General features: G+C 48.9%; 3 protein-coding genes across 10 annotated transcripts in view; all 3 read right to left on the bottom strand.

Annotated features, from left to right (window-relative positions):
- tmem184ba (transmembrane protein 184ba) overlaps positions 1-6,046 on the bottom strand; it is an 11,271-nt gene extending 5,225 nt beyond the window's left edge. For both annotated transcript variants that reach the window (XM_042345133.1, XM_042345134.1), the window contains exons 1-3: positions 6,020-6,046; positions 1,799-2,032; positions 620-785 (exon numbers count right to left, since the gene is read on the bottom strand). In XM_042345133.1, the coding sequence (XP_042201067.1) occupies positions 620-785; positions 1,799-2,032 (400 nt within the window). In that variant the 5' untranslated portion in view covers positions 6,020-6,046. The remainder of the gene's footprint in view (positions 1-619; positions 786-1,798; positions 2,033-6,019) is intronic.
- Positions 6,047-12,184: 6,138 nt separating this feature from the next.
- Positions 12,185-25,175, bottom strand: LOC103189787 (casein kinase I). Of its 2 annotated transcripts, none has more exons than XM_042345018.1 (11): positions 25,097-25,175; positions 24,271-24,358; positions 18,760-18,870; positions 18,032-18,180; positions 17,012-17,240; positions 16,521-16,691; positions 16,069-16,217; positions 15,428-15,620; positions 14,825-14,964; positions 13,456-13,521; positions 12,185-12,906 (listed from the first exon to the last, which is right to left on the bottom strand). In XM_042345018.1, exons 2-10 carry the CDS (start codon positions 24,344-24,346, stop codon positions 13,489-13,491), a joined length of 1,251 nt encoding a protein of 416 aa, XP_042200952.1. In that variant the 5' UTR covers positions 24,347-24,358; positions 25,097-25,175; the 3' UTR covers positions 12,185-12,906; positions 13,456-13,488. The 2 variants fall into 2 exon arrangements, with proteins under 2 accessions (XP_042200952.1, XP_042200951.1); XM_042345017.1 differs by having other exon boundaries at positions 13,460-13,521.
- Positions 25,176-34,072: 8,897 nt separating this feature from the next.
- Positions 34,073-70,228, bottom strand: dlgap5 (discs, large (Drosophila) homolog-associated protein 5). 6 transcript variants are annotated; one of them, XM_007910296.2, is made up of 18 exons: positions 70,144-70,228; positions 53,459-53,699; positions 52,366-52,570; positions 51,372-51,527; positions 50,242-50,313; positions 49,185-49,576; positions 40,985-41,184; positions 40,580-40,675; positions 39,892-40,009; positions 38,522-38,608; positions 38,358-38,435; positions 37,728-37,801; positions 37,242-37,561; positions 36,321-36,430; positions 35,699-35,798; positions 35,106-35,194; positions 34,549-34,708; positions 34,073-34,174 (listed from the first exon to the last, which is right to left on the bottom strand). In XM_007910296.2, the coding sequence occupies exons 6-17, from the start codon at positions 49,213-49,215 to the stop codon at positions 34,560-34,562; spliced, it is 1,452 nt and encodes a 483-aa protein (XP_007908487.2). In that variant the 5' UTR covers positions 49,216-49,576; positions 50,242-50,313; positions 51,372-51,527; positions 52,366-52,570; positions 53,459-53,699; positions 70,144-70,228; the 3' UTR covers positions 34,073-34,174; positions 34,549-34,559. The 6 variants fall into 6 exon arrangements, with proteins under 6 accessions (XP_007908487.2, XP_007908486.2, XP_007908488.2 ...); XM_007910295.2 differs by lacking the exon at positions 70,144-70,228 and adding an exon at positions 57,875-57,956; XM_007910297.2 differs by lacking the exons at positions 50,242-50,313; positions 70,144-70,228 and adding an exon at positions 57,875-57,956.
- Between the last annotated feature and the right edge of the window lie 1,524 nt (positions 70,229-71,752).

Below are 71,752 nucleotides of genomic sequence, written 5' to 3'. Positions count from 1 at the left end.
TCGGGCTCCACTGGCTCGCAGTCACTTGACTTCCAAGATCCTCGTCCTGTTATTAAAACTGCTTCCCCCCCACATCCCACCCCCACCGCCTCCCCCAGCAACCCCTCACCACCCCCATGTCTCTGGCTGCTTAGCAAACCCCCCACCCCACCCAGTCTCCCCTGGTCTGTCTTTGTGTGGAGCTGTCAGACTGGTTGGATGTGAAAGGCGCTGTGTAAAAAAGGTTAAAATGTCAAAAGGCTATGGATTATGGTCGGACCCATTCAAATTTTCCTGACTGAGGTGGATAGACGTTTGTTAGGGGATCGAGGGATATGGGGCAAAGGGCAGGTAAATGGAGTTGAGCTACAAATAATAATGATAAACCTTGGATTTGACGCAGCGCCTTATCGGGTCTTCGAGACGTCTCAAAGCGCTTTACAGTCTGTACTGTAAAGAGCAGTGACTATGTTGTGGGCGAAACGCAGCAGCCGATTGTGCACAGCAGCGTCCCCACAAACAGCCGTGGGTCGACGCAATCTCAACACAACACTCACACACATACTCCCAACACACTGACCACCTCCCACTATAGTATTGTTAACCCCCCTCTCGACAGACCCCCCCACTCCACGCTCACCCTCGTAGCAGTCCCTGATGGTGTCGAAGTAGACATAGTACTGATCGTTGGTGAAGAAGAGAAGGCTGAGCCAGGAGTCAGAGGCGTAGATGGGGACGATGAACAAGATCCTCACGATGTAGCGCTGCTCGTTAGGGGAGCTGTAATGGCGCAGGTGCATGTAGATCTGTCACGAGAAACACACGCTGAAGACACACGCAGTGGCTCACACACTAAAGTGACACCCAGAGCTAAACACGCTAGACACATACAGAGGCTCACACGCTAAAGACACGCAGTGGCTCACACGCTAAAGTGACACGCAGAGCTAAACATGCTAAAGACACACGCAGAGCTAAACACGCTAGAGACATGCAGAGGCTCAGATGCTAAAGAGACACACACAGAGATAAACGCGCTAAAGACACACGCAGTGGCTCACACACTAAGCACGTCACTAAGCCTGGACCTTACGGTCCACCTGTTGCCATTGAGGCAGTTTCTAAGCAACAAACTCTCTGGTGCTCACGTCAGCTCCGCAGAGCACCTCAGCACAGCACAGCACACAGAGAGAGAGAGAGACAGAGACACAGAGAGAGAGAGAGAGAGAGAACAGAGAGAGAGAGAGAGAGACGAGAGAGACAGAGAGAGAGAGAGAGAGAGAGAGACACAGAGAGAGAGAGAGAGAGAGAGACACAGAGAGAGAGAGAGAGACACAGAGAGAGAGAGAGAGACACAGAGAGAGAGACAGAGACACAGAGAGAGAGAGAGAGACACAGAGAGAGAGAGAGAGAGACAGAGACACAGAGAGAGAGACAGAGACACAGAGAGAGAGAGAGAGAGACAGAGACACAGAGAGAGAGAGGAGAGAGAGAAAGAGAGAGAGAGAGAGAGACAGAGACACACAGACAGAGACAGAGAGAGAAAGACAGAGACACACAGAGAGACACACCAGAGCGAGAGACAGAGACACAGAGAGAGAGAGAGACAGAGACACAGAGAGAGAGAGAGACAGAGACACAGAGAGAGAGAGAGAGAGAGAGAGAGAGAGACAGAGACACACAGAGAGACAGAGAGAGACGGAACTTTGGGGGGAATACAGACCTTTAGCACAGAGGGAGACCATGCGGCGCACATTATTTACCTCCCCCCCCCACCCCCACCCCTCACCCGTTTCCATCTCGTCGGTTAAGTGTGTACCTGGTGACAGGTGATGAGCAGAGCCGCCCACACAAACAGGCCAGAGACGCCCTGAGCAGCTGTGGTCATCAGGAAGATGGGCTCCTGCACCGCGGTGGGGGGGTCTGGCAGCCATGACACGTTGGCCCCCCCTCCCGCTGTGGGGGTGCTGATGGTGGGGCCCGGCTCTGGGGCTGACATCACCCCAGACAACACGTGTAACCTCGAACCTGAGGGCACACTCGCCTCAGTCATCTGGGGGAGAGAGAGAGAGATGTGTAAGAGTGTGAGAAAGGGAGTGTGAGCGAAGGGTGGGGGTGTGGGAGAGAGAAAGTGAGAGTGAGGGGGTGTGTGAGAGGGAGAGAGAACAGAGAGTAAGTGAGATAATAATAATAATAATCCTTGCATTTGTTAAAGCGCCTCATCACGTCTTCGAGACTTCTCAAAGCGCTTCACAGGAAGTCACTGTAAAGCGAAGTGACTGTACTTTGTGGGCGAAATACAGAACAGAAAGAGAGAAAGAGGGAGAGAGAGAGAGAGAGAGAGAGAGGAGAGAAAGTAAAGGGGGGAACGTGTGAGTGATAGAAAGAGTGTGTGAGAGAAAATGAGAATGTAAGCACAAGTGAGAGAGGAAAAGTGAGCGAGAGCGGGCGAGCGAGCTCCCGGCTGATGAGGAAAAGCTGACGTGGGGAATCTCACCGCCCAGATACCAGGCTCCGTGGCTCCCGGCCAAATCCTGGAAACTTTCCCAACTCAGCCTCACAATGGGGAATGTTACAGCAGCCTGAACCCCCCCCCCCCCCCCACCCCACACCTCCCCTCAGCGTGTGGTGGGGCATAAACCCCGGCACAGACTGGACATAACAGCCCTGACTTGATCTAACACACCGCCTCTCCCTTCAGCAGGATGTCTCAACGACACAGGGTAGGGGTCCCAGAGCGCTTCACAGTGCCAGAGCTCGACACTGAGCCGAAGTGTGTTTGGGGCTGACAGTATGTGTACAGACAGCCCCCTCCCCACACACTGGGCCGGGCAGAGAAAGAGAGACTCCAGTGTGTTCTCAGAGGGAGGGGGGGGCATGGGGGAGATGGAGAGAGAGAGGCGGAGGGGGGGAGAGAGGTGGATGTTATGCTGAGGAGAGTGAGAGAGATCACGTGGAGGGGTTGGGGGGGCAGGGGGGAGAGGAGGGGGCGACTAACGTAAAGATTGTTGACTGTGTCGGAGGGTGTAAAACGTCAGTAGACAGTAATGTGGGGGGAGCTGTTTATTTTGCCCCCAGTTCAGTTTGCTGTGTGTCCGGGAAGCGAGGGCGGGGGGGGGGGCGGGGGGGGGGGGGGGGGGGGGGGGGGGAGGTCACAGGCAGATTCATTCACTGTGTCAAGGCCGTCTGTTATACACAGAGAGAGAGACAGAGACATTCCTCCACGTCAGCAATTGATGCTGAGCCAAGCGGTCTCTACAGGAGGAGACAGAGATAGGGAGAGGGGAGAGAGAGGAGACGGGGAGAGGGGAGAGAGAGAGAGAGAGAGAGAGAGAGTACAACAATAACTTGCACTTATTTAACTCCCTCCAAACAGGGTGGCATCTGAGAAGCGCTTACAGTAGAGAGAGAGGGGTGGGGGGGGGGGGGGAAGAGTGAGCGCATATCCAATGATGGTCTTTGAGGCAAAGACCCTAAGGCCTTTCCCTGTGTCCGCCTACAGACGCACAGACACTACACTTTACAAAAAAAATCCAGTCACTCCACTTTACGGTACGTTCCGTGAAGGACTGTGAGGCGTCTCAGCGCCGTGACGGTGCCGAACGCATCCCGCAAAAAAAATCCAGGATTATTAACCACCGGACTGGACTGGTCTGGGCTGAACGGTCCGTTTCTGTGCCGTGACGAGAGCCAGAGCCGGGAACACCGAGACTCCGAACACAAACAGCGGAAAAGATTGAATTCCCAGGACAATGCTGTTCATCTTCACCCACAGAGCAGTAAATAACACACAGACTCCACTCACTCAGTCAGTCACCTGTGTGCGTGTCCGCTCCACCTACACACAGCCACCGCTGCGCCTGCAAACACCTGCTCTATCGGAGGGGGAGGGATTGCCAGCCAGGATACCGTGGGGGGGTGGGGAACTCCCCTCTTCCCCCTCCCTCCCCCGCACGGTGGCTTGAACCCACAACTTTCTGCCACGGCACAAGCGTTAATGGGGGGGGGGGGGGGGACATTGCTGTGTGCAAATTGACTGTTGTGTTCGCTCGCAAAACAGTCACTACACTGTAAGCAAACGTTCCATGTTCTTGCTGTGCTGTGTGTTGTGTGTGATGGAGAAACTGATAAACTCTCCGCTAACTCCTCGAGACAGAGGTGTGCAAACTATAAATTTTACAATGATGGGTGACAGAACGACAATAATACAGCATAAAAATGATTCATGCAGCACACACGCACACAGAGCCAGCACACGCACACACACAGTACACGCACACAGAGCCAGCACACGCACACACACAGTACACGCACACAGAGCCAGCACACGCACACACACAGTACACGCACACAGTGCCAGCACACACGCACACACACAGTGCAAACACACACACAGTGCCAGCACACACGCACACACAGTGCCAGCACACACGCACAGTGCCAGCACACACGCACATACAGTGCCAGCACACACGCACACACACAGTGCCAGCACACACGCACACATACAGTGCAAGCACACACACACAGTGCAAGCACACACACAGTGCCAGCACACACACAGTGCGAGCACACACGCACACACACAGTGCCAGCACACACGCACACACACAGTGCAAGCACACACACAGTGCCAGCACACACACAGTGCGAGCACACACGCACACACACAGTGCCAGCACACACGCACACACACAGTGCAAGCACACACACAGTGCCAGCACACACACAGTGCGAGCACACACGCACACACACAGTGCCAGCACACACACAGTGCGAGCACACACGCACACACACAGTGCCAGCACACACGCACACACAGTGCAAGCACACACGCACACACAGTGCCAGCACACACGCACACACAGTGCCAGCACACACGCACACACAGTGCGAGCACACGCGCACACACAGTGCGAGCACACGCGCACACACAGTGCGAGCACACACGCACACACAGTGCCAGCACACACACAGTGCCAGCACACACGCACACACAGAAACATGCAGGAAAAAGCACAAACACACACACAGATGTATAAATCGTTCTCTCTCTCTGTCTCTCCCCTAAATTAGGTTACTAAACACCGACTGGATTTGCACTGCAGCAGAACCTCACACACAGCCTGTGGGGTGGGGGGAAGGCCACGAACCCTCACACACAACCCCACACTGTCTGAAACATTCCCCCCACTCTCTCTCTCTCTCTCCCCCATCCCTCTCCCTCCCTCCTGTTTTAAACAGTGTAAACCTCAGCACTGTGAGATATATAGATATATAAATAGTGCCGTAAATCAATTTTCTTTCTTATATATACACAAAACCAAAAACTCCCAACCTCTGTATTTCTAACCTGGAAGAGAGTGAGAGACAAGTTTATACACACACACAGACACACACACAGACACACAGAGACACACACACACACACACACAGACACACACACACAGACACACACACAGACACACACACACACACACAGACACACACACAGACACACACACAGACATACACACACACACACAGACACACACAGACAGACACAGACACACAGACACACACAGACACAGACACACACACACACACACACACAGACACACACACACACAGACACACACACACTCACACACAGACACACAGACACACACACAGAGACACACACACAGAGACACACACACACAGAGACACACACACAGAGACTAAAATTCAATCTGCAAAAAAAAACACTACTAAAAATGGTGAACCGTACAAGTCAAAGGCAGTGAGGAAATTCTCTGCAAAGCCTTTCGATTTTTTTTCGGGGGGAGTGGGGGGGAGTGGGGGGGAATGGGGGGGGAGTGGGGGGCAGTGGGGGGGGGGGAGTGGGGGGGGGGGACAGGAGCAGCAATAAAACAGAGTGCCTTTTTATTCATTCGTGCAAAACAGTTTATACACAAACGATCTCTTTCCTATTGTATTTTCTTGCATTAAAACAATCTTTTTTGGGGGAAAAAACATTTGCACACATACAATTCCAAGTAAAAGTTGTGGCTCTGCTTACCTCGGCATGTCCTCTCCCTCTCTCCCTCCTCTCTCTCCTCTCTCACACTCTGCCCCTCACTGCCAGAAGCCTCTTGTGTGTGTGTGTGTGTGTATATATATATATATATCTGTGTGTGAGAGAGTCTCTCTCTCTCCTCTCTGTCTCCAAATCAAACTGTCCTGGAAAACAATGAGGAAAGCCTGAGGGGGAGGAGAGGAGAGGAGGAGAGGAGAGGAGGAGAGAGAGAGAGAGAGAGAGAAAGGCACAAACAACAGCTAAAGAGAGAAATGCACAGTACAAATAAATAAATACGGTTTTTTTTTTAAAAAAAAGGCATTGGGGATCAAAGGGGTTTTTGAACAGAGATATAAATCACTGCGGAGTCTGAGCTCTGAGCTGCGAACTCGGTGTTAAAGGGACACACACACACCCCCCACACCCCCCCCACACTGACCACACATGCGCACCCAGGAGGGTGATGTCATGGCTCCAACTGGACATGCTTCTTAAAGGCACATTGCCCCCCTCCCCTCCCTCCACCCCCACCCCCCCCACAAAACTGACCTCCTTCTTAGCTTCCCAGGGCCCTTAACAATGGCCGAGGCCGAGCCGGCGGAGGGGGGGAGGGCGCGGGGGGGAAGGTGACCGTAGGTCAAAGAGGAAGGTCTTCAGGCGCGACCTGAAGATGGAGAAGGAGGGGTCTAGTGGTTGAGGGAAGGGCTCCTTCACCTTGGGGTCCCTCACACACAGCCTGTGGCTGCGATCACCCCTCTGCTCCCTGTCCCCCGCCTGGACCACTCCATCATTGGTGGTCGAACCTTCACCCTTTCTGCCCGGACCCTGTGGCACTCCATCCCAACGCCCCGTCCCTCACCTCCTTCAAGACCCTCCTCTTCAGTCGCTCCTCCAGTCACCCTCCTTGCCCCACCCTACCTCCCTCCTGATCCCAACCCCCATGACTATCCAGCGCCTTGGGATGTCTTCCTGACATGACACATAATAAATGTCATTTGTTGTTGTTGTTTCCCTCTCCCTCATTCTTTAGTTAAATCACCTCCCTCTCTCTGGTTAAACCCCGCCCGCAAGTGTATTACTCAGTCGCCCATTCTCACCACCACTGACTTATCCACTGAACCAACACTCCTCATCTCAGTTCGCTGCACTTACCTGGATTTTCCCCGAGGAGTTTACTTGACTAATCTGATTGTCTTTCTAACACACGTAGTGTTGGGGGAAGCGATGCAGTCGGAGGTGCTGTCTTCGGACGAGATGTTAAACCGTTACTCCCCAACTGTGCCCGGCTCAGGTGGACATTAAAAGCTCTTCGAACAAAGACGGTTTCTCTCTCCTGGCTGGTGTCCTGACTGCCAATCCTCCAGATATCACTGGAGTTTACTTCCCACTGTCTGTGAGGCTGTTGCTGGGTTGAGAACTGGCGGCTAATATGCACTACCGATTACAAATGTACTCGACAGTTAAATCCTGTGAAGAGCTGTGAGGTTCTCAACGACGTGATAAGGCTCCGGATCAAACGTAAGAAACACATCGTTGCCATCTTAACAGTGGGTTCCAATTCCAGTTACAGATGTTCCAGTCGCTGTAAAACACACATCAGCTCCTGATGTGTCCTCTTCTCAGATGTCCATCACTTTACAAGTCTGAATACTCAAAATCCTTACAAGTCCAAGTGACTTAGAGGACGGGAGTGAGAAGAGAAAGAGTGGGAGAGAGGTAGAGAGATGGAAAGGGAGAGATAGAGAGGGCGGTGAAGAGAAAAAGGTATTTCTCCCCCCCAACCCCCAAAAAACCTACACACACATTTTTTTCCCCGTCCCTTTATTTATAAGCTTTTAAAATGTACACAAATAACAACCATATTAAATTGTATTGTAAATAACATTAAATAGTGTCAGGAATAAAGAACTGTACATTAGACATCGAGACAGAATAGGTCAGAGAATATTCCCAAAGGGAGGGAAGGGCAGCGTCAAACTGCACCAGTAAGGGTGACATTGGGAGTTTCCCCCATTGGGGTGTGTATGTGTTGTGTGTGTGTTGGGGGGGGGGGGGTGGTCTCACCCTCTTTGTTGCGGACTCTGTTGGCTCAGTGACAGACGTCCTGTTTTGGGGGTTCACTTTGCCCCCCCCCCCCCCCCACCCCCCAAGGCGACTGGTTATACAGCACTCACACGCTCGCTCACACCCAATGGACACGACTGGGGACCTGATCAGGCGCCAATCCTGATCCCGGGCAACGGCAAAACAGCGAACGTCTTCCAGTCTCTCCTCACTGGGCGAAGCCTGTGTGTGACCGGGTCAAACACCGGGCCCAGATTTACCTCCCCACCCCCTCCCCCTCCCCACCCCACCCCTCCCCGCCTGCTCCCTCCATCGCTGTCTTGTTCACTCGCTCTCCGTGCTATAAGCTACATCAGGAGAGTCCAATGTTGTTGTAACTCCCACAATCAAGTCATGAGAATCCCCCGTTCCCCCCGTCCCGTCCCCCCCCCCACACACACACACACACACAGGGTGAGCAAAGGCTGAATTGATGGTAGCAATGCTCCACCCCTGGGTACAGTCAGCCTATAAACCCCCACCTCTCCACATGGGTGGGGGGGGGGGAGAGCTCCCCCACACACAAGCTGACGGTTCGATCCCTACCCCACCCCGTCACCACACTTTGGGTCAGAAATGAAAAACTATGTTACATTGTTCAACATCAGTACTAAGAAGCCACAGTTCTTCCACTTTACAATCCAAAAAAAAAAACCTCCGCTATTTACACAAATACAAAATAATCTCAAAAAAGGTGATTTTGAGGAAATACCAATGTTAACAAAACAGGGAGAAAAATAACTTAATTAGGAATATTTAGTGGATTAAATACAGAACCCATAAACTGTTTGGCAGGGAGGGAGGGAGGAAGAGGGCGAGAGAGAGGGAGGGAGGGAGGGAGGGAGGGAGGAAGAGGGCGAGAGAGAGGGAGGGAGGGAGGGAGGGAGGGAGGGAGGGAGGGGGCTATTAGTACACTTAAGATTTTAAAAGAAAAGTGACATTCGTGTTTACGTTACAGAACAAGAAAATGTTTTTCGGGTTCATACAATTTCTACTTCAGAAACTGCTACAAACTGAACGTCAGTCGGACTGCAAGACTCAACAGCAGACACTGGGAGACCGGACACCCCCTCCCCTCTCCTCCGAGCTCTGTACCCGAGCAACTGACCCCCATCCACTCCCCCCCACCCCCACCCCCAACTCCAGCCCACCACCACCACCACCACAAAGCGTGGCTCAATCTGACATCTCCCACCATCTCCATCGTCACACCCTCCTCTCCTCCTCTTTCTCCCTCCCTCCCCGCAACCCCAACACTACATCACAGAACATGGTCCAGTGGTCGGGAGCATTTTGCTACATGTGCTAATAAAAGGGGTGGGGGGCGGACACTGCACCGTGACCACGGTGGCAAACTCTCACACACTCGCACACGACAACTCACACACAAGACCACTCTGCGTTGCGTTGCAGACGGACGGGCGTGGCAAAGGCTCGTCTAAGGTTGCCTTACTGCCCATTCCGTAAACTCTCCCTCCTACATCAATTGTTATACCACTGAACGCAGCGAGGGGCGAGGTCTGGTGAGGTGTGCGTACGGGGGTGGGGGGGTGGAAGAGAGGGAGGGCAGTCGGGGGTGGGGGGGGGGGGGGGGGGAAGAGACTTGAGACTGCGACAGATGCGTTGCCACTTGACACAGTGCGAGGCAAGTCAGCTAATGCACGCTCTCGCCCCACCCCGAAACTAGGACAGTCACAGGGTCACACACACGCACACACACACACACACACACACACACAGACCCCCCACCCCCACCTCCTGCTACTTTGGCTGCTGAGCTGAATTGGTACGAATTTCACAACACACACACACACACATAGTGAGACTGACTGGACACCACGACGCCCAGTTCCCTCTCACGCTCCACAGTTGTCCCGAATCCCAGCGCCTTTTTTGCAAAAAAAAAAAAAGGATACGGGAGAAAGAAACATTCATCCCAAGTTTTTTTTTTTTTGGGGTGGGGTGGGGTGGGGGGGGGTAGAAGAGAACACTAGTGATTCTATTCCCTGTCTGTCTGCCTGAGTCTCCTCAGCGAACACTGCAACAAGAAGCCAATTCCACTGGAAATCATGAAGCCCACTCACGACCGCTGAGAGGTCAGTATCAGGACTGCAGTGACCTACAGCAGGAATGGAGTCGTTTTGGGAGGGAGGGGAGTGGTATTGAACACACACACACACACACACGTGCGCACACACAGTTACTTACTGTCACACAGAGCAGTGTGTAACAGACACCTGGAAACGGAGCCTGGAGAAAGACAGGGGAGAGGTGGGGGGGGGGGGGGGGGGGGGGGAGGGATGGGGGTAAAAATAAAACGAGCTGGACAGATTTTTTTAAAAAATATATAAAATAAATGAGCTGAATTCTTTGCCAGGATTCTGCACGTGCACTCACACACAGACACTCACACACAGACACTCACACACAGACAGACAGACACAGACACACACACAGACACTCACACACAGACACTCACACACAGACACTCACACACAGACACACACACAGACACTCACACACAGACACTCACACACAGACACACACACAGACACTCACACACAGACACTCACACACAGACACACACACAGACACTCACACACAGACACTCACACACAGACACTCACACACAGACACCCACACACAGACACCCACACACAGACACCCACACACAGACACCCACACACAGACACTCACACACAGACACACACACAGACACCACACACACTCACACACAGACACTCACACCACACACCCACACACAGACACTCACACACAGACACTCACACACAGACACCCACACACAGACACCCACACACAGACACCCACACACAGACACCCACACACAGACAGACACACACAGACACTCACACACAGACACACACACAGACACACACACAGACACACACACAGACACTCACACACAGACACCCACACACAGACACTCACACACAGACAGACACACACACTCACACAGACACTCACACACAGACACTCACACACAGACAGACACACACAGACACACACACACAGACACTCACACACAGACACTCACACACACACACACACAGACACACACACACAGACACTCACACACAGACAGACACACACAGACACACACACACACACAGACACTCACACACAGACAGACACAGACACTCACACACAGACACTCACACACAGACACTCACACACAGACAGACAGACACAGACACTCACACACAGACAGACAGACAGACACAGACATCTGCAGGTCTGGGAGCCTCCTCGCTCTCCCTTAAAAAAAATAAAAATTACACGACACAAAAGCCAGTTTTAAAAAAAAAAGAAAATAAATAGACACCGTAAAGGAATGAGCAGCCGCCTGGGGCCTGACCACTGGTCCTACCCACCTTACACTAACAAGACAACGAGCAGCTCAGAGCAGGACAACCCCCCCCCCCCCCCACCCCCAAACAAACAGCGAGTGCCAGCTTACCAGGCCCTGCTCACACTCACTTACACACTCAGGCCTGGCTACTCTAGTGGGCCTGTGTTTATTGCATTGCTATTTCTTCCTGCTGCAAAGCTCGGTGTTTGGGGGCGGGGGAGATTTCCACCGGGGGGGGGGGGGGGTGTTTAAAAATGTAATTCCAACCCCTCCCCCATCCTATGTTCTCACTCCGTCCCCACAAGGTGAGTGAACGAATGGACACTAACAGAGACGAGCTTTACACAGCAGTGTTGTTGATACTCGCCAACCACTGGATGGCATGTGGCGGGGGTGGGGGTGGGGGGATCTGGCAATGGTGGAAGGGGGGGGGGAAGCCCATGGCACTGCAAAGGAAGGGAGTTTCTGGTTAAGGACGACACTGCAATTAACTAGAGTGCAGAGTTAGTTTACAGCACAGCGTCTAGGCAGCTTAACGTCAGTCAGTCGATCAGTCAGTCAGTCAGTGTCAAGCGTCCCGTTCCTATGTAACATACACGTGTACATATATATACTGTATATATATATATAAAAAAATTACAACGGACCAGCTTCCGGGCTTGCTGGGAAGGAGACTGCTGCAGGTTCAAAAGGAGCTTGGTCAAACCCTTTTATTTAGCAATCTATTCCTTCACCCTTTCCCCAACCCACTCCCTCCCATCACTGGCGTTGCTGGGAAACGAGCGCGCACGCACACGAACACGCATGCACGCACGCACATGTACGTGCGCGCGCGTACACACACACACACACAAACGCGCTTACACAAACACTTGTGTATGAGCGCAAACACACGCACAAACAAACCTCTCTCTCGTGCGTGTGAGCGAAAGCGAACACACACACGCGAGCGTGCGCGCACACACACACATACACACATACACACAGATGACATTTACAAGTTGGTGATGGAGTGGAGCGTGGGTGGAAAGCTCTTTACAAGGTTCCAAGCACGAAGTCCGAACTTCCCTTTGTGGAGAGTTTGTCTGAGAACAAAATTCTATGCGGGGGGGGGGGTGGGGGTGGGGGCAGCAGGAAGGGGGGAGTGTTGTTTCTCCTGGGAAAAGATTCCCCCCGCCTCCCCCAAACAAATAAACCAGGGGGAACAAAAACAATGTATATATAATAGATTTTGAGGTGACTGACACAGGACCATTGTAAGTTGTGTTCAGACTGAAATCGAGGCCTTTAGTCCCTCACTTCTTGAACAAGTTAATCTCTAGACGAGCGTTGGTCTGATATCCTCCCTGAAGGCCCCACTTCAGTGATCAATGTTGGAGAAGCCGCCCCCACCATTGGCAAACATCAGCGAAGGAATCTGGTTTGTGGGGAGGGGGGAGGGGGGGGCGAAGAGGGAAGAGAAATACAAGTCAAGTCAAAAACAAGCCCCTTGTAATAAAGCACAATAAACCAAACTCCCACTTGTGCCTGTTTATGTGGGAGTTACAGATCCCGTGGTTAAACTAGAAAGAGATGGGGAAATAATAAATAGTTTGGTCGTTCAATCCACGAATGCTTGTGGGACACTGCTGTGCGCAATTGGCCGCCGAGTTTCGCCACAAATTGTATAGTCAATTTACTTTACAGTGTATGCAGGAATATCGTTATTATTATTGGAGTTCTGGTCAACGATAAACAATTTGTGACTTTTTTTTAAAACAACTAAAGAAATTAAAACATATTAGAAACACTAATTTGCAATACTAATGTCAAGCGACTGCCAGGATGGTGGACAACGGGGCACAATATAGCAAGCATTAAGCGCCTTGGGATATCCTTGTGAGGTGGAAGGCGCATATAAATGTAAATGTGTGTTGTAAACTGCAGCTGTGTGTCCCACCGCCAAAGACAGCAAATAGGTACTTACTCACCAAACTACCTGCTGGTCTAAGCACTTCAGTCACTTTGCCACATGTTCGAAGGCCATGCTGGTCTACAGGAGAGAGACAGACAGACAGACAGACAGACAGATGACACAGAGAGAGAGAGAGAGAGAGAGACATCAGCCACAATAACACACAGCCTCACTCACGCTCCGCACAGCATTCAGAACATCTCAAAGCACCTCACAACCTTCCTCTCAAGGGCAATATTTTGAGGGTGAACGTAGCAGCCAATTTGTGCTCAGCCGAACAGGCTCTACAAACAGCTGCGGAGTGACTGACCTATTTTACTATGGTGGGGGGAGGGCGGGAGAGGGAGAAACTGGCAGCCAGGTCACCGTGAGAGAGAAACTCCCTTTGCTTTGCGGGATCTTTAACGACGCCCGAACAGGCAGACGGGGAGGGGAGCTCGGTTTAACACCTCATCTGAGGGACGGAGTCTCCGACAATGTGGCACTCGCTGACACATAATCTTGTGTTGTAAGCAGCCAATGTGAGCGCCCTGAGAGCGAGCGTTTTTTATGTGCAACGCCAACGTTTCATAGAGCAGGCGGTGGGTCATTCGGCCGCGACACCACATGGGGTGGGGGGTGGGTGGGGAGGGACCAAAGAGGGAAAAAAATGCCGAACATCACGTCAAAGCACTCTTCCTGTTGGCACTTTGCAGCGCCTCAGCTGCACTGGCAGATTGCCACCACTTGAGGGCCCCACTGAGCTGCAGGAGCCACGGCCTCCAACTGCACAGCTATTTCTCAGGTCCAAGTCACCTCTCACAGTGATATAGCCCAGGCCGTGCCGTGCCGTGCCAGGCCATCCAGGCCATGCCGTGCCGTGCCAGGCCATCCCAGGCCGTGCCGTGCCGTGCAGTGCCAGGCCAGGCCATGCCGTGCAGTGCCAGGCCATCCCAGGCCATGCCGTGCCAGGCCATCCCAGACCATCCCAGGCCATGCCAGGCCATCCCAGCCCATGCCGTGCCAGACCATCCCAGGCCATGCCGTGCCAGGCCAGGCCGTGCCATGCAGTGCCAGGCCATGCAGTGCCAGGCCATCCCATCCCGTGCCATCCCATCCCAGGCCATGCCGTGCCAGGCCATCCCAGGCCATCCCAGGCCATGCCATGCAGTGCCAGGCCATCCCATCCCGTGCCATCCCCATCCCAGCCCATGCCGTGCCAGGCCATCCCAGCCCCAGCACAAACACACCGCCACGCTACCTCCTACACACACAGACCCTACACACATATCCATCCCTGCACACACACGCACACAGACAGGGTAGTCCCCCCACTCCCTCTCCGACAGGGACCCAGGCTGTGTAGGGAGGGGAGTGTGTTAGGGAGTGAGCTGGGAGTGACCTGTGAGGCTGAGATGCGGGAGGCGTCCTGTCGTGCTGTGAGATCAGAGGAGGACACGTTGGCGGGAGCTCCTCGGTGTAACCTCATGCTGACTTTCCGCTCTCTCTCAGCCCGGGAGATGGGTCTGGGCGAGGTATTTGCTGAAGAGGAAAATAAACAAATTTACTTTTAATAGGATTCTCTTTTACTGGCTCATTAACCCCCAGCTCACACTCACACACACACGCGTTGTGCTGAAATGAATCTCTCTGCTCCACCACCGGTGGCTGCACTTCCAGCGCAATTGGCTGCCGCGTTCGCCCACAAATATACGGTCAATTCACTTTACAGTGTGTTCTGTGAAGCGCTTTCGGACGTCCTCCCGACGTGAAAAGCGCTATATCAAATGCAAGGATTATTATTATTATTTAGACCCTGGAACACACTTCCTCTATCCCTCCCTTCACCTCGTCCCTTCCTTCCTTATCTTCAGGTTGCACCTGAAGACCTTCCTCTTCAACCGCGCCTACAGTCACCGCCACCCTCCCCCAACTCGGCATCGTGCCCCAACACTGTCAGACACACACACAGACAAAGACAGACACCACACACACAGACACACACCGGACTGCTGTGCCCGGGAGTTGGGAGTCGGCAGCACAGCCTCTTGCCCGTTCCGTAGACGGTTGCCACCTGCTCCGGGCCCAGTTCCCGGCGGGAACGTGCGCGTGGCCGAGCTGCGGGTCTGCACCACACGCTCCTCCCGGTCATGTTCCCGACGTTCCCGCTCAGAGTCCTCGGCTGTACGTCCAGCACCCTGAGAGAGAGAGAGAGAGAGATAGAGAAGTGGGGAAGAGAGACAGTCAGGGCAACGTATCACATACACCTCTCTCTGAAGAACAAAGAGAGCGAGTAGGAAACACACAGCCGCACACATGCGCACTCAATCACAACCCCCGCACACACGTGCACTCACACACACACACCCGCCCCCCTGCACACATGCGCGCTCACACACACACTCCCCCCACACACATGCACTCAAACATAGCCGCAGACATGCGCGCTCACACACACAAGCACAGATTTCCCTCCCAAAAACCAGCATCTTTCCTTTCCCAGCTCCCCCCACCCCAACTCACACACAAAGGTGTGTGGGGGGGGGGGGGGGCGGTGGTGTTAAACACCCCTCTGTGGGTTAAAGTTTTACTGCAGGAGAGAAAGGAGAGGCCGAGAGCGGAGGCGAGGCCACAGGGAAAACTTACAAACTTCAGCATGTTCCAGTCAAACACATAGTCATAGGAGAAGCCTTGCCGGTGGAACAGATTCCGGAATAGCTGGCGCAGGTAGGAGTAATCCGGTTTGTCATCGAAACGCAGGGAACGACAGAAGTTCAGGTAGGTGGAAAACTCAGCTGGGGGGGGGGATGGGAAGGAAAGCACAAATAGATTAGAGTCACAGAAAAATACACCCATTTGGTGGCCACAAATGATAAATGAGAGGCGCGCAGGTGTATATACATAAGCACGTGCATATACACGCGCACACACTCGCGGGACATTCACAAATCACAAAAAGATGTACAATACCTATTTAATAGGAACAGGACGTGGGGGGGGGCACCTCAATGGGGTGGATAAACACCTACAGAAGTAGCCCTTACACAGCGCCTCTCACATCGTCACCCACATGCGCACACGACTGGATAAACACTTACAGGAGTAGCCCTTACACAGCACCTCGATGGGGGTTGACATCTTTTTCTCGCTGATGCGCTCGTATTTCTGCCGTTTGGTGGCGGCTTTGAGCCCCTGCCAGGGCAGCGATCCCAGGTTAAAGTACATCAGCACATAGCCTAGAGACTCCAGGTCATCTCGCCGGCTCTGCTCTGTGGAGGGGAACGACACACACAAACTGAGCAACTCTACACCCAGAGGGGTATCAACCTCAAATCTATCCCTGGCTCTCCCTCCCTCTCTCGCGGAATCGGGTCCTAATGACCCTGACTGTTCAGCACCTCGGCTTGTCCCCCCGATGCGAGTAAAATACGGGTAAAAACATTTCTCCTCCTCCCACCTTTTCCTGTCTTTCAGTTATTAAATCACGCCTCAACACTCCAGAAGCCCCCCCACCACCCCCACCCCTTTGCTCAGCATCTGCCCCCAGAAGCAGAGACAATCACACAGTGAGGGGTGGACGGATGCTGACCGATGCCCAGGTGGGTGTTGATGGAGGCATAGCGGGCGGTGCCGGTCAGGTTCTTGTTCTCCCGGTACGGGATGTGCTGGTGAGTGCGGGCATCGCGGTATTTCTTGGCTAAGCCGAAGTCGATGATATACACCAGGTTGCCCTTCTTGCCCAGGCCCATCAGGAAGTTGTCCGGCTTCACGTCCCTGTGGATGAAGTTCTTCGAATGGATGTACTCGATCCGACTGATCTGAACAGGACACAGCAATGTCAGTGTGGCCCATACACACGTATACACACAACACACCGTACACACACACACATATATATATATCGCTACACACACAATACACATACTCACACTGTATATGCACATACCCTCCCACACACACGCCACAAACAATACACCATCTACACACACACACCATGCACATATTCACACTGTATATACCTAACCCCTCTCCTACCCCCAACACACACACACCACAAACAAACAGAAAACCTTGCATCTTAAGGGCCAGTGACAGTAATACTGTGGATCTCAACAGTAATTTGATTTAATTTAAATTTCAGCCACACTGAAAAGATAAGCTCTCTCCCCAAGGCAATCCTGCCCACGTGTGGCGGCTGCAGTCACAAAGCGTTACCACAGCCAGTGTTAAACAGCAGGCCAGTCTGCGCCACACTGACGCTAAACACGTTCCACCAGCCCCTGAACAAACTCTGTTAGTAAACGTGAAGCGATTTCAACACGCCTCTGTCATATGGTCACTGATCATGATAACAAGGTTACAGCAAAGGACTGTAACTCTCAGGCCCATCATCAGCTTTACACTAACTCATTGGGACCCAGTAGAGAGCTGAACAGCACATGATCTGAGCAGGAAAAGAGAAGGAAGAGGAGCACACGGTGCGTGCACGTGTATATGTGCGCAGATGTGTTTAAATAGCTGCCACATTTGCCTACAAAAATAAGTCTCAGCCGCGACAGTAGAGACTGTGAAGCACTTCACAATGTGTTGAGGAAGAGAGCTCTGGTACCATCTGGTCTGCGAGCAGCAGCACGGTCTTCAGACTGAACTTGCGGGAGCAGAAGTTGAAGAGATCCTCGAGGCTGGGTCCCAGCAACTCCATCACCATCACATTGTAATCTCCTTCAGCCCCGCACCACTTAATAGAGGGGATCCCCACTGCAGGCAGAGAGAGAGAGAGAGTCACCCCAACATCTCACAGTCACTGTCTGACGAAGGGTCGTGGTCCCGAAACTTTCCTTTCTCTATTGACGCTGCCTGACCTGCTGAGTGTTCCCAGCAACTTCTGTTTTTGTTTTCACTGTTTGTGGGGACGCTGCTGTGCGCAATTGGCTGCCACGTTTCGCCCAGAAAATACAGTCACTACATTTTAAAGTATATCCTTTGAAGCGCTTTGAGGCGTCTCGAAGGCGTGATAAGGCACTGTATCGAATGCAAGGATTATTATATTGTTATAATTGGCTGCCACGTTTCACCCACAAAATACACGGTCACTACACTTTACAGTATATTCTGTGAAGCTCTTCAAGACGTCTCCGCGACTTGATAAGGCGCTATATCAAATGCAACGATTCATTTATTACTATTAAGCAAATGTCAGTTGTCAATACTCTTCACTCTGAGTCCGTCCTGTGGTCACTTTAAGCTACACCCCATACACTCCGCACCCCCCCACCCAGGCTCACCTCCACCCCCTGCCCACTGCGGTCAGGGGTAACAGTGTGACAGACAGCTTACCTCCTCCCTGCATCATCTTGTAGAACTTGCTCTCGATGTGGAGTTGAGGGTGTTTAGTTTTCACACATTCCAGCTTGATGGCCACCTCCTCCCCGGTAGCGATATTGGCACCTGGAAAACACACATCCGTTAGCTCCATGTTCCTGGAGAAACCAGTTCCTCTGGGCTCCCCTCAGCGGCCCACCGCCTGCTCCAAGCCTCGTTGTGCCGTACCGGGCATACTCTTTCTCATTCCTCCCCATCCCCACTGTTGACCTGCCCGACAACCTCCGCCACCCCCCACCCTATAAAATCAGTTGTTCACTTCATGGCCGTTTGTCTGTGCGGGGACGTCACTGTGCGCAAAATTGATTGCTGGGTTCCCCACAAAAATACACAGCCACTACACTTCGTTGGTTAGGAAACCGGAAGAAACTCCTTTGTCTTGACGAATGACATCATGGTGATCTTTAGCGTTCCCCTTAAACAGGCCACAGAGAGGGAGCTCAGTTTAACAGTATATCTGACATTGTGTCTCTCTCTCTCTCTCTCTCTCCCTCTCTGTCTCCCCAGCTTTGACACAGGGTGGATGTAAGAGTACTGTTTTTCTCCTTGCCCACACAGGCATGGCAGAACGCTGTTAATACTATTTAAGCAAAGCTCCAGCTGGTTAGTCAGTGGTCTGATTAACATAATGTATTCCATTGTGGGGAACTGGGCCTAATTCCTCCTTCATTCACTCCCCACAAACAGCTCGCTTAAAGCGCTCCCAAAATAGTGTCTTGTCAGCTCGCGTCATCCAGCTCAGCTAAACACTCCCGGCGTGATAATAGCTGTGGGAGCTCCACGAGTTAGCGTCATTGTAAATAACACATTCAATACACACACACATACACACAACATAGTCTCCAGGACAGGTGTTGGAGGGGGTGGGGGGCAGAGCTTTTTATATTATTCTAGCAGTATTTTTACCAAGCAAAACAATCCTGCCTTTCAGGAGAAGGTGTTAAGCTGAGGTCCCGGCGTCTCCCCAGTGTAACACAGGAAGACCCCACTCCCCCCCCCGCCACCACCAGAGCACAAACCCAGCGGCTGTCAGGGAACAGAGGCCAGTGTTGTTGCTGTGGCCAACTTGGCTGAGTCGACGCTGCCATTCTCACACACCCAACGCACGGCGATAGCAGCTGCTCAGCTGCCTTCACAAACAACACAGAAGCGCCCAGCGAGGGCAGAGCGACATCGCTCCTGGCTGGACAGCATTCACTGCTTTAACAACTCCCATTCGCACGACAATCCTCGCGTTTGACACGGCGCCTTAGCACGTCATCGAGACGTATCAGAGTGCCTCACTGTGAAGTGTAGTGACTGTGTGTTTGTTTAAAAGCAATCACAGCAGCCACGTTGTGAATTTACATAGAATCTTACAGCACCGAAGGAGGCCATTCGGCCCAGCTTCCCTGTGCTGGCTCTTTGAAGAGCTACCAACTAGTCCCATTCCCCTACTCTCACCAATTTTATCTTGGGGTGAGGAGGGCTAGGACTTTGGGAAATTGGAGAGGGGATGGGGATGGGGGGGGGAAGACAACACCCTCTTTTTCTAAATCCTATTAGGGAGCCTTTCCATATCACCCTGAACACAGACAGGCAGAGAGAGAGAGAGAGAGAGAGAGAGAGAGAGAGAAAGCCAGGGATCATTGCCACTGAAGCTCAGGCTCTCATGTTAAAGCTGTATCAGTCTGTGCCAACTAAACAAGGACAACAAGTGTTAAATAAACACCTTGTCAACACAGAAACACTGGCACTCAGCAACAAATACCAGCTATTCAGAGCGACCTTCCGCCCTCCAGCCCCAAATTGAAAGCTTTGCGTTCTCAAGCACGATGAGGTGAGGAGAGCGGAGAGCGGATTAACGCGCAGGCCAGTGTCCGAGTCCCTGATCTAACAGCTCAGCTCTCAGCAGCTTTCCCAATCAGGGCCCAGGGCTCTGGGGTAGAGGAGAACAACGAGCTGCTGAATTCAGGAGCCAGTCCCAGCTGCCAATCACACGCCGTGACAGCCACAGGGGCTGAGGGGATGAGGAGAGCTACTGCAGCCATCGCCGTCAGCTCATCGCTGCCAACTGTGGAGTCAGAGACACAGTCAATCCCTCAAAGACTCCAACTCACCCTGCACTGGAGCCAGTGTCTGTCAGACACCCCCCGGGAACCTGTCTCTGTCCGAGACACTGCTCTGTCACACAGACACGCAGTATTTGTGATTAACGTCCCTCTCACTTCATTGGTAGGTCAGTAACATGTCCTCTGACCACCTGAAGGTTTGCAGTAACAGACTGGCGAGTACACACATCCCAGAGGCCAGCAGCACGAGGGCAAACTGTCTTCGGGGCAGGCGTGGGTCTGAATAAAGGCAGGTACACAGACCCCAGAGAACACGTATAAACTGCACGTCTCACACACACATACACACACTCGCGCACACATATTACATACTATCATCCGGTCTCTCTCTCTCTCTCTATATATATATATATATATATAAAAAACAGAAGTACAATTGCTCTCCTCCCTGTCGGCTGCTGTTACTGCAGGCTGGTGTCGTAATCCCTCACACACACACACTCCCCTCTCTCTCTCTGTGTCGTAATGCACAGCCTGACTGCGCAGCAGTGTGCGCTGTCAGCATAGGGGAGCCTTAGCGGGGGTCGACAGGAGACAACCTCCCGCCCGCCCTCTCTCCCTCCCACGGCAAACCCGTGTGGTCAGTAAGGACCGGTTCCCCCAGGGCAGCTGAGTGGTGTGAGCAGGCGCCCTGGAACCCCCGCCCTCCCCAACACGCACGCACACTCTCACTCCACTCAATCCCCTCGTGTGGCCTGCTTACACTCACAGCCATCTGCTACTCTCCAAAGGCTCCCTCCTCATCACCTGACGTTGCTTCGCTGCATTATGTAAAATGCACGGGTTCGCAGGCTCCACACTCACTCACTCACTCACTCACTCACTCCCAGGCTAGAGCAGAGCTTCTCAAACAACAACTCATACACAGCCCGTCACGCAGGCTGGCGCCCCAGAGCGATTAAATGACAGCCAGTATCTCTGTTTCTGCCGTGCGCATTCGGCTGCCGCATTCGGCTGTGTAAAATGCAAGCATCACCAACTCAAACCCTCTCCAACCCCAATAGGTTGGAGTGAAGTGACCACTGGGCAAACAGGCAGTGGGTTCCATGTCCAAGCCAACGCTTCCGATTAGAAAATTAAAGGTAGCGAGTGTTCTTAACTCAAGACCCACAACTATTGCAAGAACTGGCGTATAAACATCACCTCATCGCAAATCCACTAGAATACATCACAGTACAAATTCACAGCAGTTCACGTCAGGAGGACATCCCAAAGTGCTTCTCCAAGACCCAATGGATGGCAAGCAGGTAGGCCTTTCTCTCTGGTCAAGCTCTCAAATTACAACCAGTCTGTATAGCTGTGTGTTGGCTCCTGGGCTGGGAGCAGGGAGGGAGTGCCCCCCGCACCAGCCCCCACCCTGCCTCTGCCTGGAGGCCTCACAAACCTCTACAGGGTCTCAAAACACCTATTTTTACCTTAGGTGTTCTTACGTCAGGTTTAAGCCCTCCTCCAGAGCAGAACCGTGGCTTCCCAGCCATCACGTCACGCCCAGAGGTCCACCACAGACCCCAGGCAACGCCTCAGGACCATCAAACATTGAGCTGCATATCATGCAGTAGGCAAATTCACACACCAAATGGCCATTACACTGGGGTGGGGTGGGAGAGAGGGAAGAGAACCATCTAATGCACTAGCAACCCAGTCACTCTTCCCCTCCGGAGTTCCGGGGTTCATTCCCCCGCCCCGTCTCTCTCTCTCTCTCTCTCTCTTGCTCTCCAAAGCTCTGATCGGGAATTGGAGCAGATCTACTGGGAGGTTAGGAAGCTCTGAGACGACTATTGCATGTACCCCGGCCCACGTCACACCACACACGTTAGATACTGTGTCGGGTTCTGTAACTTTTGATAGGGCAAATTAGAACAAAGCCCCTTCTCTCCTCCTCCCAACAACCCCCCAACACACACACAGCCACTCACCCGACAGCCAAGCCTTCCCCCCACCTCCCAAATCAACGCACTCACAAATTGCAAATAATATAAATTTTTTGCTGCAGAACATAACAGTCAATTCACTTCACTGTAAAGCGCTTTGAGACGTCTGGAAGATGTGATAAGGCGCTATATCAAATGCAAGGATTATTATTATTATTATTATTATGATAACACCATCTCTGACCACAGACGAGAGACCAATTAATACTAAACATCTGTTTTCATTTTGTTTTAGAAACATTTAGAAAAAAAAACCCTAATTTCTCTCACTCCTTCCTCTCCAACAACCAAAAAATATTCAAATTTAGACGTAAGCAAATCTAAATAAAAGGGAATAATGTATATTAATGTATATATGTATACTTTATTTATATAGTATAATATGTATATACAATTTCAATTCCCCCCCCACCACCCCCAATAAAACACAGGAGAGAATGGTTGGAATGTCATACACATAACACTAAATTAAACTCCACTTGACAAATTAAATTGTCTTCAGAAAAAACAGGAGCGTGGGAAAAAGGAGGTTGAGTACATTTTATATACAGTATAATAAGAGAAATAAAACAAACCACTTAACAACAAATAATTGTTTTCAAATCGGAAGCGTGGGAGGAAAAAGGTATAAAGTCTATACACACGCACGTACGTACGTTTTATATACAAAATAAAGAGACCAATTAAAAACAAATCAGGTTGTTTTAAAAATACAGACGTGTGAGAAAAAAAGATTTAAAGTTAATATACATACATCTGTATGTGTGTATGTTTTATATATAACAATAGCTTTTCACACACACACACACATATATATATATGTATATAGAAAAAAACAAATACAATTGTTTAAAAAATAGAAGGGCACAAAGATAAATGTCAAAAAATAATAATAATCCTGGCATTTGACGTAGCGCCCTATCACATCTGCCAGACGTCGCAAAGCGCTTCACAGGATACGCTGCAAAGTGTAGTGACTGTATATTTTGTGGGCAAAATAATAGTTATATTACACGTACATTAAAAAAAAGGGAAAAAAAAATCAAACTCTGCACTTGATTTATTTAGTAAAAATCACGTTTTTAACATAGATGAAAGAGCGATAGAGAGAGAGATAGAGAGAGAGAGAGAGATAGTGACAGAGAGAGAGAGATAGAGAGAGATAGTGACAGAGATAGAGAGAGAGAGTGACGGAGAGAGAGAGAGAGACACAGAGAGAGATAAAAGGTTTGGATGTATTGTCATATAGGAAATAACAGCATCTTCAGCTGTAGGGCCAAGACATTCCCTCTGTCTCCTCACCCCCACACACACACTCTCCCTCACACACACACAAAGACACCCCACCCCACAGACATACTTCCCCCCCCCCCCACCCCCCCAACAACAAGGCGCAGCTGATGTGATTGGGGGGTGGAACTCACCCAAATAGATGTCACCAAAGGAGCCGCTGCCTATCTTCCTCCCCAACCGGTATTTGTTGCCAACTCTCAGCTCCATCTTTATTTTGTACTGAAAACACAATGAGAGAGAGAGAGAGTGTGTGAGAGAGAGAGAGAGAGAGGGGGGGGGGGGGGGAGGGAGGGAGGAATGAGGGAGAGAGGGTGAGAGAGAGGGAGGGAGGAATGAGGGAGAGAGGGAGGGAAAGAAAGAGTGAGAGGGATAGAGAGGAAGAGAGGGATAGGGGAGGGAGGGACAGGGAGAGAGAGAGGGAGGGAGAGGGGGGAAGGGAGGGATGAGGGAGGAAGAGAGAGAGAGGGATGAGGGAGGGAGGGATGAGGGGGAGGGAGAGAGAGAGGGATGAGGGAGAGGGATGAGGGAGGGAGGGATGAGGGAGAGGGATGAGAGAGGGATGAGGGAGAGAGGGATGAGGGAGGGAGGGATGAGGGAGAGATTATGGAGAGGGATGAGAGAGGGATGAGGGAGGGAGAGAGGGAGGGAGAGATTATGGAGAGGGAGGGATGAGGGAGAGGGATGAGGGAGAGAGGGATGAGGGAGAGAGGGATGAGAGAGAGGGAGGGATGAGGGAGAGATGAGGGAGAGGGAGAGAGAGCGCCTCTCACACACACACACACACACAGCGGAGGCCTCTCTCTCTTCGCCGCCCTTTCCCGGGGTCCCGGGGTCCCGGCGCCCCCCCATTCCCGGCCCCCCCGCCCCCCGGCCGCCCGGGGCTGCAGTCCGGCCGGTGCTCGGGCCCCCCGGCGGCCCGGGGGCGGGGGATGGCGGCAGATTGCCGGAGGGACCCACCGACACTCGGCTTCACACCGCCGCCATCACTCACAGGACCCGGATACACAGCGCAGCCCCGGAGCCCTTAAAGGCGCAATTACCGTCCGCCGACCGAAATACCAACACAACAGCGGCGCACACACACATACACACACATATATACACACACATACACACACACATACACACACACACACACACACACACACATATACACACACACATACACACACATGCACACACACATGTATACACACAAACACACACACACATATACACACACACACACATATACACACACACATATACACACACACACATATATATATAATAAATATATCCCTCATATACACAACAACAACAACAATCCGCGCATTTGATACAGCGCTTCTCACACCTTCTCGACGTCCCAAAGCGCTTCACAGAATAGACTGTAAAAGTGAATTGACTGTATGTCTGTGGGCGGAATTGCTCACAGCAATGTCTGTCCCACAAACAGCGGTGGGTAGAAAATGAGCAATTTATTATTGTTGTCTGTTTTGGAGGGATTATTATTATTAGGCGTTACTATACTATAAGTATAGTGTACAACAATAAAACAACGGCAACAATAACTTACACCTAATAAACTGGCAGATTATTATTATATAGTAAATATATGTATGATGTATGGCATCATATTATATGGTAAAGTATATATATATATTAACCCCCAAAATATAGTCAATTCACTTGACAGTATTTCCCGTGAAGCGTTTTGAGACGTCTAGAAGGCGTGATAAGGCGCTATATCAAACGCAAGGAGTACTATTGGATGTTATTGTATAATACTCTGGTTATATGCTATACAATGGTAATCATTCATTATTAAATACAATAGTAATACTGTATGACAGATAACCACAAGCATTTATATAACACTGGACAGCATCTATATAAACATAATATATAATAAAATGGTATAAATAATAGTATATACAACCAGATTGCATTTATATAGTGCCTTTCACTTCGGGGGGACGTCCCAAGGTGCTGGAAAGTGTACAGCATTTCAGACATATTTATTATTTGTTATATAATAAATATTGCAATAATGTCATATATATTATCTGTAAATAATAATGGTATAAAATATACTATAATGGTGTGAGATAACATAACCATTTTATTATTAACATCAGCCTGGCTCAGTCATTCACACTCTCGCCTCTGAAACACAATAGTTGTGGTTAAGTTTAAGCCCCACTTCAGGGCTTTGAGCTCAGTCTTGGCAGACACTCTGAGGGGGGGGCACGTTGCACTGTGGGATGAGACGTTAGACTGAGGTTCAGGTGGACAATATTCAAAATGAGAAGGGAGTTTCTCGGGGTGTCCTGGCCAACAATCCCCAGAAAGCATCTCCATTCCCCTGGTGGCTGTTTGCGGGCGTGCGATGTGACTGCGACATTTCCCAACAGATAAATGAGTCACTGTGCGTCAGTAACTACCGAGATGCGTTTCTGAGACATTCCAAATCACCGGCTGCCTTTGCCCACAAAATACACAGTCACGACACTCCGTAGTAAATGAGGTGAAGCGCGCCAAGATGTCCTCCTGACGTGAAAGGCACTGGGTCGAGTGCAAGGAATATTATTGAAGTGATTGGCAAGTAGCCGGCAAGCTAAATGCAGCTAAATCCAGGTATCTGTGGGCAGTCTCACAGCAGATAGGTCATGGCACAAGACCTTCCAAACAAGGAGCTGCGATGTGCGCACATCAGAGAAGGAAGACTGGAGGCTGACTGACTCAGTGAGCGGGCAATTCATACCAGAGAGTGACATCATTTAGGTTACATTGATTTTCCTCTTGTGGCGTGTGTGTGCATGTAACCAGGAAAGGATGGCTTATGTAAACCATTTTTAACTGAGGCACAAAATATACTCAAAAGATGCAGAGGTGTATGTACGAAAACCACCTGGCCACCAAATGTCTATCGTTCACACACCATGGTATCGTTGGCCCTGATAATCCTGGAGACTCTGTTTGAGGAGGTGGTGAGAGTTGGCTGGGGTCTGAACGTGGCAGCTGACGAGCGGGAGAGTGGGGTTGGCAACACAATGAGTATAGTGATGTCTTTACTGAAGGGGTGTGATGTCACGCGACTCACAGAGCCATTTCATCAGCTCACCTCATACTCACATCAGGCACCAGCAACGTGTGGTCTCGCTGCTCAGGCTCCGGGCTGACACTCTAACACAATGCTTGGGTTTGGCTTGTGTTATTATATTCGTCCTCAATCCCTCCGCCTTGCCCACTCTCTCCCCCCGTTTTCAAGTCCCACCTATCTGTTCGACCGTGCTTACGGCTACCCACTACCCCACCCGCCCCACGGCTGAGTCAGGCTCCGCCACTGTTCAGCGCTGAGTGTGGGGCGCTATATAAGTGCAAGTTGTTGCTATAATTCAGGTGACACGTTAAACCAGTCCCAGTGGACGTTGAAGATGCTACAGCACTAATGCAAAGGGTTCTCCGTGTCTAGGCCATCAAGGTTGTTTGTTGGATCTTGCTGAGTGCAGATCCGTTGTGTTTGGTTAAGGAAGTCACAATGATGACGACCAGACATTTAGACCTCATGGTAAACTGGAAGTGCAGTATTCTTCCGGCTTGACTGGCTGGTTTCCTCTGCGCACACAGTGAGCAACTTGCAATTATAGAGCTCTGCACGTAGAATAACATCTCGGAGCAAGTGATGGTGGAGGAGCAAGTGGTGCATGTATGTGGGGGTGGGGGGGTGGGGAGCATGAAGAGTTCTTCCTGCTTTCTTATCTCAGAGCTGGACAGAACAGAGGAGATAGATGAGAAGTAAAGGGAATAAATTAAAATATACAATAAAATTATAGCTGTGTTTACGATTGCAACCTCAAATTAGATCGAGCCACATTCTTCAGTGAGTATCACAGCCTTTTAGGTCACAGTAAGATGGGGCCGGGAGGGGGAAGGGAAGAGGGGGGGTTAGACGTGGCCCTTTGCGAGACATTTTCGGCACACTGTTTTCATTAAGGCAACCCCATGAGGGCCATTAGAAGTGTACTGTGCGCTGGACATAGCATTTCCCGGTAATGGACAGCAGATTAATTCTCAGTAAAGATGCCAGGCTGACGTGAATCACACGGTGTGAATGTCACACATCAAGGGCGCACACACACACACACACACACAGACGTTGTCAGTGGGAAACTGATGCAGTTGTTAAGATTGCTCCATTTCCTGTTTTGGACATTTTGATATAAAAACATTATAAAAAAAGTCACATGACAAGGCTTCTTAACGAAACCAATCCGGTTTGACCAAGCTATTTGGTAATGATAATAATCCTTGCATTTAATATAGCGCTTTTATCACGTTATCAAGATATCTCAAAGCGCTTCACGGAATATACTGTGAAGTGAATTCATTGCGTATTTTGTGAGCAAAACGCGGCAGCCAATTGCGCACAGCAGTGACCCACAAACAATCGTGGACCAAATTATTATTTATTGAAGGGAATATTACCTTCAGTCTCCTTTTCTCCCTTTCCTGCTTAGCGTCAAACCCCAGCGTAGTGACTGTTTGTTCATTGCTTAAGTGGAAGCCATGTTTGGAAAATCTGCAGGTGGGAGAGGGTTTTATAACAAGAGTAGAACATAAGCCAGTCACTGGCTTCTGCAGGTGCGGTCACCCTGCCATGACCAGTAACAGGAGAGGTAACCACATCAACTACCTGATAAGACAAAGCTCCCAACAGGCATTTCAATTAATGCCCTAAGCCCCGGCACATAGAATTCAGCAACAGAATTGGAGCTGAAATGTTAATTTGGACCTTCCTATAAACAAACACAGCTGTAATCCGAGCCCGAGATCTCTCCCGGCTCTATAGAATAGCCAGTAAGATTAGTGTATGAGGGATGACTGGGCGGTGCAGGTGATGGAAACTATGATGGCAATGTTCAATTCTGTCAGACTTGTTTTCCTGTACATTGTTTTCTATGAAGTACGTAAAAATGTACGTGTGAATATGCTTTATTTGGTCAGAACCTGGGTATTGTCCAGCATTTCCTCAGCACCTACCTCATCACTGAAATATCTCAAAAGCCTTTGTAGGTAAATTGCAGTGTTTTGACACATGGCAACATTCCACAAATAGACAAGAGGTGAATGGCCCAACTGATTTGGAGAATTGATGGTCAGGACATGAGGAGGAACTCATTTTCCTTCTCGTATCTCTTCTGGTGTCTAATAATGGCTACCTGAACAGGTATGACATTTACACAACGCCTTTCACATCGGGAGGACGTTCCCGATTTCAAGATCCTCATCCTCACCTACAAGGCCATTCACGGCCTCACTCCCTCCTACCTCTCTGACCTACTATCCCCCCACGTGCCCGCCCGTACCCTCCATTCCTCTGGCTCCGGTCTGCTCCACATCCCCCGCCCCAACATCGGTGGTCGGGCCTTCAGCCTCTCAGGCCCGAGGCTCTGGAACTCTATCCCCAGTGCCTTCACCGCTTCCTCCCTTTCCTTCTTCAAGGCCGGTCTCAAGACCTTTCTCTTTGACCGTACCTTCAGCTCCGCTCTCGACTCTCTACCCCCTCCTCGCTCCCTCCCTTCCCTCTCCTCACCCTGACCATTTCCCCCCCAATGCTCGGGTCCTGACCCAACTGTACAGCACCTTGGGACGTCCTCCCAACGTGAAAGGCGCTCTATAAATGGAATCTTGTTGTTGTTCCAAGGCGCTGGACACTCTGGGATTTGGACCCGAGCTGGGGGTTGGGATCATGAGGGGAGGGGGTAGACAAGGAGGGTTGGGATAGGAACGGTCGAAGAGGAATTATAAATATATAAAACACAGAGTTTAACACGATGCAATCATTATTCCCTCCTCCCTAATCACCAGCAAACCCCATCCTGCGAATGCCATCAGACCATCTTGTGTAGATCATTTCCTCAGCTTTCTGCACAATAAAACCTGTAATTGACTATGAACTGTGACAGTAATAAAATACAATGATTTGATGATGGAGCTTTGTTAAAGTTGTCTGATAGCTAGAGTACATTGAATGCTCAAGAGCTGTTTCCTTGTGAGATTTACCTATAAAAATATATATTTAAGACATTTTGCTTCTCTTTCTCCCCATTGCCCTCTGGAACGGATGTGTTCAGTGATGGTAGGGGCCCAGTGAGGTAACAGCTCCAACCATTGGCCTCAGGAATCCATGGCCATGGAAAAGGGGAATTAGCAGCCAGAGTTTCTTAGGAGAGGAAGAAATCGCAAAGCAGAGGCAACGGGGAAGACTGAGTCTGGGATTGTTCCTATCTGGCCAAAGCTCTAATGGGTAGGTGCTCCAAGATGAACAAAGAGTGGGAAGCTTCCCAGAATGCGCACAGGTACCTCAATCCACGCTGTAGGATCCCCAAGCCTTGATGTTTGTTAACTTGCGCTTTATACTTTGGGATCGGGTAAGCAGGAAGAGACGGAGTTAGGTTGATTGTTTCCCTACCCACAGGTGAGAAAGACATTGGGCAAGAACTGAAGAATTAAGAGGGGGAAGAATATACGTCAATCACTCTGCCCTCCAGAAGCAAATCCATGACCACTCACTTTAACCTTCATTCAACTAAAGAAGAGATTGACTTTTATTTGTTAAACATATAGGTAAGAAATTCCACACTTAATGTACTTTATAGAATACAAATTCTGGTCTTATAAGCATCACTATCATATTGTACAATAAGTCCTTTAATTGACTAAAACATGACCGTAATAAATTGCGATCTGTATTAGCTATAGCTAAAATTGGCAAGTAAATGACAAATCCATTTTGAGCAAGTCTCCGGCTTCAAACAGCACATGCACACACACACACACCAGGTTTGTGATAAACTAGTTTGAAAAAACACAATTAGTAAGTGGTCTTGCACATTTGTAAGCAAGAGTGAGGGCAGTCATAGTGACCTGCCTCATTCCCACTTACATATACAGAAATAAGGCCATTCACTTATTGCCACTTACAACATACGAACAGAACAAAAACCCCTGGTGAATTTTGACAGCAAGTGACTGCACATTAAACAGTTAAGTTGTATGTGCTAGAAAGTGTCCCAATGATCATATTTAAATGAAAGCTTCATCTGTTGTGGCATGGTTACCCGTTTCCTCACTGTCAGCCCCCATGGCATGGTTTCTCTGTGAGATTCTCTCAAACCCTCCGAATGTACACGTTCTTCACCATCACCTGAAGGGATGGCCTGGTACATTAGGATAGCCTGGTTGACATCCATTACTGTGGTGATAAACTGGGGCTGAATGACATCAAATCCTGGGCTTGAAGTGGAAGCTTTGATTGCTCACTCCCTGTCAGCAGTGAGGCAAAGGGGCTCATGCAGTTTACTGCAGCCTGTTAAGAGAAAAGCAATAAACCTTCAGGACAAGTTTTAATATTTGAATAGTTCAGTGGATATCCAAGCACACAGGGATGAGAACAAAAAGCCACTGCGCCAAGCAGCTGGTAGCAGAGGTTTGCAAAAATGGTGCAGATGCACTGAGATGTAGCAATGAAGGGAGATGTGAAGGAATGTGAACTTACTGCACCGTGGAAGGCATGTCCTGCATCCGACAGGCTGCGCAGTGCATCAGGAGCCGCTGGTGTGGCTGTTTATTATAGGTCATCAGGCCCGGAAAGAGAAGGTGGAGGAATGCAGGTAAATAGAGGTCAGACCACAATCATCATAATCCTTGTGTTTGATATAGCACCTTAGTACATTAGCACAACACCAAATAAGCATAAGAAAATTTTTCCCAAATAATTCTAATTGTAAAACCTCCACTGACGATTAAAGTAATCAAAAGCCTGAAATGCATCCACTGAAGGCAGGGCCTGAAGGAATCCTTCAGACGGCCAATCTGAACTGTGTAGGTTTTGTCAGCTCAAAGATCGTTATGTGCACACCTCACAAAAATAACCGACTTCAGACAATTGTTCAAATCAATCTGCTAACACAATACTGGTTTCACAAGGAACAACTTTGCATTCTTTTGAAAAAAAAGTGCTAATAGCATTTCAAAACTGCTAGCAACAGCATTTTCAGCATCACAGCTGTTTGAACACGACATGAGCCGAAGACAAGGTTGAGGCAAGCCCACGTGGTAAACGCTGAATTGGACAAAAACAAACCCCCAAAAAACTTTAAAAATGCATGATATTCAACTGTAGAAGTGTGCCACACAGCCCCTTTACTGTCAGTACAGCTCATATTTACATAACATCCAAACTGCTCAGAAGAAACCAGGGAGTAGACAGGGAAGGAAAGTTCTGTGGTGGCATCTGAGTTGCTAGAAAAAGCCTCAGTCTTTTCTGCCAATTGTGGACAATTATGGAAATTAATGGAATACTGTAAAGTTGTTTCAGAATTATCTCCAGGAAAGGCAACCAAATTAGAGGAAGATGTCAGAATTGAAGCCTCTACAATTTAAATATGGACAAAGAAAACTGCTCAGTTCAGAGTCATGCATTTTCTTGTTAAATTCTGAAATTTTACTTCTCTGAAAGTGTGAGGCGACCACAGGATTGCCCTCTGCTGTTGTTCAGTAGTATTACTAAAGCCTACTGTAGCCAACAACTGTTAAGTAATTCAAGATTTGATATGCATTTGAATGCAACACTACAATCCTCTTAATGATCTTTTTCTAACCCACTACTCCGACACACAAGTGACAAGAGAGATTCTGTAAGAGAATTTCCAAACGTAGCTTCAGTCAGTGTACAAGGCAGCACCACAGGTCGCTGCTGAGTTGGCTGTTTATCATGTCAATCAGTCAGAGCAAGAGCAGAAAGTAAAGCAAAACGTGTGCACTGTATTATGGAGGATTTAGCACTTCATCATCTGGAGTCCTGTAGCTCAGGGATTAGAGCATTCGCCTCGCAATTGAGAAAATCTGGGTTCGATTCCCAACCGGGCAAAATGTTGGGCAAGTTTCCTGAGTCCACATGCCTGTTAATTGATTGAAGTATCGCTTTTCCAGGGGGTAATAACAAAACAATTGTCACTCAATCCACAACGGTTTGTGGGACACTGTTGTGCACAATTGGCTGCAGCGTTTTGCTCACAAAATATAGTCAATTCACTTTACAGTATATTCTGTGAAGCGCTTTGAGATGTCTCGAAGACATAATAAGGCGCTGTATCAAATGCAAGGTTTATTATTATTTCAAGGCACTCATATAATTCTGCCAAGGCTCAGGGCCAATACTCCAGGTTGGGGACATTAAGACAGTTAAAGATTTATGCAATGTATAACATTTTAAGGCAGGTTACTGGTACTTTTTCAAGCTACTATAATAGTACGTTCAGCACAAGCATCACTCACTGGGGAACACTTTTGCAGGACTCTCCACTCTGAAGAAGCCGGCATCAAACACAACCATTTCTTCCTTCAGATTTCTCTCCACCTCAGAGCTGTCCACTCCCAGCTTCAGTTTGGCTTTCATGGCGGCTTTTACCTCAGCTAGACGGCTCTTCCGGGCCATGTGTTCACTTTTATCAGATTTTCCTGCAGAGGACTTGCCCAACGCAATTTTTTTCTAATAGAAATACAAGCTTAATAAATGCTACGTGAAAAATACACAGTACAATACAGGCAAGTTCATGATGAATGAAGTGAAATAATGTTATCTCAATATTGGGGTCCGTAGCATACAAACTAAATTTAGTGTTGAATATAATAATGACCCACATGCCCGAGCGATGCCCCCAACCTGTTCTCAATGAACTTACTACCTGCTCCTAGGTTAAAACTGTAAACGGTGAACAACAGGTTTGCTTTGAGACATCTTGAAGACGTGATAAGGGGCTATGTCAAATGCAAGGAATAGTATTATTTATAAGAGTAAGAACCACGGTGAAGGCAGTGAAGTCTTTGGGGTCCAACGGAAATAGGTAGGAAACAGATTCCCTGCACAAGACCGCTCCCCCTTACCTTGACCACTCTTTTAGGTAATGAGGGCACGTCTCTCTGCTCCTGCCAGCCATTCTCCTGAAGGGTTTTCAGAAGGTCAAACTTTTTGCTCACATCTTCAACCTGAAGATACAAACCAAATAAGTTTGCAACAAAGCCACACCCAACACACATCGGCCTACATAGTAAACAGGACACTGGGATAGTATTTTTCCTGTGTACTGCATTTGTTTTCTCTAATCTCGACATTTGAAGCAAGCTTGTTCTGGTGAAATGTTGCACTGTATCCATGTTTCAAACTATTTTTAAAAACTGTTTCAAATCACATTACGCACTAATTAATATCTGGCAACTTCTGCGTGGTTTTGCTCTATCGTTCCAACTGAAGCGGCCAGGGAACGTTAAATGTTCAGAAATGTTCAGCACACAAAGTATGGGGAGGTCAAACAATTGACCACTGGTGTTCCCCTCATTTAAAAGTCCCCTAAAGCAGATACCTGGAAGTAGATCATATCCCAAAGCCATCCAGATCCGTGCAGGTGACTTCCTTTTGGCCACGCTCCATTTGACAGTCATCAATAAGTCCTTGAAACTGTTTGAAGCGCTGAGCCATCAGGAGACGTGCTTGTCCCACCGTTGTGCGAATTAGGTCCTTACCTACACATTGGAGAGGCGAGTGACACTATAGGAGCCAGACAGAACATTCATTATAACACTAGTTCCATCATAGATAGATAGCTCCAGCGGGGTGTGGACCCTGACATTTACTGATGAAAAATCAATCACAATTTAATAAATTCCATCCACCTCATTACCAGGACTCTACAGTAAGTGGAGGGGGGGGAAGGTTCCTCCTAGAGATATTATTTTAATCTGAGAGGATTGAAACTTGCTCCAGCACGTGGAATAGGAGGAAAGTGGCAACTTGGGTAGAAAGGTGGTTGAAGGATTAGAAATAGAGAGTAGGGCTAAGTGGACGTGTTCAGTTGGCACAAGGGCCCAATGCATCTTATTTCTAAAAGAGAAATACAAGTTTAAGTAAAAGCCACCTCACCACTATCGGCAACCTCTGGCAGCTCAGCCTGACTCTCCCACTGCTGACACAATGCTGTGAGTTTCTCAGTCTCTGAACGCATAACTCCTCTGCAACAACAACAAAATTACATTTGCATAGCGCCTTTCACGTCGGGAAATACATTAGAATAAATGGGGAGAAGTATTCAAGTTACTTTTTCCAGGCACGTAAACGTTTTGGCTGCCAAAACCCTGAACTAGTCCGTAATCAACATAGCTTAAAAAACACTTAAGGCTGTATGACATAGCACTTGTATTATACTGTGATGACTCAGCGTCACTGCACTGCACACAGATATCAATCAGCAAGTAATGAGCCTTCACGAGCAATGTTTCTAATGGGTAAAGTTAACTTGCAGAAGTGCATTCAATTTCCCAAGAATATCTCAGTCTGCTTCGCAGCAATCCACCCCTCCCCTCGCCCACCCGAACAAACAAGTTCCAAATGACACACATCCCACACACAAATAGGCGATCAGTCCATCATGTCTGTGCCTCATATCCCCCAAATAGCACTGCAGCAATGCCAGGGCTGCAGCTCACTTCATGCTATTATAGGAAATAGTGGCAGACCTGAAATAGGGCACATCATGTATTGATCCTTTCACATCAATGGAGAGGCTTGCAGCAAGAGACTCCTGGGGTTTCCTACACACAGGGGCTTCCACGTCATCTAGGGAAAACATTTACAATTATAATCCAGAAAAGACACTGAGAACCAAGTACAGGAACATCAACTGAACAGACATTAGTATTCATGAAATGCAACCATGAAATAATAATAATCCTTGCATTTGACATAACGCCTCATGTCTTCAAAACGTCTCATAGCGCTTCATAAATATACTGTAAAGTGAATTGACTATTTTGTGGGTGAAATTCATAAATACTGCTGTGTTAGAGTTGGATATTTTGTGTAGACATCTCCCTTCCATTCTAACATTCGTATGCTAAGACTAATATGTAGTGCCATTCGTTAAGCACACCATGGAGCATTATTATTATAGACTATTCCTCCCTGCTCCGGTTAGAGATCAAGTTGTCTCAGATTTCCTGAAAGTAAAGCCTTTGTTCAGATTTGTAGCTGTCTGAGAGACCTATACCACTCCCAAACTGACAGTAAAGGTGCTCAGATTATATGTTGTGCAGTGGAATTAGGCAATTGTTTGAGGAAAACCATGTTCTTAGCTCTTACCAACAATATCAGCAGGCTCTTCACCTTTCGTGTCACAGTTAATTTCTAATGCTGATTTACTTTCAACAGTTGTGCACACTGTTGGAGAACAAATTCTATTCCCCCTAGAACTGGGGGAGGAGGGGAAATGGAAGAAAAAAATGCAATTTAAAATCAGTTCAGCAGTGTCACAGGAAGGTTATATACAACACAATTTCAATCAAAATACAAATTACACCAATTTACCAGACAGGGGTCAGTTTTGCATCCTGGGCAATCACAATTTGAGAGCTAAAGAAATATTAATGTACATTAATGTAAAATGGCACTATAAAACATCATACACGTTGCCAGCCATAGCGACCACAGGAAATTAGAAATGTTCAGTGCAGCACAGATTATGGAGTTCTCATTTAAAAGACCCGAAATAGATCCCGAGAAGTAGCTCATATCCCAGAAGCCACCCAGCTCAGGCCAGGTGACTTCCTTTGCCACTTTTCAGTTCACAGTCACTAAACAGCAGCACAAAACATACAGCAGGTACACTCTTCACACACACAATCATTTGCCATACAAGGCTGTCTGTCCCATTAAATTTACACTGGTGTTAGCTCCTCCCTGGAGAGCTATAATCTGTATCCCAATCACCTGTTCGCGCGCTCTCTCTCTCTCTCTCTCTCTCACACACACAGTAAACTGATTTCACCTACAACAAGATTCCATTTATAGAGCTCCTTTCACGTCGGGAGGACGTCCCAAGGCGCTGGACAGTTGGGTCAGGACCCGAGCAGGGGGGAAAATGGTCAGGGTGAGGGGAGGGAGGGAGCGAGGATGGGGTAGAGAGTCGAGTAGTGGGACAAATACCCCGGGATGATAGGAAATGCTGAAACACAGTAATACAATTCACAAGCCAAACATGCAAGACCTAGTATTAACACGTACTGTTTGTGTCCGATGGGGCCCCAGGAACTGGTTCCCAAAAAACTGGCTGCCTGGCGGGGGCTCAATGGGGTAAAAATGAATGGGGCCAATCCAGTCATAGGTCTGAATGCGTAGTTCTCAGGGGCAAAGGAGACCTTCTTGTCCACTTCCCCAGGGGCCAACACGGTGGCACTAGATAGTATTTGTCTGCCGTCACCAGCCTGCAACGCCATCTCCTCCGCACCTCCTGCCATCTCCTCCGCACCTCCTGCCATCTCCTCCGCACTGTCTGGTTCAGGGAGGATTTCAGGTTCTGGCTGTGCAGGTAGAATGTGAGCAGCCTACAAAATATAACAATCGATTCTTGTGAGGACACAAATTGGTTTCAATTCACTCCCAGCTCTATCTGAAGGTTCAACATTGGCTGAGGGTAGAGTTCCAGTTAACGAGTAGCATTCATTGTTCTGGTGTGAGCCCAGACAACGAGCATCAGAAGACTATTCATACCTGCTTTCTGTAGTGTTTCTCTTCCTTCTCAGCTTGTTTCAGAGTCTTACCCACACTTATTCGAGGCTCGCTGACTAGTGGTTCAAAAAGGGGGGAAAAAAATAATTTCAGCATCAGGATCACTGCAAGCAATGAGGAAAATTCAAACTGATAATCTCTGGCTGTGTATAATAATAATGTGGGCTATGGGGGTCTGCACACCTCCAATTTAAATATTGAAAGTTTCAAACATTATTTATTTTTAAAATTATTTCTTAGGATCAGAGTAAGGGCAAAATCCCCCAGGAAAACAGTAAAATCTCATTCAAGATACTCTTCAAGATTTGTTGTGGAATCAGCTAATTTTGCATAATTTAAAACTTTATTTTCATTCAATTGTTCACTTTTAAAAATGACCCCAGCTGTTAACTTAGCTGTGGTTAAACTACCCCACCCTTTGGTACACCATCCCATAGTCTATTCGCCTTGCTCTCTCTCGTCTCCTTCAAGACCCTCCTCTTCCACTACCCTCCTGATCCCAACCCCTGCCCGGATCCAAATCCCCAATTGTCCAGTGCCTTGGGACTTCCTCCCAAAAAGAAAGGCGCTATACAAATGTCATTTGTTGTTGTTGGAACTAAACCCCCTTACCCTGCACAGATGCTGCAGATTTCAGTATTGGCTTTAATCCTGTCCGTCCCCGTGTCTGTGGTGGATTTATGGATGCTGCTAGATTTTAAATGGAAAGAGACCAGAAATAAAATGAGCTCAAATCTCTGCCACCACAACCAAAATGCTGAGCTGTATTTCCTTACCTGGCACAGGCCCTGCTACTTTCAGGGCTGGCTTGGGTTCTGTCCGGCCTCTTGTCTGTGGTGGCTTTAGGGGTGCAGCGTGGGGAGCTTTAATGGATAACACAGAATAAATAAAATAAACAAAATAATTAATAATATTATTAATAAAGGCATTGTCTTGTGAGGCACCAGTAAAGCTTATACAATACTCAAGTAAAAAAATATATATCCACTCCATTTTTGCCAACAAAATGTACAGTCAATCCACTTTACAGTATGTTCTGTGAAGCGTTTGAGATTTCTCAACAACGTGATAAGGTGCTATATCCAATGCAAGAATTATTATTAGTAGATTTCCATTGAACAATTGAACATATCTCAGTTGTAACACTACTCTTCACCTCAATCTTGATCAACATTCCAGGCTAGAGAGAGGATACTCAGGAATTTTAGTCATAATTCAGTAGCCCCACTATAGAATGCACTGAACTGAATATCAATGCAAGAACAGGGAAGACTGACACAGCTATGATGGTCTCACAATAACACTTGAGGCTCATGTTAGACACACATGAAGAATACCTCCCTACCCACTTGTGTGAGTGGAACCCAGCTGTTAACTTAGCTGTGGTTAAACTACTGCCCCACTCTTCGGTACACCATCCCAGCAACCTGAGGGAGTTTAGTCACACGACAACAAACATCATAGTACAGTAAACATCATTGATAGATAGCTCCTTTAGGAGAGGGGAGAAAAGTGTCACACCACGACTGTAAAACACTATTACAACTGCAAACAAAGTAACCTTTCAAAACAAGTTTATAATTGTTGAACAAAACATTGCTCCATTTAACAAACGCCCATATGCCAAGGGACTTGATTGACAGTGAACAGCAGAGCAGCCCTCGGGGTTCTAACCTGTATTTTGTGCATTTCGAAAATAATCTAAATAGTTCTGATTTGATTATAAATTCATATATTTATAAATTCTTTGATTCGCTCACTTTTTAATTAAAATTAAAAAAAAAACATTCTGGTTAAGGCAGAAGAGGGATTTAGAAATCTTCAAGGGTGGCACTCAATTATTTATGAATGCAGCAGCCTGAGGGAGTTTAGTCACATGGCAACAAACATCATAGTACAGTAATATACCCAATCTATTGTTTAACAGATTACCAGTACTATTAAACAAGACAATATTAACAGCTTTAACTAAGACGATTACCTCAAAGCACTCAACAAACATGACAATCACCAAGCGTCACTGATTGTGGGAAGGAGAACAAGAGATGGGGATTTCTTTCAGACACGTTCACAAAAAGCCAGAAATAACTTTCTATGTAACAAATCTTTAAGAGTCTAAATTCCATTCAACATTTAAAAATGTTACCTTTTCTCTCCTTGGCACCTGCTGCTGGTGGTGGGAGCTGGCACTGAGCTTGGGTTACTGCAAGGCCTCGTGTGTAACCTCCTTGATTAGATTTTACATGAGCTACGACTGAATCCACCTACAACATAGCAACATGCAGGTTAACTTGTTAATGGTGATTCCATTTAATTCCCATCATTGAGCCCAGTGAAGCTGAGCAGTGCCCACTGTATACGTACAATTGTATAAATGTGTACAATCCCACTTCAGTGATGTAGGGTAAACCATTTGAAGCCCAGTTTTGCTGCTCTCCCTGCCCCATGGAACAGCAAATCAAGTTTAGTCCTATTTGTCCCATTACCCAGACAATCGTACCAGCAAAGATCAAGGAACTAGAGATCAAATCTGGGACCTTCAAATGGGAGAACTTGGGAGTGCAGTAACAAAGTTTCAGCCCAGGAAAACAGCCGTGGGTCAATTTTGTAAGTGCTGTAAACACTCAGGCTGTTTATGTGACCCAATATGAACGTGTGGACAGAAACAGACCCTTTTCCAAAACTTGAGACCCAACTCACCAAATCCACCATCAAAAGTAAACCATTCATAGAAAGGATGGATGTGGTTCAGGCCAATCTATACTACCGGCAGTAAAAACATTAAGCTCCCAGGACTTGGGCGGACTCAGTGAAAGCTCTACGGTAGACCTTACCTTGGTAGAAACTGCATGTCTGGTTTCGTTAGGAAGCATGCTCTCCAGCTTCTTAGACATGGACCTTGTGACTCTCAGAGAAGAAGGAAGAAATGTCTATGAAGAAAATGGAAATATACAGTCACTCCACTTAACAGTGTATCCTGTGAAGCGCTTTGAGATGTCTCGAAAATATAAGGCACTATATCAAATGCAAAGATTATTGTTAGTTGGATTCTAATCGCTTTCGCAGCATGGAATAACACCCCGTGTCCCAGTAGAATCACTGTAATCCATATCACCCACAAATATACAGTCAATTCACTTTACAGTGTGTTCTGTGAAGCGCTTTGGGTCGTCCTCCCGACGTGAAAAGCGCTATATCAAATGCGAGGATTATTATTATTATTATTATTATTATCGTACCTTTGGTTTGGATTGCTCGGTGGTTTGGGGCACAGTTCTCAACTCCAGGTATTGTGCAGCATCGGGCCTGTAAACCCCGGCCCTGAACACGGGCTTCGGGTTCTCGCGCTGTGCCTTCAGTTGGCGCAGGAGCTTGTCCTCCTTGTAGCGCCGCAGCATCTCTCGCCGCGAGTCTACCGACGTCTTCGCCTTCGAAGATTCTAAAATGCAAAGGATGACATTTTCCCTCCTTCTGCGGCGCTCAGTGTTACACGACCTACGCCCACGTATGGTCCAGACCGCGACCCCGAGGAGCACCGACAACAACAACAGCAACAATCCGCGCTTTTCATATCTTCTCGACGTCGCAAAGCGCTTCGCAGAACACACTGTAAAGTGAACTGACTGTATATTTGTGGGCGGAACGCGGCGGCCGATTGCCCACAGCGATGTCTGTCCCACAAACAGCGGTGGGGGTAGAAAATGAGCAATTTATTGTTGTGTTGGAGGGGGTATTGTCAGGTGTGAGGTGAGAGAACGCAGTCCCACTCCACTGCCCACAGAGCACAGTCACCGCACTGCACAGTGAATACTGCGAAGCGCTTTCCGAGACGCCTCGAAGACGGGATGAGGCGCGGGAGCGTCAGCGCTGTAAACGGGTCCCGGGTACCAGCGCTCGGGCCCACAGTCGGGGCCGAGTGTCCAGCGCGGGGCTGCGGGTGGGGCTGCGGGTGGGGCTCGGCCCGGACACCCCGCGCTGTCAGGAGGACGAGAGGACAGAGGAGGAGGAGAGGAGATAGGAAGGTGTGTGAGAGAGAGAGAGAGAGACCCACCGGGCCCCGCGCCCTCCTCCTCCTCCTCCAGGGGCGGCCCCGGGCCGGGGGGCGGCAGGAAGCGGCGGCTCTGCCTCACCACCCGCTCGCGGTTCTCCTTCTGCGACAGGGAGCGGCGCCGGGCCTGCTTCACCCGCACCGCCTGCACGTCCAGCCCCGCCGTCTTGTAGCGGCCGGCGAAGCGGCTGCCAACTGCCTCCATGGCCCCGGTCTGACTGACTGACTGACTGTGACTGACTGGCGGCTGCAGCTCGCGCCGCGCCCCGGGACTGACTGACCGACTGACCGACCAACCGTCAGCAGCTCGCGCCCCGCTTTCAAAAATACCCGACGCGCGCCTCCGATTGGTCCCCAGACCGCCGCGGCGTCATACGCCATCACGTCGCGGCGACCGCAAAAACCCACGGCAGCGGCAGCGCCCCCCAGCGGTGACCACCCAGCGTCAGCTCAGCGGCACTGAGGCTTCCCAACCCTCCTGATCACAGCACAGCACAGCCCGGCACAGCCCAGCCCGGCACAGCACTGCCCGGCACAGCACTGCCCGGCACAGCACTGCCTGGCACAGCACTGCCCGGCACAGCACTGCCCGGCACAGCACTGCCCGGCACAGCACTGCCTGGCACAGCACTGCCCGGCACAGCACTGCCCGGCACAGCACTGCCTGGCACAGCACAGCCCGGCACAGCACTGCCTGGCACAGCCCAGCCCGGCACAGCCCAGCCCGGCACAGCCCAGCCCGGCACAGCCCAGCCCGGCACAGCCCAGCCCGGCACAGCACTGCCCGGCACAGCACTGCCTGGCACAGCACTGCCCGGCACAGCACTGCCCGGCACAGCACTGCCCGGCACAGCACAGCCCGGCACAGCACAGCCCGGCACAGCACAGCCCGGCACAGCACAGCCCGGCACAGCACTGCCCGGCACAGCACAGCCCGGCACAGCACTGCCCGGCACAGCACTGCCCGGCACAGCACAGCCCGGCACAGCACTGCCCGGCACAGCACTGCCCGGCACAGCACAGCCCGGCACAGCACTGCCTGGCACAGCCCAGCCCGGCACAGCCCAGCCCGGCACAGCCCAGCCCGGCACAGCCCAGCCCGGCACAGCACAGCCCGGCACAGCCCTGCCTGGCACAGCACTGCCTGGCACAGCCCAGCCTGGCACAGCCCAGCCTGGCACAGCCCAGCCTGGCACCGCACAGCACAGTCCGGCACAGCCCAGCCCGGCACCGCACAGCACAGCCAGCACAGCCCGGCACGGCACAGCCCGGCTCATCAGCAGAACAGTCACTGGGGGCAGAGAGTCGTAAGAACATGACATATTATTTATAATAATAATAACCATTGCATTTGATACAGCGCTTTATCACATCTTCGAAACGTCTCAAAGCATCTTGAAGACGTGATAAGAATTTTCTGGCCAAAGAAGACCAAGGTCCATCTAGTTCGCCTTCCACCATCCTAGCAGTCGCTTGACATGTCGTGTCCCATCTGTATATTGTATCCCCACTCACCCTCCTGTTAACCCTGCAGCCAAAGTCCTAACGGGCAGGGGTGGTCTTAGCTGGACAGAGCAGCAGGAAAGCTTGCCAGACAGCAATATGAATAGCAATATGAATGGCAAGCTGTGCAGTTTTAGCTGGTCAGACTCCAGCTGTTACCCCCAATGCACACTCTGGGGTCCCCCAAGCCTTGGCTCTTGCCAACTTGTGCCTAATACTTACTGGAATTAGGTAAGCAGGATGCATCCCTCCAGGGAGAGAGAGAGAGAGAGAGAACATTCCATTCCAACAATTTATCTCTGGGAATTCAGTGTGTAGGTGGGATGTGTGGAAATCTCAGCTTGGTTTGGAGACTCTTAAGCAAGGTGATGAGTTTACACATTTGTCAGACACTCGGCTGACCTAAAAAAACATGATACCAACTCCGCCATTGAGGATAACTGCTCTAATGGCTTTCTCCCTGGTCTATCCCCAATCATGTACAATTGGTACCACAAGTACTGGTGCCATCTGCCAGGTTAATGACTGTGTTCACTCTCCTTGTTCTTTTCACTCAGCTCCTTACCTGAGGTTAATTACCCACTCCCAATCCCCCTGCTCTTTCCCATCAAAGTGTATGATGCGGTCAGCTCCTCCATTGTAGTGCTCTCCCCCCATCGTATCTGGGAGTCACTGGAGACAGACTGGGATTGACTTACTGTTTAGTTTTGTGTCTTTCTGCAGGAAAAGTCTTTGGCTCATTTAGTGTTTTGTGCTGGTGACCCACTGAGGTGAGATATTCAGATGCTCATTACTCATCACTACCTTTAATCTGACTAGAAGGGCCAGGAAGCAGCCATAAGTCCTGAGCCTCGCTGTCGAGGTGCTGTTACACTCCCATGATTTATTGTATTTTTATTCTCACACGTGTGACGGATGGGAAATGAAATTACAACTCACGCCCACACCGACAAATTGCAATTTTGGCATGGTAAAATCTTCTATTCACACAGAGTAAACAATGATGTGCTTTTGTAGCTCAGTGAGACTGGGGAAACATGGAATATTAAATCTAAAGATGAAAATGTATTTTGCTCTAAATAATTGCCGAGTCAATTCACTTTACAGTATATCCTGTGAATTGCTTTGAGACGTAATAAGGTGCTATATCAAACGCAAGGATTAATATTATTATCCATTGAAGCCTTATGTATTGATTATCAGATTTCCCCTTTATAAAGGAGTACTTCAAAAATAAATGGGATGATTTAGCAATCAGTGTGTTTACAGGATCATTTGGAATACGTATAGAAGTGTAGATAATAACAACAATCCTTACATTTGATAAAGCACTTTAACACGTCTTCGAGTCTCAAAGCGCTTCACACAAAGTTCAGGATAGATTCTGCAGGCTATCCCCCCCATCCCACACGCACACAAACACTGACCTCCTACCCGCACAAACACACTCCTCCTCACACAGACACACACACTGTGCCCCCCATACACTGCCCCCCAACACACACACACGCACTGCCCCCCCTCACACACAGCCTCCCCCCCCCCACATAAACACTGCCCCCCAACACACACTAACTGGCCCCAACACACACAGCCCCCTCACACATACCACCCCCACTGCATCCCCACACACACAGTACGCCCCACCCCACAAACACACTGCCCCCCTACACTACACCCCTACACACACTGCACCCCACACACAATGTCCCCCCCCCATAAACACACACTGTCCCCCCCTTCCCCCCACACATAAGTACACTGACCCCCCCCCCACCACACACACACGCACAGCCCAGATCGAACATGACGGCTGGGATTTGGAGCGACTGTGTGTTTGTTGGTGAGAGTATCTGTTGCCGAGTGCTCTAATCTTGTACAGTAGATGGTGCCATTGATTTGTTTGTGAAGTCAATCCCTCTGAGCTTAAAGGGGAGGTTTATTGATAGCCGGGAATGGTTTAATACACTGAGACTTGTCTTGTTTCAGTGATTTACAGTTTCATCTCTGTTTTTGTGGCAAGGGAACAGAGATAAAGTTATAAATCATTAATAGCACCGCATTCCCCTAGTGCTTCCTATACAAGCTTGTCTCCCTAACTGCACCTTCTCCTCCTCTTATCACAAGACCTCACCACTGTTTGTGATCAGTCGGGTGGGTCTGATATATATGCGGAAACCCATCACCGTGCTCAAGAGCATTCAAACCAGAATTGAGTTGCCACCCACATATGGAGATTTCTACAGAGTGACGCACCTCATTGCAGAGACGTTTAGGCTAAAAGTGAAGGCTTGGGGACCCCGAACATCAGAGGAAGGTGGCAGAGTTCGGGAAGGAGCATAGATATATGTACAGTATATATAATTGCCAGTGCATAGCACTGGCTGTCACGTTTTGCTCAAAAAATACAGTCACTCCACTTTACAATATATCCTGTGAAGCGCTTTGAGATGTCTCAATGATGTGATCAACCGCCATATCAAATGCAAGGATTATTATGTATATATATAAACACACACACACACTGCAGCATCGCTGAGATATTAAACAGAGCTCCCAGCTGTCTGCTCAGATGGACAATAACACTTGTGTGATACCAGTGATGTGAAGGGAGTTTGTTTCGGTCTCTCGCCCTGCAGATAAATGAGAGGTTCTCCTCATGGCTGTTTGTGGGAAGCTGCACCACCACAGCCAGTAATTACCTGTGAGCAGCGTTCAGATATTTTGACATAAGACGCTGTATCATGCAAATCTTTCATTCTTTCTCATGTTTGTGCTGTTTTCCTACAGGTGACAGCCAGAGAGCACTGCAGACACTCTCGCCTTGGTGAGTGACCTGATTGGTAGGGCCGTTTATAGAGATACGCACAGAAATAGGCCGTACTGGGACTAGTGTAGTGGAGGGTAGGTGTGGAGGGAGGGTAGGTGTGGAGGGAGGGTAGGTGTGGAGGGAGGGTAGGTGTGGAGGGAGGGTAGGTGTGGAGGGAGGGTAGGTGTGGAGGGAGGGTAGGTGTGGAGAGAGGGTAGGTGTGGAGGGAGGGTAGGTGTGGAGGGAGGGTAGGTGTGGAGGGAGGATAGGTACGGAGGAGGTGGAGGATCTCCTGGAGAAGGACTTGATCAGCCATTGGTTGCTTCTCTTTGTATATCTTCTGTACTCGATGTATGGATTGAGTGCCACAATCCCTGAGCCTTGAGTGTGACACACTGACATGTGAGTGATACAGACTGACTCACACGTTACACACTGACTGACACATGCGTGTTGCAGACCGACACGTTCCCTCCCACAGCTGTGTGTTGTGCTGAAGTGTTTCACCATCTCACACCCAGTATCTTGGCTGAAAGCCAATTCTCTCCAACCACAACCAACCACAAATAGATTGCATTCGCACTGTACCCATGTCACTGAGTTCAGACCTCAGGCCGGGCTGAGCTCCAGGAACGGAGGCCAGAACACTGTAACTTGCTGGGCTGTCGTGGGAAGTGTAACTTAATTGGTCATTTTTTGTGACTGAAAGCTGCACCGGGTGTCTGCTCAGATAGGTACACAAGAAATGTTCAGCACCAGAAAAGTCCATTACTGTCAATCTCTCCAGTCTCTCTATCTCTCTCTCTCTCTCACATACTCACTCGTGATCTTTAGTGTTAAGAAAAATCCAATTCACTATTAACCTCCTCCCCACTGTGTGTGGATGTGGACGTACAGTACAATGATACCTGCCTTATTTCACTCTCTACAGTATATAACTGTCCCATTGGAGCCCTTCCTTTTGAGGTATCATTGCAGTAAAATCAGGGAACCCTGACTGTTTATGAGGTTTTGGGTTGTCAGCCTAACTCTAATGTTATATACATCACTACAATTTACAGCTCATTTCACTTGTGTCACGGAGCTTACGATTACCATGTAGGTGTGGGAGCTGGAGAGTTCAGGCACTGTGGGGGGTTATGTAGTAACTGTGGCTGGATCTTATATCCCTCCACTCTGTAACCCCTTCCAAACTCCCGGGAAAACTGGCTCCAAGGTTACATACTTGGCAATGGAATGTCGGCATCGAGCCATCCCTCTGTGACGGTCTCTAGTCTGATTCTTGAGCCACAGTATTCCAGGGCACTCACTGCTGATGACAGCCCAGCCTGGTTCATCGGCAGAACTTGGGGGAGAGAGATAGAGAGCTCACCTGGGCTGAGATCAGCTCAGCTCCACACAGAGCAAACCCAGACCCTCCCTGGTTGGTGTGTGTGGCTCAGTCTCACCCCGGGGAGTGACGTGACAGAGACAGTGAGGAGCTGCTGGGTTAGTTACTGCTGTTGTTCACTGTGAGGATTCCACCTTGAACAAAATTAGCTCTAACCAACCAGTAAGGCATCGGCATTGTAATTACTCACCAAAACCAGAGAGCCAGCTGTGCAAATTGGACAGTCTGTCAATATCAGCAAATCACAGAAGAGCATTTGGCTGCGTTGTTAACCATTTGGCAAGGGATTGCCAACGTTACATTTTCCCCGTCCCTCAGTGACGCACAGGCCTTAGTGATGATTTATACTGATCTGAAGCTCTGATAGACAGAGTTAGCTCTAGAGCAATATAGTTCTGTGTTTGGGACAAGAATTTTGTTGTTGTTGCCTCTTGGCTTTGCTAGTGGCCGACACCATGTTGCTCACTAGTGAGTGAGGATTGTCTTTTGCTCTGGTTAATAATGTGTCACAGAACCTCATCACAGAGCAAAGTCTCGAAGGGCTTCACAACGTGAGTTACTGTTCGAACGTAGAGAGTGGTTGTTACGTCAGCAAATCCACTCCGAACAGGCAGAAAGCCAGCGTTTAGGGAATGAAGAATTATCTGGAGATTTGCCAATGCTCCATCCTCCACAATTCATGCTTTCACCAAACAATGTCTTTTGCTAAATATACGAAAGGCAGTCAGCGGATGATCAGCCATTCATATCCACAGAGAAATAATAATACTAATAATAATCTTTGCATTTGATATAGTACCTTATCACATCTTCGAGTCATCTTAAAGAGCTTCACAGAATATACTGTAACGTGTAGTGACTGTGTATTTTGTGGGCGAAACGTGGCAGCCAATCTTTAAACACTATTATTTCACTGAAGGATCAATTAGATTGTTTAAATTTTTAAATTAAACAGTTGGGCTTCGGTAGCTTTGAGAGAATGGCCTTAATCTTATGATTGATGGGTGTCATTGGGCTTCCTAGCAAGCAATGGGTATCGATCAATGCAGCCCAGACACAATGGGTCAATCATTTCTTTCTTTCTCTCTTTCATTTTGTGTGTGTGTTTGTGAGAGAGAGAGCGAGAAAGGCTGCATTGTTGTTGTCAATGGAAAGGTAGTCATAGCATTACTGACACAGTGTCCTGTCATCATCCACAGGCTGGAGATAATAATAATAATCCTTGCATTTCATACAGCACCTCATCACGTCTTCGAGACGTCTCAAAGCGCTTCGAGAGTGCTCAAACCATCCGAACGTGGTCGAGAGTTTCTGACTACATTTCCTGTGAAGGGAGTTAAACGATAAGAGTGTTGAATGCAAACTACTAAAAGCTAATCTAGACTCCTAGCCCACAGTCAATCCAGAGCCTGGGATAGAATTCAAATGCTTTTATCTCTGCTAAAAGAGGCAATTTAAGGTGTAATGCTGGGATGAATCGCCCTGAAGAATGGGCTGATTGATTACGGTTTTTTGCTTCTCTTCACGGCTCACGGTTTGCTCATAACGGGAGGCTTGGATATACAATAACAATGGGTTCAGCAGCGCACTGTCAAATCATGGTAAAGTACACTGCAATAAACAAACCAGGCGCAGGGAGGGAGGAGGGAGAGAGAATGAGAGAGAAGGATGAAGAGAATGTGAATCTACCTTGTTCCTGGGACGGGGAGAGAGGTGACATGAGATCCAGTCTACTCTGATCCCAATTGATCTCAATGGATTCCCCAGGCTTCTCCTAATCATTATCCTTGGCTTCAGATCACAACAACAGGCGGCGTTCAGCTGAAGACTCTTTGGGACATTTGGTCTCATCCTCCCATGGATTCCAACCATCTTCCAATCTCAGCATCAAGCTGTTTGTTAAATCAGCCCTCGCAGTTAAATCAACCTTTTCTCCCGTTGATGCCTCTCTCGCTCGCTTGCTCTCTCTCTCTCTACATAGACTCGTAGCTGCCTGGACTGAGATTGCCCTTCGCACCTCAGGTCAGTATCAATTCAGCAGAAAGGTCAATGTGATGAGAGTGGTTCCCGACTTGTCCTCACTGGGGAGAGACAGAGAGATATATATACAGTATCTCTGTTTGCTCTTGCACACAGAAGGTCAAGGAGGAAATCTAACACAGGTTTTCGGCAGTATGAGTGGTTTCATGGGCTAAGTCCCCTCGTGGTCTGACTTTAAGGCCCTCGTCCTGATATTAATTCCATTCATGTCTCCCTCAGCGTATTGAGCCCTGGTCTCCAACCAGCCCAATCCCTCTGCCTTCTCATTGCCTACTTGCCTGAACAGGCACGGACACTACCTCGGTTTAACATCTGAGGAGGGGAGAAGAGGAGGGGAGGAGGAGGGCTCTGAACAAAGGAAATTTGGCTTGTTTCCCCCCGGGTGTGAGGCCATTATCACTGGCTGTGTCAGTCAAGGAATATTTGGTAGCAACTGATGTTTGTGACCCCACAGTGACTGAGGTCTTGTTATCAGCACCGCTCGCATGATGTGAAGGAACTCATACGCCATAACCCATTGTAAATTCCCTGTGTGTGATATAATCCCCGTCACTAAGCTATTAATGGCCATTCTCCAGCGCTGTGCTGGTGGTGCCTCACTATACAATTTACTCTTTGCTAAGCTGATGCGGTCTCACTAGGTTCTTCCTTATGGCTAAGCTTATGAAGTTTTAATGGGTGATTACTGTATCCGAGATGATAATACCTCTCAGCCATTGGAATACCAGCTGAGCCATGTCACCACTGAACTCTCCACGTAAATCTGTTCTTCTGGGATCTGAGAAAACACAGAGAACGGAAGAATAGCTGGAAGTTTCTTCCCGATGGCTCAGCACCTTTTATCAGAAAGAGGATCCTGGCATTAATGTCTCAGAGTACCGCACAGGATTTCACTGTGCAGCCCTGTAGTTCAGTGTGGAGTCCTGTAGTGTAGTGGTTGGAGCATTTGCCTCGCAAGCGAGAGGAGCCAAGTTCGATTCCTGTGCCAGGCGAAACATTGGGCAAGTTTCCTTACTCCACACACACATGCTTCTGTTTACCCAGCAGTAATCTTTCAAACACAGATTAGATAGTTTTCTTTTAGGGAATAACATCATGGGATATAGCACACAGGTATTTTGGGACATATGTGCATGCGACCACCAGGAAAGTGGAAGGTGAACTAGATGCACCTTGGTCTTTTTTCGTCCAGCATTGCTTATGTAAGGAAACTTGCCTAATGTTTTTCCCTGCCCAGGAATCAAACCTGGTCCTCTCACTTACGAGGCGAGTGCTCTAACCACTGAGCTACAGGAATTTTAGTAGTCTCCGGGTGGGGGGGGCGATACTCGCTGCACAAAGCAGCCCCTTTACACTTTGCCTGGATCAAAGGAAAGACCTTTGACTTTTCACATCTGCCAATTTCTCTGCATCTGCCTTCCGCTGATAGATAAAGCATTGCCAAGTCAGTGAGGCCGCTGTAATGTGTAAGACATTTGCACGTCAGTGTGTGTGGGCGGCTCCCCTCAATTCCCCTCCCACCAGCTCAGCTCAGTCATCCTGCTGTTTCCCCCAAAGGTAATAATAATAATCCTCTCATTTGATACAGCGTCTTATCACGTCTCAAAGCACATCACAGAGTATACTGTAAAGTGAATTGATTGTATATTTGTGGGCGAAACACGGCAGCCAATTGTGCTCAGCAGTGTCCCACGAACAGTCACCAAATTATTATTTCATTTTTATGGAGGGATTTTTACCCCTGTAAAAGCGATCCACCAATCGACTAACAATTAGGTCCCTACTTGCTGCTGGTAAACAGAGGCGTAGGTGTGGAGTAAGGAAACTTGCACTAACCTCTATGCTACGGCCTCCACGAGCAGTAACGTCTCTTTGCCTGTTTCCTTCTCCGTGCTGGTGGCATCAGTTAATCCTCGCCGACTTCCTGTCTCCTCATGGCGTTGGGAAAGAGAAGAGGGTGTTTCCCTGGCAACGAGTGCTGTGTTAATTCACCTGTGGATACAGTAATGAAGTAGAGGCCAATTAATATTATTTTCAAAAATGGCTCCTCATTACTTTTTGATCTTATTTTAATTTATTATTCTATTTGAGAGTGCGGAACCTCAACCTCCCCCCCTTCCCCCGCTCCCTCCCTCCCCCATCACCAACACGTGTGTGAGCGAGTGAGTGAGCACCCCACTGAGGATACAGTTCTATTTCTGCACTTTATTTCCCTTGGAAATCACTTCAATGGGATGGAAATTTGGCCCGGCTGATTGTGAGCTCAGTGCCAGTGATGTCAGCGAAATAACCTGCTCCAATTTCCAGCCTCCTCGCTTTTTATTACAGAAATTAATTAGCTTGAAATATAAACTTGACTTGTATTATCACCCTCAAAACCTTGCCATGCTCAACACACTTTTCTTTTAATAATGATAATCCTTTTCATGACTTCAAGACGTCTCAAAGCGTTTCACAAGCTATGCTGTAAAGTGCAGTGACTGTATATTTTGTGGGCGAAACGCGGCAGCCAATTGTGCACAGCAGCGTCCCCACAAATAGCCGTGGGTTGAGTGACTAAATGTGAAGTGAGGTCCCTGTTTTCTCCCTCCCACTCCCCCCTCTTCAGAAAGCCTCTGTTACCTGAGGAAATGGGCTGATATTAGTCTGGGTGCTTTTAGGCAGCTTATGTTTAGTTATTGTTTTGAAGATTACGTGCCTGTCAATGTGGAGGAACTGAGAGACCTAAACATTGCTCTTCACTGAGCCTCAGCACCGAGCAGCCCAGGTCAGAGCTCAGAGCTAACTGTAATATAAAGCTCCCAATAATCCTCCCAACATTGTGTCTTACCTTCAGCTTCAATCCTGTCTGATTGTCCCTAACTGTGTTAGTGTGACACCTGCATTCCCCCTCGCCTTGCCAGCCTCTCCTGCTCTCTCTGAGCCAATTTACTGCCAATTTAGCCCCCGATATATGGGCAGTTTGATGCCGTGGACCTGAAGCCATGAGGAACTGGGCTGAAGGTGTCGGAAGCCATTTCCCCTGGAACTTGAGGCTGTTAAGAAGAGGAGAGAAGGGTATTTATCAGTATCAGCCCGAGCTGGGACACAACCACTTACTGCAGGCAACAGGTTAGACTTAGACTGGCATCATTGCCAATTTGTGTTGTTGTTGATAAGACATCACTGACACTCCCCCACCCCCCCCACTCTCAACCTAGCGCCCCGCTCCCCAGGGAAGCTGCTGGTATACTAGTGAGGCTCTGATGGTGTATTGGGTGATTTCCCTTATCCTCGCTTTCCTCCTGTCTCTTTTTTTATGGAAAAAAAAGCAATTTAAGGTATTAGATTGCTAAACACACATCACAATCATTGCTTCTCACAACAACAAAACGGGTTAGTAAGAGGGGAAGGCAGCCAGGTAGACAGACAGACAGACAGACACGCACACACAGACAGACACGCACAGACAGACAGACAGATACACACACACATACATACATACACACACACACCACACACAACTATCAACAGATAAATGGACAGAGAGAGAGAGACAGATGGACAGATGATATTAATAATAATAATCCTTGCATTTGATATAGCGCTTTTCATGTCTTCCAGACGTCCCAAAGAATATACTGTAAAGTGAACTGACTGTTTTGTGGGCGAAACACGGCAGCCAATTGTGCACAGCAGCGTCCCACAAACAGTCGTGGATTGAAGTGACCAAATTATTTTTTTTTCTTGAGGGATTATTATCAGGTGTGTGTGCAGAAACTTGCCCAAGGTTTTGCCCTCCTGGAAATCGAACCCAGGTCTCTGGCTTGCGAGGCAAATGCTCTAACCACTGAGCTACAGGACTCCACAGTGTGGTTGTGGTTTACTGTAGTTGAGACCCATCAATAACAATATTACTAATTACTAATAATAATCATACTCACCTGTACGAGGTTCTCTCCTCCCATGATGCTCCCTTTCAAGACTGCGGAGTTAGTCTAATTGTTGTCAGTGGCTCAGTCGTCTCATCGCCCTCCCCTCGTTACCTCTCTGATGTTGGAGCCTTGCGATGGGTTAGGAGGGCAATTGTCTTGCACTTGACAAAGTGACACTGGATGCCCTACAAGTAATGTGACTGGTGACAGATGTCTTGTTTCCTGTAAACTCTCAGTCCCTGATGTATATCTAAAAGCGAGTGAGAGACAAGAGACTGAGAGAAAGACATGGAAGGACAGTTTGCTATATGGACACAAAGCTGAACTATAAACTCCACAAAGCCAACATTTTCACTGCGTAACAAATTTAATTACGATTACAAATTAGTTGATGAGGGGGAAATATTTCTAGGATTAAATTCTGCCGTTCCCACAACCACCTTCTGCACAGTTTCTGGTGTAGGGTGTCACTGTTAGGAACTCTGAGCTCACAGTCCAGGCTGACGCCCCAGCGCAGCACTGAGGGGATGTGGTTGTGGTTTATTGTAGTTGAGACTCCCCTCTCGATTCTCTACCCCCTCCTCGCTCCCTCCCTCCCCTCACCCTGACCATTTCCCCCCTGCTCCGGGTCCTGACCCAACTGTCCAGCGCCTTGGGACGTCCTCCCGACCTGAAAGGCGCTCTATAAATGAAATCTTGTTGTTGTTGTGTACTGTCAGAGATACCATACTTCAGATGAGATGTTAAACCAAGTTGCCGTCTGGCCCCTGATCAGGTGGACGTTAAAGACACCGCAGCACTAAAGTGAAGGGAGTTTCTCTCTCTCTCTCCCGGTGTCCTGACCGACAATCGCCCAAATAAAATCACTCACTTCACGTGTGTTTGTGGGCACATCACTGTGTGCAAATCAGCTGCCACGTTCACCCACAAAATACACAGTCACTACACTTGACAGTAAAATCCTGGAAAGCACCTTGAAATGTCTCGCCGACATGATGCGACAACAACAACAAATGACATTTACGCGGCGCCTTTCTCATCCGGAGGACGTCCCAAGGCGCTGGACAGTCAGGGATTTGGACCCGAGCTGAGGTTTGGGATCAGGAGGGGTGGAGGGCCGGGACATGGGGGGTCGGAGGGTGACATAAGGCGCTATCAAAGGTAAAAGATTATTATTATTATTATAATTATTCTATCCGGGTTTCTGAAAACGCAGGTCATAAACATGGATGTGCATAACCGCACAGATATATACCAACACCGTGATCGTGGACATGTTATTGTACATGTATGTACAGCTTTTGGGTCTGTCTGGCTGGCACAGAGAGAGAGAGAGAGAGAGAGAGAAGCTTTCTCCAGCTGGAAGTGCCATGTTGCAGTGCTAAACCTAAACCTTTTCAATCAAGCCAGGCTGAATTAATCACTTTCTTTTAAATGTCAATAAAAATCCAGCTTGGCGCAGGGGCACTGAGAAACAGCAGCTCTGTGTGTGTGTGTGAGAGAGAGGGAGAGAGAGAGCGAGAGAGTAAGCGAGAGAGAGAGCCAGTGAGCAGAGAGTGAATTAACAGCTAGTGCACATCAGCCAAGCACTGCAGATTTCACAGCACCCTCCAGCCAGCCTCCTGTGATTTATACACAGAGATATTCTCCGAAGCACGGTGCTCAAATAGAATTTACAAGAGGCACCAGATGTGGGTAAAGAGAGCCGAGTAGCTGAGCCGGGACTCACTGTGTCTGTTTAAGGTACAGTATTTTCACATTTAATTTTTTTTATGTGTGTGGAGATGGAGATGGAAGGAATGGGATGAATGACTCTCTCTCTCTCTCTGTTCCTCCTTTTCTGAATGCAGAGCAAGTAGTGTGTGTTAATGTGTGTGTGCGTGGGGAGGGGGGGGAGGCTGGTGTGAATAAGATCCGTGTGAAAAAAAGCTAAAAATGCCAAAATAATGTGAAAAAATAGCAATAATACATAGCATTCAGGGTTTGCGCTGTGTGTGTGAGATGATTAATTGTCATAGATAAGAATACGGTATTAAAGGTGCTGTGCTGTGAGCTGAGTTGATGGCCAGTCTGCGCTGAGGGCTGGGGCTGGGCTCAGGGTTAGAGATGTAAGGAGCTGAGGGTTTAAGGCTGTTTACAGTACAGTGCACTGCGATGCTGTTCAGTGCGGAGAGCAGGGAAGGGAGAGAAAGACAGGTGAGATCTGGAGTGTGTGAAGATGCCACAATTTAAAAAGAAGTAGTGTAACTGTGTGTGTGCGTGTGTATCTGTGTGTGCGTGTGTATCTGTGTGCGTGTGTATCTGTGTGCGTGTGTGGAGAGCAGAGGGAAGCTGTGATTGATCAGGGCTGGGATGTTTGCACAGCTCTGGGTGTATTTATCTGTATGTGTGTTTATCAGTGTGTGTATCTATATGTGTGTTTATTTGTATGTGTGTGTATTTATTTCTATGTATGTGTGTATACATGTGTGTGTCTGAAATGCTGTACACTGTCCAGCGCCTTGGGACGTCCTCCCGACGTGAAAGACGCTATACAAATGTAATCTTGTTGTTGTGTGGAGCTGTGATTGAGGAAACCTGTGTATGTGAGACTGAGGTTGATTGTTGATAATGTGTAATGCTGAGGGCAGTGATTAGCTCAGATAGACCGGGTTTCTGTTCCAGGTTAGTGCAGTGGGTGGGGGGGGGTTACAGTGACATACATACACACACACACACATACATAAATCTATCCCAATCCATGTCAGCTCCTTGGGACGTCCTCCCGATGTGCGAGGTGCTATACAAATGTAATTTTGTTGTTGTTGTTTAACAATGGTGTAGAGCGTGTCACTGAACACATGGGTTACATGGTGAGCGCATACATCCCTCTCCCCTGTCCAATCACGCCACCCTCTGCTTCCCCCTCCCCCCCACCATTGGCTCTGTGCCCAGTTCACCGTGTGATATGCCCCCTCCCCACCCACTGTGAACAATGCTGTGTAAGTTTGTTTTCTTCCACCTCCGACCCATCGCCCGTCTCCGCCAATACCTCTCCCCAAAAGCCGCTGAAACCCTGGTCCATGGCTTTGTCACCTCTTGGCTGGACTACTCTAACCCCCTCCTCGGCGCTCTCCCCTCCACTACCATCCATAAAATCTAAATCATTCAAAACTCTGCCGCCCGCATTCTCACCCGCACCAAACCCCTCTCCCCAATCCTCCAAGTCCTGGCCCTCCCCCCCACCACCAAACCCCACTCTCCGATCACCCCAGTCATGGCCCTCCCCCCCACTCCCAAACTCCGCTCCCCGATACCCTCAGTCCTGGCCCTCCCCCCCACTCCCAAACTCCGCTCCCCGATACCCTCAGTCCTGCCCTCCCCCCCACTCCCAAACTCCGCTCCCCGATACCCTCAGTCCTGGCCCTCCCCCCCACTCCCAAACTCCGCCCCCGATACCCTCAGTCCTGGCCCTCCCCCCACTCCCAAACTCCGCTCCCCGATACCCTCAGTCCTGGCCCTCCCCCCCCCCCCCCCCCGTCCCCCTCCCCCCCCCCACCCCCAAACTCCGCTCCCCGATCACCCCAGTCCTGGCCCTCCCCCCCACCCCCAAACTCCGCTCCCCGATCACCCCAGTCCTGGCCAGACTGCACTGGCTCCTGTCCCAGAGAGGATCGACTTCAAGATCCTCACCCTCGTATTCAAGTCCCTGCACTCCTCTGCACCCCCCGACCTCTCTGACCTCCTCCCTCCTCACAACAGTATCCGTTCCTCCAGGTCTGGCCTCCTCCTCGTCCCCCGAGTCCTCCGCTTCACCCTCGGCGGCCGTGCCTTCATCCACTATGCCCCGAGGCTCTGGAACTCCCTTCCTCACTCCCTTCATCTCGCTCCCTCCCTTCCCATTTTCAGGTCTCTGCTGAAGACCTTTCTTTTCAACCGCACCTTTGGTCACCTTCCCCCCCACCCCCCCTGGCTCGGCCCCGTGACCCGTTACTGTAAAGCGCTCTGAGACGCCGTCCGGCGTGGAGGGCGCTATATAAATCCAAGTTGTTGTTGTTAAGCATAAAATGTGTGTTTACACAGTGCTGTGTAAAGTGTGTGTATGTTTACACAGTGTTCTGTAGCCCCTCGATGTGTTGATCTGCTTCCATTGGCAGCCTTCTGCCTGTTTGCCAGTCTCTCCTTACCACGACACACAGATTGCAAATGACACCATCTATCTGTCTGTATATGTTTCTCCAAAGCTTTCTCTCTCTGGCTCTCTCACGCTCAATCTGGCTCCCTCGCTCTCACATATTCCCTCGCGCTCTCACATGCCCTCTCGCTCTCTGTCGCTCTCTCACACGCTCCCTCAGCTTCTCTCACTCTCTCTCACTCCTCGTGCTTTCTCGCACTCTCACGTGCTCTCTCTGGCTCTCACACTCTCTGTCTGTCTCTCTCACTTACCCAGTAACAGTCAGGTTTCAGGTCCTCGCTCACCCCTGTGATTTCCTCATGTTTGTTTCATTAATATTTTTGCAGCTGTTTTGTGGGCTGTAGAGCTGAGGATGGGAGCACAGCACACAACAACCTGACCCCTCCAGTACAGACAAACTGCTCCTGCTACACCTGAATGTACAGTAAAACACAGAGCCATGAGGAGGAACCGGGAATTAATCTGCAGCCACAGCAATTGAAAAACCCACGGATATAATCGCTTTTGAAGTGAACTTGTTTAGAGGTAAGACATTTTGGGATGTTGCGGTGGGAAGTGATTTGTCTCGCGTAATTATTCTTATAATTAGATTGGATTTTATTTAACTGATGTAGAATATCTTGACTAAGTTTTGGGTCATCTTCCCCCTCCCCCCCTCCACTTCCTCCATCCCCAGTGCCCCCTCCATGCCCCCAGCTCCCCCCTTAAACCCTGCTCTCCGGGGGTAATAATCCCTCAAAAAAAATGTGGTCACTCAATCCACGACTGTTTAGGGGACACTGCTGTGCATGATTGGCTATCGTGTTTCTCTCATAAAATACATAGTCACTATACTTCACAATATATTCTGTGAAGCGCTTTGAGACATCTCAACGACGTGATAAGGCACTGTAGGCTCTCACACACACACACATGCACACTCTCTCACACACATATGCTCAAACATGTACACCCTCATGTGCACACAAACACACGTTCACATAGTCATGCACACACATACGTGTTCACATACACTCACACACGTTCACATACTCGCGTACACACACGTGTTCATTTACTCGCACTCACACATACACACATGTTCACACACACACAGACACACACACAGCTGAGAGCCACTCCCCCAGGGATTATGAGGAAGGAAGCATTAAAGCCAGCAGCAGGATACCTGGCTGTAACAGTCTGAGCCGTGCTCTCTCAATATTTTGACAGGAATAAAAACCAAAGCTCGGAAACTCGGGGACAGAATTCAGCTGTAGAAGGCGAGAAGCGATTGCTATTGTTATAATAATAATAATAATAATGATAATAATGGTTCTGCATTTGATATAGCTCCTTATCATGTCATTGAGACACCTCAAAAAACTTCCCCAGATTTTACTGTGAAGTGTGGTATTCTGTGGGTGAACACAGCAGCCAATTTGCCCACAGCAAAGACCCGCAAACAGCAAGGAATTGAATAAACGATCTTATCGGGGGGTTGTCAGCCACGACACCGGCCTGAGAGTGAAATGCTACTCTCTTCTCGAGCAGTGTCACAGGATTATCGAACCCGCCTGAACAGGGTACAGACCAGGGCTGGGTTTAACGTCTCATCTTGAGGACTGGTTGTTGTGGTTTCCCTATTAAAGCCGCCCCCCCACCCTCGTGCCACACACCCTCCCACCACCATTAGAAGTCAGTGCAGATTGGAGCCTGTGCCCCTACCACCTCAGTATTTGTACACAGAATCAATGTTGTATCGAAACCTCCAGTGATCACTAGAGATTGACATGATGTTAAAGTCAGAAAAACCTTCTGTAAATCAGGCATTACAATCTGTGTGTGTGTATGTTTGTGTGTATGTATGTGTGTGTGTGTGTGTGTGTGTGTATACGTGTGTGTGTGCCTGTGTCGGTTGTGGCATTAATGTTCCTCGGGATGCTGTGCTGTGTGTGTGTGTGTGTGTGGGCGTGCAGCAGCAGGAGCTGTTCAATGGAGCATCGTGTCAGCCTGTGTGCGAGTGAGGATGGTTTAGGAAGAAGGAAGGATAGCGATTAATAATAATCCTGCATTGAATACAGCGCCTTATCACGTCTTTGAGACGTTCTCAAAGAGCTTCGCAGAATATACTGTAAAGTGAATTGACTGTGTATTTTGTGGGCAATGGGGAGAGAGCAGGGAATGGGGTTAGGGTAGAGAGCTCCAGTGGGGGCGCGAGCCCCAGCACAGACACGATGGAGAGAGAGAGAGAGAGATCAGGGGAATGGGATTAGAATTTCGTAGAAAGTTGGTCACTCACTACCGGGCTGTTTGTGGGGACGCTGCTATGCGCAAATTACACAGTCACTACAATTTACAGTCAAAGCCTGTGAAGCTCCAGTCGAGCTAAGGGGCTGTATCAAATGTAAGGGTTAATTTTGTGATTTGGAGAATAATGAGATGTAGAGGGTGAGGGAGGAGTGAGTTGATCCGAACCCAAGGACTGTGTCTGTAAAACTCCAATTTACCATCGAGCTGAAGTGATAGTAAAACGGCACTAATTTGGTGCTATTACACACCGTAATTCTCTCACTTACATTAGAGAGGAAAACACAGAGCAGTTAGACAAGTGCTGGGCTCCTTACTCAATTATAATGTTCAAAGTTGTATGTTGGGCTAAATAACCTGACTTTTATTGTCACATTTACATTACTCTTAGACTGTCAGGTGCACACACAATCACTGTTTCTCTCTATCTCTCCTGTCAATTTTCTCCTCTCCGGTTAACAAGATCAGCCTCAATCTCAAAATCCACAATCCCCGAGACTGGGATCTCAAATTCCTGACATGGGGCTTGAACCCACAAGTGACTCAGAGGCTACCAACCAACAACAACTTGCATTTATGTAGCGCCATTTCACGTGGGGTAGTGTCCCGGAGGGTGTTGCTAAGCCACAGACTGACATGTGGACGGACTATTTGACCAGATGCTTGGTCAGGTTACTCGGGTGTGAAGGCACGGTCAGGGAGTGGTGTGGCACATCCTCTCGGCCTGGCTAGCTGCCCTCGCCAGTGTAAATGGTGATGAAGCTGTGAGCGAGTGATTGCCAGTCAGCCTCACTCCTGCCACACACCACGTCAAGCCAAGCTTGGCCCAGTGCAGTGCCCAGACACGCTCTGCCTCCTGGGGCCAGCCATCTGCGCACACACACACACACTGAACAACAACAACTATCAGCCCAAACTACAGCCTCCTCACAGTAGAGCTTCACGTGAAGAAGGCCCTTTGGCTGATTAGATCTCACTCCACAACACCCTCTCTTCACTGCAAAGCGCAGTAACTGTGTATTTCGTAGGTGAACGCAGCAGCCAGTTTGCGCCTGGCGACATCCCCACACAAACAGCTAACACTGGTTACACTCACATCCTGCGCTTCTAGTCTGGGGGAAGAGAGAGCATCGCACTGTCATCCTTCAGATGAGACGTTAAACTCTGTACAGCCCTCTCTGTGCACCCATCTCCAGCTGTCTGCCCACGTTGAGAGCTGCCTATCTGTGAATAGTAAGATGAAGATTCTTATTTATCTATGATTCTATCTCAATGTAAATATATCAGTCACTGTCCATCTCCCTGGTTCTCCATATCCAGTGAATCTCCCTGGCTGTATCTTTGTGTGTATATATAATCAGACATGGGAATCTCCATGTGAAGGTGGTTTACATGGAATTCTCAGTCTGTTTGGAGACTCTAAAGCATATCTCTGGATTTCCATGTGATTCAGACACCCGGCTGGTCACGGTGACGGGTTTCCATGTGATTCAGACACCCGGCTGGTCACGGTGACGGGTTTCCGTGTGTGTCAGACACCCGGCCGGTCACGGTGACGGGTTTCCATGTGATTCAGACACCTGTGTCTGCAAGCATTGCTTGGGGCAGAATGGGACTGCTATAAAAATGTAGGTTGTTGTTGTTGTAGTTTAAGAGCCCGATATTTTTATATGAAATTCAATACGAGCGGAATTGGAATTGGAATTGCACGATTGGAAAATGAAAAGCCACGGAAAAGAAAACAACACTTTTGAAGAAGATGAAATGAATCCTTGCTCTCTCTCCAAATCACACACGCCATCACCACAGCAATCTTCTCCCCTGATTTTTACACACAAATACATAGAGTACTGAAATGAATTTGTGCTGGGTGTCGTGTGGGCTCTTACACATAGGGACTCAAACTGCAAGTGGAATTCAGAAAGCTTTCTGTAATGTTTTTAATATATATATATTTTTATATTTATATAGCGAGGATAATGCAGCTTTACTGTATCCAGTCTCTGGAATTAAACTCATTCCAGCTATCTGCGCTGGGAGGATTTACATCAGAGGAGATTAAAAACACAGCGAGCTGAAGCATTCAAACAAAAGGGGACAAAGCCACGACCAGAAAAGGGGAAAGTCCGCCAGCACAGAAGCCCAGGGTGGGGCAGCCCCATTCACAACTGACCAGTGCCACTGCTCCTTTAAATGGCATCACTCATCTCGTCATTAACCTTACAGATCCCTGGCTCCTTTTTAAAATTGATGATTAATGATAACCTCTCAACAACCTGCATTTATACAGTGTCTCGGACAATCAATAATAACTCTCGCATTCGATACAGCGCCTTGTCAGGCGGGGAGGACGTCTCGAAGCTCGGAAACATCCCTAGGGTCCAGCCATGGCCCGGCCCCCCTCTGCCCCCGGCCCGGGCCCCCTCTGCCCCACGAGGCTGTGGGATTTCAGTGCCGTGTGGCAATCACCGAGAGTTAACAGCCGAGGAGCTCAGAGCTGCTGCCCACGCTTACATATGGTCCTGGGAATGGCCTAAATAACAGACCTGTCAGCTCCACCTGCTTGGGTTTATCCCTGGTCTCCCAGGCTCTGCTGCCCACAGCCCATTACACACACAGTAGGTACCAGCCACTCGCCCACACGCTCTCTCTCTCTCCCCCAATCACAGCCTCCAGTGGAGAGCGAGAAAGACTGACCCACCATTGTTGTCCCACTGCTCTGAAACAACAATTTTACAATAATTTTGATACAGATTATCACGTCTTCTCGTCGTCTCAAAGGCTTCTCAGGATATACTGTAAAGTGAATTGACTGTATAATTTGTGGGTGAAACGCGATAGCTAAATGCGCACAGCAGTCGTTGATTGAGTGACCAAATTATTATTATTATTTGAAGGGATTATTACCCTCGGAAAAGCGATCCTGCCAATCGACTAACAAGCGGGTTCCTACATACTGCTGGTAAACACAGGCGTATGTGGAGTAAGGAAACTTGCCTAACGTTTTGCTCTGTGTATATACATTATACACATATATAAAAATAACATGTTATCCTTTTAGGACTCAAAGCTTTTTGCAAATATCTCATGCTGAAACCTCTCTGGTCAGACACACAGCCCTGGTGAGGGCTGTTAATGGGCAGATGTGAGGGAGCAAGTCTGTGTCGGTGCCTGTGTTGGTGCCTCTCAGCTGAGCAGGTGTTCAGGGTAAAGCTGGCAACCAAAGGCCATGCTTCTTCACACCTGTTTTGGCCTACAACCTTCGGACTCAAGAGATTGTTAGTTAGGTGGAGGATAATACCAATAGTGATAATACCACTGAGTCTCAAAGAGCCTCACAGTGTGGGTTGGCAGTATGGGTTGGCAGTATGGGTTGGTTTACCCGCTGTGACCTATGGTAAGCAGTTCACTGCCCTGTTCTCCCCACACAGGTTGGGTAAGGCCAATGGCCATCCCCTCACAAAGAGAGAGAGAGGGAGAGGGTGTGACTCAGCCTGTGTAACGCAGAGCCTCCCCCAGCCATGCAGCATCAAAGTCCCCAACATGGGGGGCTCGAGCCCACAGCTTCTGACTCAGAGTGAGAGTGTGAGCGACTGAGTCACAGGCTCAGCTGTCTGTTTAGATGTCCATGTTCCCTCTCCAGTCTCTAGTGTAACCTGCAGTGACCGGGACACAAGCCAAGCTTTACAGTGTACGCTGCCCTGACTGATCATGTGCCTAGGGATATCACATGTAATTTAATTACCTGCTCAATGCCTGTGCTGACTTTTAATTTCCAATTCAAATCCACAGGAGATTTTTATCAAGGGTTTAAATCCGCAGAGCGTGTCAGCCTGGCTCAATGCTAGCGCTCTCGTCTCTGAGTCAGCGTCTTGTGGGTTCAAACCCTCACGTCGGGGACTTGGAACCACACAGTCTAAGCTACCGTTCCAGTGTAGTGGTGGGTGAGCGCTGCTACCCTTCGGGTGAGACATTAAACCGAGGTCCCGTCTGCCTGTTCAGGCCAATGTTAAAGATCCTGTGGCAATATTCAAAAAGAGAAGGGAGTTTCTCTCTCCCAGCAAATAAATCTCCCAAATAAAAGAGTTTGCTCACTCCACGGCTGTTTGTGGAACGCTGCTGTACTCAATTATGCTGCCGCGTTTGCCTCCAAAATACAGTCAATACATTTCACAGTAAATTCTGTGAAGCGCTTTGAGACGCCTCAACTGCGTAACTGAGGGATGTGTTAATCTGAGGGATTGTCGGCCAGGATGCAGACCGGGAGAGAGAAATTCCCTTCTCTCTTCCAACTTCGGAGGCTAGAGCCAGGCTGACACACCCAGAGCCAGGCTGACACACCTACAGACAATCTCCAGCACAACTGACTTGGGCAGCTCTGGAAACTCACAGCCTAGAATAGATGAAAGGGATGTCTCCCCCCCACACCCACCCCCTGCCCACCCCCCCTTGCACAGACAGACAGACAGACAGACAAAGTGGAACTCAGGATGTGTGTGTCAGAGTTCTCCCCCCTCGTTCCACTGTCACTCATGTGGGCTAGACGTGTCAGAGCGCTGTGTCCCAGCGCGAGGATTAATTATTAGTGAGAAAGCCCCAGTTACACTGCGTCCCACCCGGGAGCTCGAATCTCCTTCAGCTGTTTGTGTGTGTTGGTCTTTTAATTTATTTTTAATATGTTTTGTCCATTTGATCTTTTTTCTCTCTCTCCCTCTTCTCTCGTCGCCCCTCTCTCTCTCCTCTGACTTTGAAGACGTCTCTCTTTTTTCTCTCTCTCTCTCTGACCTGGTCTGTGTGAGTTCAAAGTCCCTGACTCAGAGGTGAGAGAACGACTGACTGAGCCAGATTGACACCTTGGATCCTACAACCGCGCTCAAACTGATTCCTTTTGGCAGAATTCTCTTCTAATTACTGACTTACCCTCGGTCTATTTCCTCCAATGATTTTAAAGCAAAATCTCAGCAACATCTGTCATTCTGTACCTCAGGGATGGAGAGACAGAGAGTGTGTGTGTGTATGTGAAAGAGAGAGAGAGAGGAGGGGGGGAAAGCTCTCTCCCCCCCACCGACTTCTCTGATAATCACTCTCCGTGTCTGATCTACTCTCTGCCCCACAAAGCTGCAGAGAAGCATTCAACAGAGAAATGTGTGAAACTGAGAGAGAGAGAGGCTTGGGATGTGGAGCTTCATTGACATTTCCACAGCCCCTTCCTGTCAACAGCACACAGCAAAGCGCTTGACAAAGCCGAGTGTGGGAGGAAGATAATGATAATAATAATCCTCACATTTGATATAGTGCCTTAACGCGTCGTTGAGGCATCTCAAAGCGCTTCACAGGAGATCCTGAAAGTGAAATGACTGTGTATTTTGCGGGCAAAACGCAGCAGATGACCAAAAACGCGTCGAAAAGCAATTGAGCGCGTGCACAAGAACCACGTGAATACATAGAGCAGCCCTCGCCACGCTAGGCATCTCCCTGAGTGTCAGTCACTCTCAGGCAGTCTGGCCGCCCCAAGATAACAACAGTCATTCACTTCATGACTGTTTGCAGGACATTGCTCTACACGTATCAGTTTGCCGGCATACAATAAACATAATTCCTGTGAGACGCTTTGTGACGTCCTCTCGATCCTTTGAATGGATGCTGGATCCATTCACGTTTTTAACACTGAGGTGGATATCAAGGAATATGGGTCAAAGGCAGGTAAATGGAGTTGAGGTACAGATCAACTGTGACCTAATAGAATTGTGGAACAGGCTCGAGGGGCTGAATGGCCTCCTTATGTTTCCATTTTCCTAAATGCGAGTATTATTATTGTTGCGGGATAGGTAATGGGGGTGAAGTTTCTGTGAACTTGACAAGATTGACGTTCAGTTTAGGTCTAAAAAGAAACCTCCTTTAGAAAAGCAAATGTTGATGGTTTGAGCCGTGTGATGTGGGAGCACAAGAGGCTTCTGGAGAGGAGAGGGTCAGAGCTACTGTGACAGCACAGCACAGCTGTGTGTGTGTGTGCCCTGTACCCGCTGGAGATAGTGCTGTCAGCCAACCTCCAGCAGCTGCTCATCTCAGCTAATTCTCTCTCTTTTTATTACATGGACTTTGCTGCTTTGCTGTAACCTACACATGGACACAGACAGGAAAAGCGAGGGGGAGAGGGAGCAAGCGAGAGAGGGGGGAGGGGGGCACGGGCGGGAGGGAGGAAGGGAGGGAGTGAGCGAGAGGAGGAAGGAGTCAGAAAAGCCTCCTTCTGAATGGAAACGTCCTCTCTTTACAACTGCCAAACAGCCAGATATATAAATATTGTGCCTCTCTGGAGAGGTGGGGAAGGAGCTCAGCTCTGTCTGGCCTGGTCACCATTTTGTTAGATCTTTTCAACTCCTGTCTTTCCTCCCTGCTCTTAACACCCTGATAACCAAGAACTTCATCAACAACAACAACAGCAACGCACAGATATACAGGCCCTAAACCCCGGGGTAGAGGTACACTACTACCTCAGTGACTGTGCATCTGTCTGTCTGTGTGTCCCCACTTTACATTTCACATTCAACACCTCATCCAGGTATCAGCTAATCTACATCCTCCCCTCACATCATCATCATCACCATCATAATAATCCAGCAGATTATCATATCGTCAAGGCCTCGCAAAGTATCTCACGCCGTTTAACTATAAAGTGTAGCGACTGTGCGTTTGCAGCAGTCGGTTTTGTGTCACGAGGGGTTTTATTTGGGGGGGTTAAGGGACTGTGAGCCAGGACACTGGGAGAGACAGAAGCTCCCCTCTGGGGAGTAGAAGTGTGGGCCAAGGCAACAACAACAACTTATGTAGCTCCCTCATTCAGGGTAGTGTCCCAGAGCGACTGACAGTGGGAGAGAGAGCCAGGCTGTGCGAACTCTCCCAGGACATCAGCCTTGCTCCTGGCCCGCTCAGCGAGCGAGGGCAGAGATAGGCCAATAACACCCTTCTCATACTCAAGCCAGTAAGTGAGCGAGTGCCAGTGCTGGAAACAAATTGTGACAAGTGTCGTCAAAGGACTGGTTTGAGAGCTCGCACTTCCTTTGTCATTCATGCCATCGCTCTGTGTGTGTATGTGTGTGTGTGTGTGGAGGGGGAAACGGAGGGGGACGGACGGGTGGACGGAACCTTGTCCAACAAGAGCCGCCGCTAATCGAGTGCCAATATAACAGGATCAGTGTAACCAGCGTCCGGCAATAGTGCCAACCATTGTCATCCTGAAAGGCAGCCATTATGTGCAGCTTTTGGCCTGGGATGAAAGCAGTTGGTTGGGATCCTTGGGTTGGAGAAAGTGAACTCTGGCATTAACAGGGGCGACAGTATAGCCTTGGGCTGACTGAGCCTTTGCCAAGACTCAGGACAAGTGTGGAGCTGAGCTCATCGTGTTCCCAGACACTAGAGAGAGAGTGGGGAGAGGGGAGAGGAGGGGGAGAGGGAGAGAGAAACGAGCCAGAGAATCAATCCAAATCCGAGAGCACATCTCCACACAACCTCAAATCCCTGGTCATGGGGTGACTGAGGTCGGATGAGGTTCAGGACGGATGGCTGGGGAGGGGACCCCCACACTTAATACAATAACAACTTGCATTTACACAGCGCCCCTCATGCAGGGTAGCGTCCCAGAACACTTCACAGTGATGGAGCACGACGCACAGTCGAAGAGGAAGGAAGGGGTGAGGCGGAGAGAGAGGGGAACAATGTTCCAGATTAGAAGTTAATAAAACACAGACGGGGTGGGAGGGGGTTTAACCATCACTGTGAAGCTTATGTGTGTCTCTGCTTGGGGACAGCTTGTTTACCAGGGCTTTAATCTCAGCCGTTTGATTTACAATAATAATAATACAATGCCTTATCACACTGGGAGGATGCCGCAAACCATTTCACAGGATTTTACCTCAAAATGTAGTGACTGCGCGTTTTGTAGGCGAATGCGGTAGCTGATTTGTGCAAATGATGTCCCCGTAAGCTGTGAAGTGAACGAGCAGTGTTATCGGGGGAAATTGTTGGCCAGGGACAGAGAGAGAGAGAAAAACTCTTTACCAGTCGCTTCGCAGCTGATCGTGGGGACGCTTTGCGCGCAAATCGGCTGCCGTAATCACCTACAAAATATACAATCACCACACCTTACAGTGAAATCCTGCAAGGCGTTGTGAGATGTTTCGAAGATGTAATAAGACGGTGCATCAAATGTGAGGATTCCTATTGGCTTTGGGGAGGTGTGGGGGGCTAGGGGGTTAAGTGGGGAAGGTGTCAGATGCGGGTGAGGTGAGGGTAGAAATGAGGGACTCAGGAAGGAAAGTGAATTCTCGGAATAATCATGTGTAGAAATGTTTCTGTGTAAATGCTGAGGAGCTGTTTCTATGGGAACGTGCAGGCCAGGATGCTGGAAGGAATCTGGGTGTGACAACAGCTGCGATGCTTTATCATCACAAACCTGAATAAAATCATTGGCAACGATCAAAATACTCTGAGAATAACAATACTGAACGGGGCCGCGAACTGCAGAACATGTGGCTTATTCCATCATCATTGTGGGGGAGCAGCAAGCGAGCAAGCGCAGAGTGAATGTGGGTTGGTTTGATCGAGGGTGAAAGAGCGTCAGAGGCCGGTGGGACGTTTCTCTGTCTGGTGAGTGTGTAATCACAGCCTTGTTGTGGGGGGAGTGTGTGTGTCGGGAGTGTGTGTGTGTGTGGAGGGGGGGCGTTGTGTTTGGCGCGAGCGTATGTGTGTGTGGGGGGAGTGTGTGTGTGGGGGGGGGGGGGGGGAGTATGTGAGTATGGGGAGTGAGTGTGTGTGGGGTGTGTGTGTGGGAGTGTGTGTGGGTGTGGCCGGGAGTGTGTATGGAGATGGGGAGGTGGGGATAGCAAAGGGGCCGATAGATAAGAGTTTTGTGCCATTATTTTTTAAAGGGATGTCCAGAGTTTCTCTCTCTCCCGGTGTCGTGGCCAGATAATATCACTCAGTCGCTCGCTGGCTTCAGGGCTGTTTGTTGTGATGTCACTGTGTGCAAATTGGCCACATTTGCCTTCAAAGCCACACTGTACAGTAAAATCCTGCAAAGTACCTTAAGATGCCTCACAACATGATGAGGATCTGTGCATTATTATTCTAACGATTAAACAGTAATGTCCCTCAGTCTGACGGCACTTTGAAATGCGGGATAGGGGGGTGAGGGGCACAATGGAGAGAAAAGGAATGAAATGCTTGTGAGGGTTGAGCAGCCCTGCCTGGATGTTGAGAGCCACTTTGTCTAATTTAATGAGTTATTATAACACAGTCTATTAACTGCCGTCAGGAGTTTATACAGCGATCACTGCCAACAAGATAAGAGTTGCCACAGTGATCAGCCCGACCCCACGCTCCCCGAGAGAAGCCATCATCTTCCTGTGGCAACAATAGCTGAGTCCACACAAAATACATAGAGCTACACAACCTCCTCTCTCCCCGGCCATCTCTCCCCTCCCCACCCCCAGCTCAGTGCCTGCCAGGCTCTGTGAAGCTGTCAGACACGATCCTTGTGACATTTTCTCAGCCCAGGCTCACTACGGGGTGGGGGGGGGAATAAATGGTAAGAAGCAGATTAAAGCGTGTAATCTCTCTCAGAAAGCCAAGTGGGATTGCTTTCAGTCCCCGCTTTATTACACTGCTGTGTGCAGGGGAAATCTTCCTGGACAGAATTCAGAGGTGAAATGTGGTCACTCTGTGTCCTGTCCCACCCACAGGCTGCCATCAGCCGAGGCTTCAGGCTGCCACAGTGTGGGGGGAGAGGGACTGCTGGGGTCTAACCAGCCTGAGTACAGGAGACATTTCAGACATCAATCCTTTCCCTTTCACTGTGTCAGGCAAGCTTCAACTTGCAGTTCTGCTCCCCCTGTATCATAGGTACAGCTAAGTCCACCCTACCCGTTAGGGCTTTGGCTGCAGGATTAACAGGAGCTGAGTGGGATGACTCCCTGCCCCCAGTGACTGATCTGCCCTTCCAAGTCCTGCTGGTTAGTCAGGCTGGGCCGGGCTGTGCTGTCATCAGCAGTGAGTGCCCTGGGATACTGCGGACCCGCCTGGCTCAGGAACCGGACGAGAGACCGTCAAAGAGGGTTTGCTCAATTCTGACAATCCTAATGGTAGTTTGGTGTCTTTTCCTCCCTTTCAAACCATTTTACGATGAAACTGCGATCTGCTGTGAAATATTTATATCATTGGGAACGTATCACTGTACCTTTGTCTCATTGCATTTCATCCTCCTGAACGTCAAAGCCCAACTTTGTTCCTTTTCATTTATTCATTTGATTCTGCCTCTCCTCCTGTGAGACAGAAACAGAAATTAATGATAATTAATGATACGGCACCTTGTCACATTATCAAAAGGTCTTAAAGTGCTTTACAGGATGTAAAGTGTAGTGACTGTGTATATTTTGTGGGTCAACACAGCAGATGACTTGCACATAGCAATGTCCCCCCAAACAGCCATGAAGTGATTTTATCTGGTGATTATTGGTGAGGACACTGGGGGAAAGAAGTGCCCTTTTCTTTTCAAAAAGCTTTGTGCAGATCTTTAACATCCTCCCGATCAGCCCCAGACAGAAAGCTTGGCTTAACATCTCATCCAAAGGTCAGTGTCACCGACCCCCACACCCACCAGCCCTGCGCTGGAGCGTTAGCCTGGACTGGAATCTCAAAGTCCCCGACATTGAGGCTCCAACCCACAGCCTCCTGACTCAGGCGAGAGCGTGAGCGAGCCAGGCTAACACCTGTTAACTAGAGAGACTGTTATGGAGGCCGGTGCATTTTAGTATGAGATCAAACGAGCTGAAGGGTCTGCATCATTGAAAGCTCTTCTTGTAAATAAATATTAGTTTGTGGTATTGTCAGATTTATTCCCTTTGATCAAAATTGCAGCTCTGTGATACTATATTTAACAACTGAGTGTAATTCCGTGGGGGAAAAATAATAAGCAGCAGGTGGTATCACCTGTTGTCCTTTCAACACACAAAACTAGCATCAATCCCATTCAAACCATCACAAACTGGGGCTCAGTCACATTGTTAGTGACAAACAACAGGAAATGTATTAAGACAATTAGGAAGATGTAACAATACATGTTTCTACTAAAGAAATGACTGGACACCTCTGCCTCTGTTTGCCTCCCTGTCTGGTAAATCCCATTGTTTGAAGTGAAACAAGAGATGAGTTTTATTTATTATCCCTGCTCCTCACCTCACCTCCTCTCTCTCCCTCTGCTCCAGTCACTACGCTTTATAGTTAAAATCCCGTGAAGCACTTTGAGGCATCTCGACAGCACGAGATAAGGCGCAGTATCAAGTGCAGGTGTTATTGTTTCTCTGTGCTATGATGTGGAGTGTTCAGGTTAGCTACCGGCAGCTAAAAAGATATTTGTTTCTGTAAAATACTAAATCATCAGTGTCTGGGAGGATGGTGACAAAGTCAAAGCCAATTTGCACACAAGAGCCCCCAAACAGCTGTCGTAGCTGCAGTGTGTTTCCTACCGAGTGTCTGAGCCAGGCTTGTGTTTACATGGCAGAGTTAGGTGACAGCATTTTAAGTCAAATTACTCCACACGTGTGTAGTGTCCTGGGAGCAGTAGAAACGGTGTGTTTAAAGAGCGAGGGCACTATCACACAGCGATGTGTGCCGCCTTTATATATTTGCTCATTAAAGCGCTCACAATCTGCTCTTATTCCCCAGGCGGACACCAGCCCAGGCTGCTGACAACTTATCTCGTCAGTTAGTTAATTACCTCTCCCTGGTTTGGCTGTGACGCTAGTCCCCGCAGTAAATCATATCTTGTCTGCGGAGTGCTGCTTGCC

The sequence above is a fragment of the Callorhinchus milii genome, unplaced genomic scaffold, assembly GCF_018977255.1.
Source record: "Callorhinchus milii isolate IMCB2004 unplaced genomic scaffold, IMCB_Cmil_1.0 Scaffold31, whole genome shotgun sequence".
NCBI classification, from domain to species: domain Eukaryota; kingdom Metazoa; phylum Chordata; class Chondrichthyes; order Chimaeriformes; family Callorhinchidae; genus Callorhinchus; species Callorhinchus milii.
The sequence above is the reverse complement of the archived record's forward strand: the minus strand, read 5'-3'. Positions and strand labels throughout refer to the sequence as shown.

Coding starts and splice junctions, on each gene's coding strand:
- LOC103189787 (XM_042345018.1), bottom strand. CDS start 24,346: ATGGAGCTGAGAGTTGGCAACAAATACCGGTTGGGGAGGAAGATAGGC. Junction 18,181..18,759: donor CAAGATGATGCAGGGAGGAG/GTAAGCTGTCTG, acceptor CTCTGCCTGCAG/TGGGGATCCCCTCTATTAAG. Junction 13,522..14,824: donor CCCGCATCTCAGCCTCACAG/GTCACTCCCAGC, acceptor TCTCTCCTGTAG/ACCAGCATGGCCTTCGAACA.
- dlgap5 (XM_007910293.2), bottom strand. CDS start 41,998: ATGGAGGCAGTTGGCAGCCGCTTCGCCGGCCGCTACAAGACGGCGGGG. Junction 40,010..40,579: donor GACATGCAGTTTCTACCAAG/GTAAGGTCTACC, acceptor GCTATGTTGTAG/GTGGATTCAGTCGTAGCTCA. Junction 38,609..39,891: donor AGGTGCCAAGGAGAGAAAAG/GTAACATTTTTA, acceptor TATCCATTAAAG/CTCCCCACGCTGCACCCCTA.